Source organism: Sinocyclocheilus grahami, unplaced genomic scaffold, assembly GCF_001515645.1.
Source record: "Sinocyclocheilus grahami isolate Dianchi unplaced genomic scaffold, SAMN03320097.WGS_v1.1 scaffold1288.1, whole genome shotgun sequence".
Lineage (NCBI taxonomy): Eukaryota > Metazoa > Chordata > Actinopteri > Cypriniformes > Cyprinidae > Sinocyclocheilus > Sinocyclocheilus grahami.
In genome coordinates this window covers 113,365-185,453 of record NW_015506467.1, presented here as the reverse complement: position 1 = coordinate 185,453, position 72,089 = coordinate 113,365, and the positions used below count along the sequence as shown (strand labels likewise).

Here is a 72,089-nt window from a genome sequence, read left to right as displayed (position 1 = left end):
TGATTTACTGAACATACAAAGTTTGCATTTATGCATTTAGCAGATGCTTTTATCCAAATGTATTTCTTTGATTTCTGAAAGGATGCAGCATATATATACTGTATGTGCTATTCCATGAAAACGATGAAATCTGCCATCCAGAGATAAAGTTTTGATCAGCGTTTCTAATTTGTTTGCATTTTATTTTGTGATTTCACTCAAATGGATAGCAGTCCAAGGAGCTTGTGTCAGAGAGCTTACTAATGTGACTTTCTCCATTGATAACCACAACGACAATTCAGCAAAACATGAAAAATGACAAATTGAAGTGCATGAAATACAATAACTAAATTGCAATTCCTGCTTGACAATTGGACACGCTTCCTGTTCTTTAGATCCATCCTGCCGTGAGCTATTGAATAATGTGGTGAGGACAAAATCCCATGCACATAATTACACACAATCCATTATTTGTTGTTTGAGTTTAGTCTTTTGGGTGTTTTAAAGGGGTCATGAAAAGCATTTTTTATTTATTTTATGATGTTTCCTGAGGTGCACTGACAATCTAAGTATGTTCTCTTTTTTTCTCAAAACCAGTCATAATTCAGATAGAAATAGGGATTTTCTACCCTTCTAATTTAGCCTCTGATTTGAACGCTCTGTTGGAAGGGGCGTGTTTGCTGTGAGGCTCAATAGAAACGCCCACTGCTGTGATTGGCTAACATCTTTGCATGTGAAATGAGCATTGTATATGAAACTGTCTCAAACTTTTACTCCGTTTTTACTATAACAGCCAACCAAGATGAACTAATGGTGAAGAGTGAACACAGTCATGTCTACTGAGCACGTGATGCAATTATACAAAAAATGAACTCATAACTCATAACTATCACAATGAAAACACGGTGTAAATAACAAACTCGTTGAGCAGTGGGAACTGTCATTGATTATAACAGGAGTTTTTGCAAAAATGCTGAAATGAAATCATTGATTGATTCACACTGATCTTGAATTGATGCTCCAGCGATTATAAAGAGAAGATCTTTGCTTTCTATATATAAAATAATCACAGTTTTCATGCAGTGTGTAGTTTATCATTCAGTCACTGGATTGGTTTATTAATGCATAAACAGCATTGAAGTGGTCCTATTATGCCCTTTTAAGAAAGTCTTGATTTGATTTTGGTGTTCCAGAATAGGTTGTCATGCTTGATTGTTTCAAACATCCTGTTTAGTTCCCGTTTTGATGAAGCCTCTCCTTCTGAAACATAAAATGTGCTCTGATTGGTTAGCTGGCCCAGTGCGTTGTGATTGGCGTTCTGGAAATGACACGCCCCTTACCATAACCACCAAAGGTGGTTATATATTCCACCCTGGTTCCAAACAAAGGGTTTTTGGAACCGGGGTGGAAAAAACAGCGCCTCTTCACCATGGTGACAACTCACTACTAAAGCAACTCTTCTTCTTAGTCTTCTCTAGCACAGCTCAGCCAAGCCACACCCCCTTTTGAGTATTCCATGGGCGTGGATTATTTAAATGAATGACATTGTGATGTCACAATATCTGGAAGAAGTGCGCTGTAGTTCTTGAAAAGTGTTTTCTGTTTAAGAGAATATCTCTCTTTAGAATGAACTTTGAGCTTTATCACCTTGCAGATGTAGCAGGTCTTTCTTATTCCCAAACAGTAACATTTCACATTAAGTAAAGTTTAAACAGTTAAAAAGCATAATAGGACCCGGTTAAACCACTTTGTGACAAAGAACATCTGTACTTGAGCTTTTACATATTACAGTGATCACCGGTCATGATGAAACGCAGTTGTAGATTTTGTATATTGTTTCTCGAGGTTAGTTTAAAGTCGGCATGTTGAGGGGAAATTGTGACATCACAATTCTCCCGAGTAATGCATATTTTAAATGGGGAGTTTTGAGTTTTGAAACTCGCACTCTCATAAATATCAAATATATTTTGATTCTCCATTTCAGAACCATTTTAATAGATTTTTGTGTTTCATTAACAGCCCATAAGCCTGATGTACGGCCGTGATGTGCAATGACATCATAACCCGCGTGCAAATCCAGGCTGCGAGACATTGATACGTCTCTTGTCCGAAAGACGGGTGCAGTAGAAATTGTGATCTCCCAATTGCCCAGCCACTCTAAGCCAGGCTCTGAAAGCAGATTAAATGGCTCTCCATCGATCGCTGCCCTTTAATGCGCCTTCGCCTCGAAAGCAAAAACCAAAAATATGCCTCTCGACGGCTGTCTTACGAGGGCCACTTGGCGGAATGGGTGTGTGGGGCTCATCTGAGAAAGTCTGCTTCAGCTAATGCAGTCATCGAGGGAAGTGCGCGCTTGTGTAACTGAGCCACCGTCGCAACGCCAAGTGTTTCGTCTCATCCATGCAAAACAAAACCGGCAGAAGCAAACAACAACAACACAAGTGCGTCGTGTGGAAGGCAGCCAGGAAACTCTCACAGCGCAGACAGGCTTCTGGAGTGGCAGCGCTTGTGTTTGAAATTTTATGGAGAGAATTATGTTGAAGATCAGTGTTGAACGTTCAGGTTTCAAATAAATATGAGCTTCAAGAGCTTTATTCTGCTCTCTATGACATGATAAGCAGAAAAAAAACAAGCCACTCTTGTAGAATGAAAATTAATCACATTGAACAGCATACTAGCATACTACTTCTACCGTATATAGTATGAGCATTTTCTTTATGCATGGCCTGCTACTTGAATGAAATACTATTTTTCTACTTACTTAATATGGCACACAAATGCATCACTATTTTTTTTAATGCAATATATGTCCTGTAGTTGAAAATCATGTCTGATTTCACTTCCGGTTCAGTTGTCACACTGGAAATGAAAGGTCAAGTGAGGAGCATTGCATTCTGGGATGCAGTATTTCAAACATTGAGCTCTTTTATTTTAACTACAAAATTTAAAAAAATGTCACATTTTGACAAAAACTGCACATATTGGCTCTTTATGCTGAAAATGTGCTTAGTATACACTATATGTATCAAATATACTGCAGAGGTAGGAAGAGTAGTGTGACAGTATGCTGCCCTGCGGGTGAAAATCATGTCTGATGTCACTTCGGTTTCATTCATCATATTGGAAATGGAAGGTCAAGTGAAGAGCATTGCATTTTTTTTTAAATATACATGTATTGCATACAGAAAATGTGCTTACTATGCACAGTATGCATCTTATATACTGCAGAAATTGTAAAAGTAGTGTGATAGTATGCTGTCCTGCGGTTGAAATCATGTATTGCATGCATGAGCTATTTTTTACTGCACATTTTTACAAAAGCTGCACATCCTGGCTCTTATGCATAGTGACAATTTGCACACTATGCATCCTGAATACTGCAGAAATAGTAAGAGCAGTATGGTAGTATGATGAGTTTTTTGGTTTTTTAGATTTAGATTATCATCTTGCACTCAAAGGACAGCAATATTAGAAATTTAAGAGCATTTAACATGGAACTTTCAATTGTTTTTGTTTGATTTTTTTGTATTATTATTTTTAGTGCTGGGCAATGATTAATTGAAATTAATCGCATCCAAAATAAAAGTTTTTGTTTATATAATATGTATGTGTACTGTGTATATTTATTATGTATATATAAAGACACACATATAAAGTATATATTTTGAAAATATTTACATGTATATATTTATATTAATATAATTTATATTATATATAAATATATTTAATTTATAAACATAACATATTTTTCTTAAATATATACATGCATGTGTGTGTATTTATATATGCATAATAAATATACACTGCACAAACACATATATCATGTACACAAAATCTTTTATTTTGGATGTGATTAATTGCGATTAATAGTTATTTTCAATTCATATTGTGCATGATTCATTACAAAAGTCATAAATTAGTTTGTACCATGTATTGTTTATTAATTAAAGATGATGAGGAATAGTGATAAAGCTTACCAAATTCTGTAACTAAATATTATTTAGCTGGTTAATATACTTGTGGAATCAAACTACATTCTGTGGCAGCATATGAATGATGAAATACACATATAAAGCATCAATTACACATGCATTGTTATTTATTTGCATTAAAAAAGCGTTGTGAAGTGAAATGTTGTAATAAACAATTATTTATAATATTTCTAATTCATCAGTTATAACAAAAAAATTAATTAAATGAATGCAAATGCATTCTGCAACTTCTAACCTAACTTCTATCCTATACTTAGTCAACAGGTTTCTGATATTTACCTGTAATTGTACATATTTTAAGATTTAGATTAAAAGAATAGCAATAGATGTAGGAGCAGCATTTTATATGCCATTTTCAGCATTTAAGTTATTATTAATTCAAACAACAGAAATGTAAGGAATCTGATTTTCATACTGCTTATTATCATGTTGTGATGCCCAAATTCAGTTGCAGCACACATTTTACTCTAATGTGTTTTGTTTTCTTTCTTTCTTTTTTTACATTTTTTTGAAAGGAGTACTAATTATAACATTGACCGATTATAGTATATGCCAGCGGTGGCGAACTCCGGTCCTGGAGAGCCGCAGCCCTGCAGAGTTCAGCTCTAACCCCAATTAAAACTCACCTGCCTGTAGCTTCCTAATAACCGTTCAGACCTTGATTAGCTTGTTCAGGTGTGTTTGATTAGGGTTGACGCAAAACTCTGCAGGGCTGCGGCTCGCCAGGACCGACGTTCGCCACCCCTGGTATATGCTATCGACCATAACATGACAATAAATCAACCTAAGTGAAAATAAACAACAATGCATATTCATTCTGAGTGGTTGTCACTTTCCTACACTATTAGCCACCAAGGTTTTCCCCCAAGTGGTGCAGGAAAAAAAAAAACAGTAAAAGATTCAATTATTGGGAAGCATTCAGCGCATTATATTCAGGAGTCATTAATAAGCTCATTCCATTGTGATACACCGCAGCCCTTATGCATAGAAAAATGAAACAAAAGGCAAATGAGATCTAAATGCCAGCACCAGCGTGAATGCGCATTTGCTCAAAAAATTCAATTTGCAATGCATTTTCAGCACTTTAGCTGGAGAAAAAGAAACTTGGTTCCATCTGCACCATTTTAAACGCGACTTGATGTGTTTAATGTTCACTATAATCCAGCTGTTTTGAAACAGACTTTTCAACAAATCCGTCAAATTGAGCCGGGGATGGGTTTGCGCGGAACCGCGGGGCCTTGTCTTTGGGCCGGAGCGTGTGAGGTTTTCTGCGAGGCTGCCTGGTAACAGTTTAACTGCTGTATTGATCTCGGACTGCTTTGGGTTTTGGCCGTTTATCCAAGACAGAAATGGGGGTAAAACTGACAGGTCTTGGGGGATGCGGACCTCGGCGCTGACAGAGCTGGAAGGTTCGATGGTAAAGATCTCCGCTGGAGTTTATCGAGCTGATTTCGGTCTCTCTGGCTCATGGTGGGGCTGTGCATCGATGGATATGCTGAGAGGGAATCTGGAGAACTGAGCAGTATGCAGACATTACATGAACAGATTGAAGACATCAGCGTCAGGTAACAGGACCATGCATTACGTTGCGTGATGTGTTTTGTAGGAAAGATCAGTGTTTACTGCACGGCGGGTTTACACACCGTATAGGCTGGTGCACGTGTAATCAATACAAAAGCGTGTGTAAAATGAGGTACAAAATCCCTTAATCTGTTTGCAAACGAAGCCAAATCTGTATCTGACGACACCAGCTAAGTCAATAGGCGATGTGAACTAAGTGGAATTAATGATCCGTTTAAACAAATTCAGTCCATGAACCACTCCAGCCTCTTTTGTATACTTTACACAGCCGCAAGTTCCCTTAGATCAGCAGGTATTCCTGTTTTTGCTGGTTCATGCTGTGCAGTGCTGGTCTAGGTGGTCATTAGCTGGTCAACCAAGGTTTTGCTGCTTAAATGAATAGCTTTTTTTTTTTTTTTAATTGTTTGTGCAACTGTTCAAAAGCTTGGGGTCATTATAGCATTATCTTTAATTTTGATTTTTTTTTTTTTTAAGAAATGAATATGGTTTTTTTTTCAGCAAAAGTTACATTAAGGACTTTATAATATATTTTCATATTTAATATTTTTTTATATACTTCTCAAATAAATGCTTTGCTTTTGAACTTGAAAATTAAATATGTATGATGATTTCCACAAAAACATGAAACAGCACAGCTGTTGTCACAACACTGATAATAATAATAAATGCTATTTTATCAGCAAATCAGCATATTAGAATGGCTTCTGAAGGATCATGTGATACTGACTGGTGTAATGATTCTGAAAATGCAGCTTTGATCACAAGTAAATGACATTTTACAATATATTTACATTGAAAACAATTATTTTAAATTATAATAGTATTTAATAATATTACTGTATTTTTACTGTATTTTAATCAAATAAATGCAGGCTTGGTATGCATAAAAGCCTATATTGGTATTTATATTAATATTTATATGCATATTTTTCTGCATATTTTAAGAGACATTTAGCACTACTTTATATAGAAAGCAGTAGATTATAACCAAAGCAAAAGATTATGAGATTTTAATTATATTTTCAGCATTAAGCATGTTGTATTTTCTGTATCAGATTTAGGATTTTTTTTTAAATACTTTTCATTATCACTTCGTTATGCTTAAAGGGGTCATATGATGTTGCTAAAAAGAACATTATTTTATGTATTTGGTGTAATGAAATGTGTTTATGCGGTTTAAGGTTAAAAAAACACAATATTTTCCACATACTGTACATTATTGTTTCTACTCTATGCCCCGGCTTTCTGAAGCGCGTCGATTTTTACAAAGCTCATCGGTCTGAAAAGCGAGGTGTGCTGTGATTGGCCAGCTATCCAGTGCGTTGTGATTGGCCGAGTACCTCAAGTGTGTGACGGAAATGTTACGCCCCTTAACATACCACATGTGACGACCCCGGGCTGGACTCCGCTTCGTCCACGGTGAAAGCCGATCCGGTGATCCACAGCGCAAAGTTGTAGTATTTCCTCAGCAACCAGCATGGATCAGCTCCAGGCATGACGAAGCGGATATCGTCCTCTTTTGGAAGACCAAACAAAGTAGTTTCGCTTTCACAACGAAACACACAGCGTCTTCACGACATGGCGGCGGCGGCAACAATACTACAGCGAGAATCAAAGTTATGCCTTCTTTCTTTGCGTGAACATTTGTGCGGCGTTATGCAACTATTATCATATAATGCATATATTATCTTCCCACATCGTGACGTAGATATGTGGGGGCGTGTTAGAACGAGCCGTTTTAGGTAGGCGTGGTTGACTGTTAACCCTCTTAGCGCCAAAGTCGCAAAATTGCGACAAGACGTCATACTTAATCAAATAAACTGTAGTTCCTAATATGGTGTAATATCTAATTTGTATTCCCTACCACTAGATGGCAGACATGTAAACATCAAATTCAATATCTATTATTTCCTGAATATTATGACATTCAAAAGAGCCGCTCCTGATGACGTCATAATATGCAAATTAGATTAGTATATTTACACCCCACATAAACTTTCGGTCATGCCCAACATTTTTTCTAATTTACATTAGATCTCTATCTTTAAGCCCTTTCAAGCCACAAGCTTCTGAAATCTTGATTTTTTTCAACAAAAAAAACTGGCGCCTAAAGGGTTCACTTTTATAAATAATATCTCTTTGGATTTGAGACTTTAGTCTTTGCAACTTTACAGATCTTCTTTATGCACCAAGAGCTTGTAACACTCCAAAGAGAAAGGACAAATTGATCATATGACCCCTTTAAATTTCACTTTTAGCATACAAATAATTTATTTTAATTTTCAGTGTTTTATTTTCTTTTTAAAAAGGACTGTATACTGTATATATGTTATAATGTCTGCCATTTATCACTTATTGAACAAGAAAATAAATTAAAATGTCATCTGGGCTGAAGTCTTATGATAGCTTTATTTGCAGAACAGACACAAAATAGTAATTTTTTACTGAAAATCTTCCGCTCTGCTGTAAATAAACACTAAATTTTTGGCTGAACTGTTCCTTTCAGCTAGTTAAGTGGGTAATGATGCTAACATGCTGGTCTTTTCAATAAGGAAGCTCAAATCTCTTCTCATGTGAAATTCAGAGCGGTCTGACTTGTTCTTGAGTAAACGGTGAGCAGGTGGTTGAATGCTGTGGATGTGACAGGTGGTCAAAGGGCAGGTATGAAGCCACGATCTGAACTCGACTGAGAGCGTACAGGGGCTTCACGCGGCCCAGCCGGAGTTAATGGGATCAGACGTGGAAAAAACGGATCTATCTGCCAGTTAATGTTTAATTCGCTCCAGCCTCCGGCTTCAACCATCTGATAATTCTGAGCTGCCTCTCTTCATCATCAAGGTGTCAGAAGGAAGTGCCTCTGTAAATATTTAATTGGTTGCGGTGTGCCGCCCACTTCTCTTCTTCATCCACTGTCTTCCCTTTAGCAGATTTGTTTTTTTTGTGGTCATGCTCCATCATTGACTAGTGGTCAACTGTAGTATTGCAATTCAGTGGCTGCAGAAATTTGGTTACTTATGTAACCATGGTTCCCTGAGTAGGGAACGAGACACTGCGTCCTCTAGGGGTCACTATGGGGAATGCCTCGTCGTGACCCGTGTCTGAAGCATACATTTAAAAAACACCAACTCGTTGGCCGGCGACAGCCATGAAGTCACTACCGGTGCGACATAAGCATAAATAGGCGCCGGGAGCACACATCATTCACTTCTTCGTCTGAAGCTTGCATCCGCAGCATGGCAAGAAACCTAGAGGACACAGTGTCTCATTCCCTACTCAGGGAACCATGGTTACATAAGTAACCTGAGACGTTCCCTTTCATGGGATCTTGGAACTGCGTCCACTAGGGGCCGCTATGGGGAACGGTATACCCACGCCACCATGCTGAGTGGAGTGCATGCCAGAACCATGGCGAGCACTAAGTACCAACTCTACCATACTGCTATAGGAGTTGCCCCTGGGACGTTAGACGGCTGTCAGTGACGTTATTCCCTACGGCCAAAGGCCTAGGCTACATACCCCAAAATACTTACCTGACTCCTGGGCCCGGGGTAGAGCTCGAGGCTTGGAATCAGGAATAGATTCCTTTAAGGGAATACGACCAAGAGCCACTAGTCTTGGCCTGTCACACAGGGGCTATCGCACATTTCTCTTTGTATGTGCTGAAGGAACTGTCTCAACAGATCCCTAGTAGCAACACCCTGTTAAAGTAGGTATCCAGAGGATACATAGGAGGAGTGGTGCCCAAGGCGGAACCGGGGTTTTAAACCACTCAAAAAGAGCACGAAGTCTTGCGCGTAGCTCTTACCATACAGGATTTTTAGAAAAGTGGGCAAAGCATAACGTGCGCACTTACCAGCTATGTGGATTTTAGAAAAGTGGGCAAAGCATAACGTGCGCACTTACCAGCTATGTGGATTTTAGAAAAGTGGGCAAAGCATAACGTGCGCACTTACCAGCTATGTGGATTTTAGAAAAGTGGGCAAAGCATAACGTATGCTTCCAGAGTGTGTCGACAGAGACACACTAGTTGAGTGGAGCCCAGGTTCCCGGGGTCTAAACCAACTCAGAGAAAGGGAACGAGATCAATAACGCGTAACCCTTACCATACAGGATTTTAGAAAAGTTGGCAAAGCATAACGTGCACACTTACCACTTATGTGGATTTTAGAAAGTGGGCAAAGCATAATGTGTGCACTTACCATAATATTTGGATTTGAACGCTCGCAGTGCACGCCGATTGCCCCCTCGGAGGCATCGTGTGCGTGCTCTTCGCCCAAACAAATAACGCATAGATCGTGTGTGTCATCAGATGTTAAACAACGTCAACACACATGATGCACACATCCTTAAACGCTTTGCTAGTGCTCGCCATAATGAGATGAATAGATCGCTCTTACCACAGAAATGCACGCTTCAAACAAAACAGTCAATGAAGACGAAGAAGAGAATGATGTGTGCTCCCGGTGCCTATTTATGCTAATGTCGCACCGGTAGTGACGTCATGGCTGTCGCCGGCCAACGAGTTGGTGTTTTTTCAATGTATGCTTCAGACACGGGTCACGACGACGCGTTCCCCATAGCGAGCCCTATAGGACGCAGTTCGAAGTTCCCATGAAAGGGGAACTACATATTTTGTATATTCTCTCTTGGATAATGCACTAAACAGATAAATCCACATTATTTTTAAAATATGTATAAAAATAGAAAATTTGAATGAAGTACTTTGTATTTGTAACAGTATGTATTTATTTACATATTTTAATAAATTATATATTTTACATATTTCTTATATACAATAACTTATTTTATATATTCACTTTTGGTTTATTCATTACATAGATATTTCCTCTCTTTTTTTCAGTGTTCGAAATGTGTATCATTACCATAATGTTAAATTTTGGTTATATCACCCATCCCAGCCTCGTGTAATAATAAAACTAGCAATTATCGGGGAAAATATAGTAATCTCTTCCTACTTTTCCTTTTTTTCAGCAGGTTATTGTCACATTTGTTATTGTCCCTCGATCCTCAGCATTCATGATGGTTTGGCTTTCAAAAGTTTCAGTGTTTATTTGATGATCAAGGGCAGCGAGCAATAGATATGCAGTACAAAGGCTCTCCGCCGTCAAACTCCAGCTCGCTTTTGTTAATAACTTTGTGCCAGAAGCAAGTGCAATTACAAACGAGAGCATGTAAAAGTCAAGGGGATACAAATCATGTTTGAATTAATGTCCCACAGGTCTCAGGGAATCAAGCCCCGGTGCCTCCGTGAGGCGAAGCTCCAAACCCAGCAAATGATGCATCTGTTTTAGACCCAGTGAACAGTTAAAGGATGCAGAGGGTGTCTCTAGACGCTTTAGGAAGATATTTAACTTTGAAGGACAGAGCTAAAGAGAGCTTTGAGTTGTTGGACCAAGAGATGAAATGTAAGTGCTGCTGAATGAACGCCAGAGCTGCAACATGGTGTTAATGATCTGGAGAAAGTAGCTGCGACTGTGAAAACTGCCTTTTCATGCTGCTTCGGCTCCTGCGGCTCCACGCTTGCTGTAGTGTTGACACTTTGCTAGTTTTTTCATCTTGTTTTCGTATTGTGACTTTCAGTTTTAGTTTAGTTAGTCCCATTGTTCATAAATTCTTTCTTTCTTTCTTTGTACTGCCATAAAATTCAAATCAAATCACTTTATTGTCACTATGCATTATGCACAAGTTATCGTGTTATTACAATATTTAGCATTTTGTTCTAAATTTAAAATAAAAAAAATCATCCTTTGTCAGTCTAATCAAAAAAACTAAAGTTTAAAAATGCTGTTGAAACATTATCTCGGTTCATTCTTCACACTTAAAATGAAAATTTTGGACAATAGGATTCAATGATGAATCAATCATCATTTTCTTCTTAATAATTGTTCAATTTTTAAGCAGCAGAGATATTATTTGTGAACCTGTCCGATGCTATTTTTTGTTCCACTGATAGGCTATGGATATTGAAAAGCATTTAAAGGTCCCATATTGTCAAAACTGAAATTTCCTGGCTTTTTTCACGATAACTGAGGTCTAGGTGCTATGTAACTACCGTATAAAAAGCATCACAAGATCTCCTAACCGAAGATCACACGATCTTCAAGTGATTTATTATTATTATTATTATTAGGTGCACTGTGAAACATTAATTTAATGTTTATGCTAAAAAAAAGTGCATATAGCTGCTAATTGTATTTGTTGTTTGTTGATTTTCAAATATAAAACTTATTGAAATGTTTTCAGTGTGTGTATCAGTTCTTTTTGAACGTTTTCATCTAATTTGAACAAAACCGTGATAATATTGATAATCGTGATAAATTTGGTCACTATAACCGTGATATGAAATTTTCATACCGTTACATCCCTACCCCTAGACAGCATCGCGTCCATGCCATTGCTGAGCAACAACAACTGTTCAGTCTGCTCCTTTTATCGCGTTTAACCACAGCTGTTGTCGGTTTTTTGTCTGGCAGTGGAAACGGATATGCAATCAAATTTCTAATTTGAGGCTGTATTACGTCGATTCTGGCACCCAACATCACAACAAGATGATATTTTAAGCTCCTTATGTAGCCTAATCTGCGCTGGTTTGAATGGGCCGCCTCCAGTTTCCCCTTTGTTTTGCTGCCTCCAGCTAGCGCTGTGACATCGGCTGACCCTAGTTACCTGTGGTTGACCTGGCCGTGCGTCACTCAGAAACACAGGCCAATCAGAATAGAGGCTCATGAATATTAATTAGACAGGCCAAAATCGACCTGTTCTCAGCAGAGCTCCTGATAGAAGAGCTGTAAAAATATATTGAGATGGTTTTTGGTACTTATACCGCAAATATATATTCTTAAGGACATCAAAACGTAAAATAAAATTCCAGAAAGGTGTAAAATATGTGACATTTAACAAGTGATTGAAAACAACTGGCAAATGCAAAAACAAAAAGTTGCAATTTAAATTATAATTAAGTTACAAAAAAAAACTTAAATGTTAAATTAACTGTTAAATGTTATTTATTTATTTACCAATTGGCTTTTTGTTACATTTAACTACATGTTGTAAACATTAATTAAATTAACACTTATATGTATATAACTATATAACTATTTGGGGAAAAAAAAATTTTTTCCCACTGATTGGCTAATAGATTAAAAACAGTTGGCAAATGCTTTTTAAAAAAATTCAATATGAAAGAAGCATTAAAATATTTTATTATCTTTTAGATATCTTTTACTAAACATTAATTACATTCATAGTTTTATATATTTATTTATTTATTTCTCTGATTAAGCTGACTTTTTAAAAATGCAATATAAAAGTTGCATTAAAAATATGTTAGTATTTGTTACATTTAACTACATTTTTAAACATTTATTAACTTAACAGTATGTATGTAAATTATATGTATATTTAAAAAACAAAAATTCTATAATCCTTTATCAAATTCAACATAGACCCTTAAAATTAACGCTAAAACTGCATCAACTTTGCTTTATATGTCAATCAGACGGCCGTTCTCTGAGAGATGGCGACTTTGTACTGAATCTTTCCTGGCTGTTTTCACACGCTGTCTCTGGTCCGTATGGATCTAGATTGAGTTTTGACAGCTGAATTTTGATGGTGAAACTCTGATGTGGAGCCTATAGCACATTCATGATCTGCTCGCGTGTGTACTACGGTTAAATCTAGAGTGGCTTTTATACTGCATTGTACATATCTGGTACATTTACACAGACTTTTTAAACTCACCCTCGTTTTAATGGTGAATTTAGATCTTAGACCACAAGTTAATGTGATTTTAACTTAATTATTTAATGTTTCTGCCTGTAATATGTTAATCTAAGTTGGATTCCTCACTGCCCCCAAATATTCTTTTATCCCAGTAAGCAAATCTGGCCCGTCGTCTCATTTCTGCAGGGAGCACCCTGGGAAAAGACCGATGGGGTTTGCACAGCAGAGCGAAAATAGCATGGAGCACTTCATAATCAAGCATATTTGTGCATGCGGCGTGTGAGTGTTGACCCAGCTAGAGATATAAAACGCCAGGCTGGGGAGCAGAACCTGCCAGGTATTAAAATCTGAGGTGCCAATTGAGCTGTGAAGATAAGAATTGAAAAGGGAATAGGGAATAACCCCCTTCTGTTTTATAACCTTCCCCATAATGCATTGGGATTTACCTTGTGCATGCATCATCCATTTGATGCAAAGTATTCGAGTGTGTGTGTGCGTGTGAAGAGAAGAAACGGAAATGAGTAAAATGAGAAAAATAACCCTTAATGCTTTAAGTTTAATGCTCGTTTCATTGAACTGTGCTGTTATTTGTCAGGACGTCTACAAGGTTGTTTCATACATCAAGAACAAAGCGCAACAGTAGGAACCTTGGCTTTTCTGAGAGTGGGAGGAAAATGCGTCCTGCATCCTGAAGTGCATAGCAACTAAATGTGCTTTTAGGCCAGAGAATTTCAGAAATGTTTAGAATGCAATACTTGCGTGCCAATAACTGCAACCTGCACAGTGAATACTATGCATTGCATGCTGTTTTTTTTTTTATTAATAATGGAATATGTGGTGTGCTACTTTGCTGCTACATAACATCATGGATGTTTAATTTTAGCAAGTTTGGTCATCTTAGAAATAGATATGGTTATTTTGCATTTAAAGGTCTTCATTTTTGGTTGCGAAGAAGATTTTAAAAAAGCAACCTTCATCACACTTGAAACGGAAGGTCATGCTGGGTTTGTCACGCTGTAAGATACATTACAGTGTACATTAGTGTTCTCTGATGGAATAAATTAGCCATTTTTCAATTTATAAGAGCCAGAGATATTATCTGTGATTCATTTTATTTAGTTTAATGTAATGCAACGTGTGTCTTGGGACCAAAGTCTCCATCAGTGTTCATCTTTTCGGATTTTTTTACTCAATTGGCAAGTAGATATATAGAAAAGCAATTGGCTAATGCAATATAAAAAAAAAATTATTGTTGCAGCTAACCATATCTTTATATATTAATTAAATTAACATTTTTATTTGTATGTAGCTATGTCTGTCAGTCAAGAAAAACACTTTGTATTTTACATTTGTTTTACATTTTTCAGTTAATTAATTCATTTTATTTTTAAGTGCCACTCATAGGCTGTTTGCAATGCACACTAATATATTTCTGAGTACTGTAGTATATATATTGTGCACAGTATGCAGAATGTCTGTACGCATATACATTGCATGTAATTTATACCACAATGCAATGCTCTCAATTTAGGAATAGTTCACCCCAAAAGTTTATTTAATTTATTTTTTTGAAAATGTCATGATAATGTTCTCACCATCAGTCCATTAAAATTGTAGATGAGTTTGTTTCTTTATTAGAACAGATTTGAGGAAATGTAGCATTGCATCACTTGCTCAGCAATGGATCCTCTGCAGTGAATGGGTGCCGTCAGAATGAGAGTCCAAACAGCTGATAAAAACATCACAATAATCCACAAGTAATCCACACCACTCCAGTCCATCAGTTTATGTCTTATGACGCCAAAAGCTGAGTGCCTGTAAGAAACAAACAAAGACGTTTTAACTTTAAATTGTTGCTTCTGGTCAAAATATGAGTCCATAATCCATAATAACGCTTCCTCCAGAGAAAAAGTCTATCTCCTTTTTTCCACCCACATATTTCTTTAGAGCTGGTTTGGCTTGTAAACGGTGTTTGATCTGTGCATATTTCTCTCTTGAGTCAAATGAGATGACTTTTTTACTGGAGAAAGCAATTTATGAATTGTGGACTCATATTTTAGCCAGAAGCAATGGTTTGAAGTAAAAGAAAACAAAAAACATCTTGATGGATTTTTTTTGTCTTCACAAGACATTAACTGATGGACTGGAGTGGTGTGGATTACTTGTGGATTATTGTGATGTTTTTATCAGCTGTTTGGACTCTCATTCTGACGGCACCCATTCACTGCAGAGGATCCATTGGTCAGCAAGTGATGGAATTCTACATTTTCCCAAATCTGATGAAGAAACAAACTCACCTACATATTGGATGTCCTGGGGGTGAGTACATTTTCAGCAAATTAAAATTTTTAGGTGAACTGTTCCTTTAAACCTCCATTTCTACTGCAATATCAACCACCATTTTTAACACTAATACTAATGTAGATTGCATGTAGTGAAATTGCGTGCACGGCCTATGTACTGCATACTGCAGAAATCATACTAGCTGCACACGCATGCACAGACCAAACTAAAGCACTTGTCTTTAAAAAGAATGATTAATGATGAAAATATTGAAAGATGATTAAGCAATTTCTCTGATTTAAATCAGTCCGTGCCCTTGTGAGTCGAGAAAACTTAATTTAGCAATGTCATTGCTGGTCACTTCAGCGGATAATGCAAAGCAGCTTTATGCAATTTGTGTACGATACCATGTACAGCTTTATGCAAGTTGTGTACGATGCATGACAATGCAGCCCACGCTTCTTTTCATTACTCTGTGCAATTTGGGGTGCCTCTGCCATGGCTCCGTCTCAAATAAAAAAAGCCCAGTGCTTGGCCATCGCATGCCGCATGTCTCCTTTTGTCTTCCTCCCTGTCCAATCACACTTGGCAAGCCGTCGGTTCACTGGCTTCGCATTGCACGTTAAACACCAAGACCTTCCGGGTGCTTCTTAACTCTTGACTGCACTTGTGTCTCGTATATTAAACCTCGAAGGCAGGACGACCAAATATTGGCCAGGAGATATTAAGGACGGGGATTATGAGCAGGTCTGGAAGATGGCGCCACGCTGGCATTTGGCAGTGCTGACGTGGCTAGCGACGAAGCCGTGCCGATAGCACACTAATCTCTGTTTGCAGAGGAAATTGGAGCGTATTTTGCACACCCTGAATAGATAAGAACAAGAATGGCGTTTGAAAACTAAAAAGGAATTTGACGTTGTCCGTGCCACCTGCAAACAGCCCGAGCAAATTCACATTTCCTCTGATGTCCCGGTTTGTTCGTATACCAGTGTGTAGTTTGATTCGTGCATATGAAAACGCATGTGTATGTGTTTGTACACAAGTGACAGCGCTCATGCACCAGTGTGTGTGTGTGTTCGTTCCCATTGCAGTGGCAGTTCCTTCATTTCACGCTCTGCCGCTTCCGTGCGAATCCTCTTCCCCGGGCTCATTATCGGGTCTGTTCGGCGAGTGCATGGCCAGGCGACGCGTGGGGCAGAGCCCAATCATTATTCAAGCCCACTGACGGTCAGCGCTGACGGCTCCGTGATGTCGTTTTGCAGACTTATTATTCTCTCCTTGCAAATAACTAAGCAAAACCACAAAAACAAATCCTGCCTGACCAGGATCAATGAGGTACTCAGTACCCGGCGTCGTGCCGCCCAGGGGACTCGGGGATGGAGTGGACCTTCTGTTGCTGGAATAACTGCTGTATGCTCACTGTCTCTCCTCTCTCGTTTTCTTTGGCAGGGCCCACCGGTGCTCAGGCGGCCGAGTTCGGACACTTGCCCGACAACATTACCGTGCTGGAAGGAGAAAGCGTCGTTTTGAGGTGATTTCACAGTGCACCTGCATCCTTCTGTCGTGTGATTAAAAAACACTCTTTTACTCTCTTGGAATGATCTGTTGATCCGTAGGGAGGGGCGGTTTTGACTGAAAACTCACAAAATTAACTAATAAAACATGTAATTGTGAGATCAAATGTGGAATAAGAACTAAAAAGTCACATTGTGTAATATAAAGTCACAATTACAGAAGGTAAACTCTCGATTACAACAAATAAACTTGCAATTGTGGCATACCTGTATAAAGACATATTGTGAGATAATAAATCACAATTATGAGAAACAAAGAGAAATATAGTGAGAGTTGTGCGATATAAAGATGCACTTTGAGAAATTAAGTCAACTTTGGTATATAAAGTGACAGCTGTGAGAAATAAAGACTTTGTGAGATAATAAGACACAACTGTGAGAATTAAAGTGCCAATTATGAGATATAAATACACATTGTGAGAAATTAAGTTATTATTATGAGAAATAAAGTGGCAATTGTAAGACATAGTGACACATTGTGAGAGATATTTGGTCACAATTACAAGAAATAAAGTTCCAATTGTAAGAAAGTAAGTCACAATTATGAGAAATAAAGCGGAAATTGTGTGATACAAAGACACTGTGAGAAATTAAGTCACAATTATGAAAAATAGAGTGGAAATTGTGAGATATGAAGACGTGAGAAATTAAGTCACAATTATGAGACATAAAGTGGCAATTGTACGATATAAATACACAAATAAAATACACATAAAGACAAATTGTGAAATATTTGGTCACAATTATGAGAAATAAAGTTCCAATTGTGAGAAAGTAAGTCACAGTTATGAGAAATAAAGTGGCAATTGTGAGATATAAATACACATATATAGAGACACATTGTGGTAAATTACTCCGCAATTATGAGATATAGAGCTATTATGATAAAGTGGTGTTTTTGAGATAAAGACACATCGTTAAATATGAAGCCATATTGTGACAAATTAATTCACAATTATGAGAAATAAAGTTTTAAATATAAAAAAATACTAAAAGAGTATGTAAATAATATTAAAATAACACTGCCAAGCTTTTGCTTGTGCCTAACAATCAGCCGTTTTCTTCCTCGTCTTGACTCGTTTACATGCCCCTTTATTTTCACAATATTCTGTGTTTTTCCATCGCTGTCACATTCAAATAATGCTACTGATAGCAATATATATATATATATACACACAGTATATACGGTCATATCGCCCAGCCCTACTGCTCTTTTCATGCTCACTCACTGGAGGGTGCATTTTTAACATTTTAATTTCACTCTCTCTAGTCTTGTTGTTAGTCAGTTTCCTGGCAGAAATGACTTGGTTTCAGTCTATCAGCCAGCAATTGAACTCCTGAACCTGCTGTCAGGGGTTCATATTCTCAAAAGCACCGTATTATTATTCTACACAACTGCACCGGGAATGGGAATTGATGTGATATCACAGTTTGATACGCTGAAAGTGAAAGCTGACATGAATGTGAGTGATATTTAAGCCTTATATGTGTCACGACTTCTCCATTTAAAGAGCAGAGCAGAACAGTGGCATCTAGAGGTCAACTGTGGTTCCTGCATATCACTCGACCGATGGCGTCACTGGTCTGATTCAGTAGCATGTGAAGCGCAGTTGTCAGTTGTTATATGGCAACGTTTGTTCTTCGATCTGTTTATTAATTTTGCTGTCTTCAGTGTTGCTACTTCTTAAACAGTGGCAATACTTGATGCAAAAAAATCAACCAATCTCTGAATTGCATTTTTGCATTATTTACAAATGCCAGCAGGCAAAAGACAAGATTATGAGCACTGACCCGAATGTGTTGAGACTGACTTCAACTAACTGCATCTCCAGACTCGGGAGTGTTTTTAATTTCAAACACTGTCAGTCATCCATATCACTGCCAGTTTTTGCAACGTTCCTTTTGAAACTCAATCATTGGTTGTGTAGAGAAGCTTTCAGACTTCTCAGGATGAAAATACTTCAATGCAAGCCTCACTGTCCAATAAACAAATCAGCTGATTTGGTGCAAATGGTGCTCATGATGCTCTCATAGACTCCCAGTGAAGCACAGCATCCAGCCAGGACCCAGAATGACATGTTTAGAGCCTCTTGTCCGGTGAACATTGATCTTTGCACCACTGAAATCAATGTATTTATAGACCCCACTGAAGTCAGCAAATAGACATTTTTATTTGAGAGAGAGAACAGATTACGTTACTGAATCAATCCTCTGTGCACACGCTGGCAATATATCCATTGTTGGCTTGTTTTTTTGTTTTTTTGTATCTAAGTGTAATATAATTAGAAAAAATAACAACTAAAGTTTTAGGAAACATCAGGCAATCAAGCATTTTTTTATGATAGAACTTTAGTAAATATAATTCAAATGTGGCAACCATGCATTTTTAATCATTTAATAGCCAGTGGCTAATGGCAGACATTATTTAGTTGTCGTTAATATTATTTTGTTATTACTCGTAATTTAAAGGGTTATGAATGAGTGCTGTGATATTGTAAACTTTTTTAATTATTGAAATGTACCTACAATTATATTTAACCCTCTATTGCATGCATTATAAAAAAATGTTTGATTCAGTTTTTGTGTGTAAGAAAAGTTATATTGGGGAATTTTAAATTTAAAGTAAGTACCGAAAAATAATATGGATAAATGAATCATTTGAATAAAAAATGATTTTAACTAAATTATTGAAATACAACTAGAATATTTAACGCTTTGTTGCATGCATTATGAAAACGATTTAAAAAAAATGATTCTGTTTTCATGCTTAAGAAAATTTATCAGTGGGATTTGGGAGGACTTTTAGATGTACAGAAAAATTATTAATATAAAAAAGGACAATGTAATGAGCAGTGCAGTAGTGCTGTGATATTTTATACACTTTTTGACATATTGAAATATGCCTAGAAATTAACCATCTGTTCCATGCTTTATGAAAAACAAGTTTTAAAAATGTTTGATTCCGTTTCCATGCTATGAAAAGTTAAGTAAATACAGAATTATTTATATATATATTTTTTTATTATAAATAATTTATATGGATAAATTATCATTTGAATAAGCAGTGTGATAGTGCTGTGTCTTTTTCACTGAATTATTGAAATGAACCTATAATGATATTTTTGCATGCGTTATGAAAAAAAAAGTTTAAAAATGCTTTATTCAGTTTTCATGCATAAGTTATATTTAGGAATTGGGAGGACTTACAAAAAAGTAAATACTAAAATAAATGAATATTTAATAAATTGATGATTTGAAAAGTATAATTTTTTTTTAAATAATAAATAAAATAATAATAAATAAAAGCATATGATAACTGTAATATTCTCTATAGCAGCTGCATCCGTATCTGTTCCACTCCCACACAATGTTGCTTCAAGGCAACAAATATGTTTCAGCAATTCTTCATGACAAATAATTTATAAGACTCTAAATGTTTTAAAATGGGGATTACTCATCAGCAGATGTGAATCATATTTTGGATGAAGGAGAAAAGCTTTTGTGAGGGCAGATCTCCAGAGCAAAACTGCATCCTCCGCATGGCGTACAGTGCCAGAAAAAGATTTGAACATGCCTGCCAGGACATAGTGACAAAGAAAAAGCTTTGTCTTGGTTTATTCAATGCCGTCCCTTCAATATTAACCATTTTATCGCCATCTTATGTGCTTGCAAACTGAATTAAACATTTGAGGCGACATACTATGGAAGGATATTCCGGACTATTTTCAAAAGGAATTGCAAATTGTGTTTTCAATTGCGTTTTCAATATGTGGACGCATAAATTGTGACACAATCCAAATGCAATTGCAAATCTTGCATTACCGTTTGCGTTTTCGCGAACGCACAGTGACTGCCAAATTTCAAATGAAAAAGCAAAGTCCATTTGCAACTGTATTTCCTATGTCTTACGAGTTATGAGCCTGTCATATTTAAATAGCAATATTAATTACCACGTCTGCTTTTTTATTATTATTTGCAATTATGGCGACATACTATGGAAGGATATTCCGGACTATTTTCAAAAGGAATTGCAAATTGTGTTTTCAATTGCGTTTTCAATATGTGGACGCATAAATTGTGACACAATCCAAATGCAATTGCAAATCTTGCATTACCGTTTGCGTTTTCGCGAACGCACAGTGACTGCCAAATTTCAAATGAAAAAGCAAAGTCCATTTGCAACTGTATTTCCTATGTCTTACGAGTTATGAGCCTGTCATATTTAAATAGCAATATTAATTACCACGTCTGCTTTTTTATTATTATTTGCAATTATTATTTTGGTAAAATAATGAACATTTTGCAGATTCTGCAAGGTGTACGTAAACTTTTGACTTCAACTGTATATAGTGTTTGAGCCCATTCGGTACAGAAAAAAATTATATTTACATATGAGTTACAGTTTATTTATAACTGACACCTACATGAACACTTTACAGTTGGTTTCATGACTGTTAGTCATTCTCTTCAAATGCTATTGAAGTTAGAAAAGTGTATGCCAATGTCGTATGTAACTTTAGAGACGGTCCCTAAATTTGCGAATATCGAGCGTCCAAAGTAAAGCCAACTTTATTCCAGTAGAAGATCTTGAAGCAGGCACGACACTCTCTCTATTACAGATTAAAAGTGAGGAATAAAATATACAGTAATAAGTGTAGAATTGCACTGTATGTTTACTCACATCAATCGGAGTGTAAAGTTGTTGAGACGGGTTAAAAGTGTTTGGTTAATAGTGAATATTGACCTATTGTGTGTACCGTTGTGGCTCTTAATCACTGTCAGCAGGGGATAATCGCAAACAGTAATGCAAGATTTGCAATTGCATTTGGATTGTGTCACAATTTATGTGTCCACATATGGAAAACGCAATCGAAAATACAATTTGCTATTCCTTTCGAAAATAGTCCTGAATATTCTTCCATAACATACAGTAGAGGATTCATGTATGTATATTGATTATTTGTGCATTGATAACGTCTCTAGGTTACGTATGTAACCATGGTTCCCCGAGGGAACGAGACGCTGCGTCGAGTCGCTTTGGGAACGCCCTTGCGTGACCGCGTTCTGAAGCACGTGTCAAATCCGTCCAATGGAGCAGCGAGACGTCACGAGCAGGGTGACGTAAGCACCAGAAAGCATAAAGGCACATCCGGCCGGGCGCAAACCAGCTTCGATGAAGTAGCGCCTGCAGGGATGCAGGGAGTATGGCAAAGAGACGCAGCGTCTCTACTTTAGCTGGGTTTTCACAAATGTCCTAACTGAACTATGGCCTAATCCTGGTCCTAATCCTGGTCTATAAAACCGGGCCTATATCTTAAAATTGTGACAATTAATGTCAAAATTGTGAGATATACTGTGTATGAACTGCTGTTTAAAAGGTTGTCATCAGTACGATTTTTTAAAATGTTTTCTGCTCACCAAGTCTGCATTTATTTGATCAAAATACTGTAAAAAAAAAATTGAAATTTTATTACAATTTAAAATAAAGGTTTTCTATTTGAATATATTGTAAAATGTAATTTATTCCTGTGATCAAAGCTGAATTTTCAGCATCATTACTCCAGTCTTCAGTGATCCTTCAGAAATCATTCTAATATGCTGATTTCACATTTTTTCTGGAAACCGTGATTTCTGCATTTTTTTAGGATTATTTGAAGAGCAGAAAGATAAAAAAAAACATAATTTGAAATAGAAATCTGTAACATTCTAAATGTCTTTACTGTCACTTTTGATCAATTTAATGCATTCTTGCTGAATAAAAATGTTAATTTATTTTAAAAACTTGATAGCGTAAATTCACAACCATGAGGAAAAAAATCTGAATCAAAATTCCAACATATAAACTCAAAATTGCAAGAAATAAAGTCCAAATTCAGATAATATATAAAGTCACAATTACTGTTTTTATTTTTATGCAAATATAATTTCTAGTTTTTATTTTGAATTTGTGGTGAGATGTGACCAGGTTTTCATGAGATTTTCCCATACATCACTTAATTTTGTCTGGACGTGATCCATTATGTACATTTGTGCATCTATATATGGCATTTTCCAAATTTATTTGATCAAACAATATTCTTTTAAAAACATTATGTGTTCTGGTCATATACTACACAATGTATTGTCCAAAGGCATGGTTGAACCGCTCCAACATCTTATTTACGGGCACAGATAAGTGGTCCCTGGACTCCCGCGTCTCCCTGGTGAACAACAACAACAGCGACTTCTCCATTAAGATTGAGCAAGTGATGGTGTCAGACGAGGGACCCTACACATGCAGCTTCCAGGCCAAAAACCAGCCCCGTACGGCCCACGTCTACCTCATCGTTCAGGGTATGTTCATCTGCCTGCCGCTTAAAAGTGACAATTTTGCGTCACTAGTGAACACAAAAAAGAATTGCAATAATAAAGAAAACATGCAAATGCAATAGGGGCTACAGCCCCAAAAAATACGAATGGTTTCTAAAACAGGTTTCCTCCCATTTCAGTTGTCCAGAAAAAATAAGTAATTGGCAGAAATGTATGTAAATTTAGTGATCAGAATTTCAATAAAAGCCTGTAGAAAAAAATAATAAAAAGTTGCCAGTAACAAATGTTGCCAACTTTAAATCTCACAATTTTAAATCTGACGTATTTAGTTTACACTACTGTGTATAGTTTGCAATTCTGACTTCATATCACACAATGTGACTTTATATCTCACAAAAACAACTTTATGTCTTGTAATGCGAATTTAAATCTCACAATATGACATTATCCCCCGGTTTCACAGACAAGGCTCAAGCCTAGTCCTAGACTAAAATGTAAATCTGAGCTGTTTCAACTGAAAGAAACTTGCACTGACTGATCTTAAAACATGTCAGTGCCTTTGTTTTGTCTAAAGATGCACACCAGTAATGCTTTTTTCTAATGCATGGTTATAAAAATTACTTAAATGTGACCCTCTCTGTGAAATCCAAGTCTCAAAATCTAATTATGAGATAACAAGCATCAAAGTTTGATTTCAACCATTAATTTCACTATGATTTCAATCTTTGACATGGTCTTAGTCCGTAATAAAGATATCAATGTTACATTTTCACAGAATGTTCTTTACCTTATGAAGGATGATTTTATATAGAAAACAGTAAATCACCCAAAAATTACTTTAGCTGGGTTTTCACAAATGTCCTAACTGAACTATGGCCTAATCCTGGTCCTAATCCTGGTCTATAAAACCGGGCCTATATCTTAAAATTGTGACAATTAATGTCAAAATTGTGAGATATACTGTGTATGAACTGCTGTTTAAAAGGTTGTCATCAGTACGATTTTTTAAAATGTTTTCTGCTCACCAAGTCTGCATTTATTTGATCAAAATACTGTAAAAAAAAAATTGAAATTTTATTACAATTTAAAATAAAGGTTTTCTATTTGAATATATTGTAAAATGTAATTTATTCCTGTGATCAAAGCTGAATTTTCAGCATCATTACTCCAGTCTTCAGTGATCCTTCAGAAATCATTCTAATATGCTGATTTCACATTTTTTCTGGAAACCGTGATTTCTGCATTTTTTTAGGATTATTTGAAGAGCAGAAAGATAAAAAAAAACATAATTTGAAATAGAAATCTGTAACATTCTAAATTTCTTTACTGTCACTTTTGATCAATTTAATGCATTCTTGCTGAATAAAAATGTTAATTTATTTTAAAAACTTGATAGCGTAAATTCACAACCATGAGGAAAAAAATCAGAATCAAAATTCCAACATATAAACTCAAAATTGCAAGAAATAAAGTCCAAATTCAGATAATATATAAAGTCACAATTACTGTTTTTATTTTTATGCAAATATAATTTCTAGTTTTTATTTTGAATTTGTGGTGAGATGTGACCAGGTTTTCATGAGATTTTCCCATACATCACTTAATTTTTTCTGGACGTGATCCATTATGTAAATTTGTGCATCTATATATGGCATTTTCCAAATTTATTTGATCAAACAATATTCTTTTAAAAACATTATGTGTTCTGGTCGTTATGCATTATGTGGTACCAAAGCATAAAATTGCAGTGCAGTCTTGTTTAATGCATAAAAAGTGCCTACTGTACACAGTACTTCATACTGCAGAAGCATGCAGTGATGAAAATAGTCTTAGTGATTTACAGCTCTCATAATTACATTCACAACAGGGTGATAATTGTCAACACGTGCCATGATGTTCTCCTTTCTGCCATGGAACTCATACGAAACAATTGCACAAATGAACATTTCCTCGAATGCCGGTACCAAAGAAACAAGAGGGGCTGGCACAGATGTGATCAGGATCCGAGGGGTGGTTATGCTCAGTAATCTTCCAGAAGGCCTTTAGTTGACCGGCGGTGCGGGGCGGGACACGGGCCGTGCCGACTGTCACATCAGCAGCAACATGAGTAAGAGGTCCTGCGATCCAGCCTGACGCGATCCGCTGATGGATTGCCTGCATCCCTCCCTTTACTCCAACCCCGCAGGCTGAAAGTTGTCAATTGTTATGTATATGACGCCATGCGTGGAGCATTCTCCTGTTGCACAAGATTGAAAATATCAAAGCGAAGAAGTGCGAAAAGGAGGGGGAAGCATTTTTAAAATGCATCTTGTGTATGTTGTTGGCCAACCGGCAGGCTCTCCAAACACAGGCTTTTATCTGCCGCACGGAGCTTTGCAGACAGATGACCATATTTGCTCGATACCATTGTGCCCTCAATTTTAGTCTTAGTGCGATATGAGCAAAAATAATTACACCCCCCAGTCACTCCTCCAACAGCAATGGATCTGCTTTGGTTCCAATCTTAAGTTTATCGGATGTATTCTGCCCTGTTAGAAACCTGAAAAATGGACTGCTTGAGAATGCCTCGCAGGCCAAATTTGTGGCCATCTTCATTAAAGCTCTGATCATAGGCCATTTAAATTCAAGGGCCAGCTCATTATCCGGTCGGCATTATGCACTGCCCTCTGCTTTGGGAATTTAGGCCAAAACAGCTGATTGGAATCATTTATAACCCCTGAAACAAACAACCCGTCTCCAGCAAATTTATTCGGCTAAACCCTGGTTGATTTTTGACATCAGTTAAGACGTGATATATTCACTCTGTTATTATTAAGCATAATTAAAATCTCTTTTGCAGTGCCGGCCCGGATAGTGAACATCTCGCAGGATAAATCGGTGAATGAAGGCGATGACGTCAATCTTTTTTGCCTGGCGGTGGGCAGACCAGAGCCGACCGTCACCTGGAAGGACTTCAGATGTGAGTCTCTTCTGTCATTTTTGTTTGTTATACTGTAAATGAAGGTCAAGTTATGCACATTGCATTGTGGGATACAGTTTACACAGCTTAGTGTGTTCTGAACTTTTATTTTGGTGGAAATATGTTATGAACATGAAACGGGAACACAAAGAAAATGCATCATTTTTATCACCACATTTTTAATGTATTTAGTCTTATTACATTTTTCAGATGAAATGTGACCAGGTTTTCATGATATTTTCTATTTTTATGCTAAATATTTGTATTTATATTTAATTTATGCAAAATTTAATTTCTTATTTTTTCCTTTTGATTTTGTGGTCAAAAGGTTTTCGTGAGATTCGGCCACATCACTTAATATGCTTCTTTTTTTTCTTTATGCAATAATTTTTTTTTTTATATATATATGACCAGGTTTTCATTCGATTTTTCCGCATACATCACTTAATTGTGTTTGGACGTGCTTCATTACAAAAATGTTACATGTAATTTTGTGCATGTACATGTATGGCATTTTCAAAATGCTTTTAATCAAACAATATTCTTTTAAAAACATAGTGTATTCTGGTTTCATACTGCACATTTTGACCAATGTTGTATGGGTATCTCATGCATAAAAGGTGCATACTGTACACAGTATACTAGAGAAACAATAAGAGTAGCATGCAATTATGATCATAGTCTTGGCGATTTACATCTCCGATTTCATTATAAATAATTATAGCCACAACCAGAGTGATAATTGTCAACATGTGCCATCATCATCATCTTTGTCACCATTATCGTTCCTGCCACAATATTAATAATCACAGTTATCAATAATCATGCTATTTATAACTTTCATTACCGTTGATATTAGCTGCATTCATTTCGAGTGGCTGTGATGAAATGCATAACAGGAGAGGGCATTTTTTATTTAATCTTTTCACGATATGATTACAGGACGGTGGGGATCATCATTTACTGTCATTTATTTTTCAATTGATCCTTAGAAATCAACTCAAGAGTCCCTCTGCCTGGAAATGGACCAGCATCACATGAGTGGAGCAGCTGAGCTCAGATACTAAACCTCTAGTGTGTCTATGTAGTGTACACTCACTATATCTGTGTGCTTATTGTACGCATTCAAGTGATCTGGTCACAAATGGTCAGCCAAGCACATCGTATTCTTTTACTTTTACGCCTGGTATTCACATGCATCTCAAACCCGTCCAGTGACCACTTACAATTATCAAGGGAAGGGTCTTTGATTTCATGAAAGCATATGATTGATGTTGAACATGCAATGCATTTGCCATACCAAAAATTATTGGGGATACACATTTTATCAGGCGGTGCATTTCTTGGGAATCAAACCTATGACATTGGCACTGTTAACATAATGAGCTACAGGAATGCAAAAGTAAAAGCATAATTCACAATTAAGAACCTTTTTTCCTATAAATTCTCGGGGGGGGGGGGGGGTGTAACCAGGTTTTCCTGAAATTTACATTAAAAAAAAAATGTTGCATGTAATTTTTTGCATGTATATGTGCAGCCTTTTCCACATTTTTTTCAATCGAATGGTTGAAAAAAAAAATTTTTTTTTTAAAGCAAAGTTTAAAAAAAAAATTTAATCACAGTGATTATGTGTCACATGAGTGGATGGGGATGCAATGTTGAGATGTGTAAGCATTTAAACTTACAATGAAACGTTAAGGCAGTCTTGGCAATATGTATTGGCAATTTAACATATTGGACTTTTTTTGTTAACACTGATCAGATCATTTGAGATGGATGTTAATACCAGGTGTAAACAAGGTCAAGGTGACCTAGTTATATTTCTTTGCTATGAAATGTGTAGAATGTGTCAACCGAAGGGATTTTGCTGCTTTGAGTCTTTAGTTTTAAATATGAATAATCCGATCTATCGGTTTGTGTCCATTAAATACAAACTAAAAGAGATTTTTAAAAATCTAAAAGTATAGCTGTAAAATATAAATACATATATAATGTATCATATTGCATATATTAATAAATTTTTTTCCATTGAAATCTCAGCAAAAATAACCACACTGTGACATACACCATTATCATGATATAAAATTTCTCCTACTCTGCATATAATTGTAGTCATAGCTTGTCTGCAGATCTTTCGGTCTGCGCTTTTCCCCACTCAGCACTTCCTCTGCACCTCATAACCCACCGGCACGGCAGAAATAAAGAGAGGGGCGTAAAGCGAGACAGATTTTTTTTCTAACCATATTCCCAGTATATCATAGCCATAAAGCCTTATGCATACATATGTTAAAACATTTTAGTATGATAATATATATACTGTATATATATATATATATATATATATATTATATATATAAAAAAAAATTTTGCCATATAAATATCAGCATCTGCACCAAATTGCACAATTTTTAAATTTGGTCCTCTAAATAAAAGATTGTCATCCATATTCCCAGTATATCATAGCCATAAATATATTATATTTGTTCAATGACCAGATTTTTTTTTACTAATATGTCATACGTCAGGCTTTATAGGGTTAAATTCCAGTTGAATTGCAGAATTTAAATTGAGATAGTAAACAGAATGCAGAATTGGAATGCAACAAACAAATTCCAAGAAATTCATATAAATGTCATTTTTAAATAATAGATGGATGGATGGATGGATGGATGGATGTTTGATTTGATTCCATCCAGCCATTCTAAGTGTTTCTAAAGCTGATTTTGTCACTGAAATTTTCCAGTTGCAGCAGAGCACAAATGCGTCTGGCAACATGGGAATACGCTTTTCACAACTGTGAGAAATAAATACAAATAGCGTCTACTTAGTAAGCATCTCAGCTCGAAGCGTGCAAGACGTACCAGTCTCTTTACCTGTAAACCCTCTTTGTCAGGATAAGATGATTTCCCCCCCCCCCCAGTGGGTTGAGACGGTGCTCACACGGCCTGACAAAGATGTCACGGGGGAACGAACTATATTTATTACGCTAATGGAATGAGTGAATAACATTGCTGTAAACCTTAGCGTGTACTCGGTCGGTGGCGTCGGCAGATGCAAATAATCCTCTCCAGTTCAGTAGCTGTGCTAATAATCCTCCGGAATAATCTTCAATTAGAAAAGGTGCCGAATTTGTGGAATTAAAGTCCCGGCGGTTGTGAATTAAAAGGTGTGCGGTTGCCTTTGTGTTTTTTTCCGTCTCTCCATTGACTGAAGCCAGAGAGATACTACTAAGAAGTGGATTATTCTTGTTGACACTGAGATTTTTGTGTGCCTAACAGTTCTGACTGTTATAGATGAAAATGGTTGCATGAGAAAGCTAGTGTGAATCTATAGATTCAACCCGGGATAGAACATACAAAAGATCATTCTGACTTTCTATTTCACAATTCTGACTTTTTTCTCACAATTCTGTTATAAAGAATGATGGGATATTAAATCACAGTCAGTAAAAGTCAGAATTGCGAGTTATGCCAGAATTGCAAGATATAAACTTGGAATCGTGAAAAATAAAGTCAGAATTTTGAGATATAAACTTGCCATTTTGACTTTTCTCGTAATTGCAAGTTTATATCCCACAGTTCTGACTTTTTCCCACAATTGTATATTTCGCAATTCTGACTTTTCTGACAATCAAGATTGTCTCATAATTCACGCAATTGCGAGTTTATATCCCGTAATTCTGAATTGTTTCCAACAATTGTGAGTTTATATCTACCAATACTGACTTTTTTCATGCAGTTGTGAGTTTTTCTGTTTTCAGTTGTGTGAATTTGTTACTTTTTCTTGCAATTGTGACTTTTTTTCTTGAAATTGCGAGTTTATATCATGCAACTCTGAATTTTTCTTGCAATTGCGAGTTTAATGCAATTTATACTCAATTGTGAGTTATAAAGTCCAATTCTGAAGGAAAAAGTCAGCTTACAATTTTCTTGTGCAGTTGCATGTTATAAAGTCAAAATTGTGAGATGCAAATACGCAATTCTAAGAAAAAGTAAATATTGAAATTCTAACTTCTTTGAATTGCATGTTTATATCAGAATTGTGAGATGTAAACTCAATACTGTGATCCCGTAATTCTGAATTGTTTCCAACAATTGTGAGTTTATATCTACCAATACTGACTTTTTTCATGCAGTTGTGAGTTTTTCTGTTTTCAGTTGTGTGAATTTGTTACTTTTTCTTGCAATTGTGACTTTTTTTCTTGAAATTGCGAGTTTATATCATGCAACTCTGAATTTTTCTTGCAATTGCGAGTTTAATGCAATTTATACTCAATTGTGAGTTATAAAGTCCAATTCTGAAGGAAAAAGTCAGCTTACAATTTTCTTGTGCAGTTGCATGTTATAAAGTCAAAATTGTGAGATGCAAATGCACAATTCTAAGAAAAAGTAAATATTGAAATTCTAACTTCTTTGAATTGCATGTTTATATCAGAATTGTGAGATGTAAACTCAATACTGTGAAAAAAAAGTCAGAATTGTGAGACATAAACTCGCAATTGCAATAAAAAAGATTTTTGAGATAAAAAGACGCAGTTCCCTTTTTTATTTTGTATTCTGTGGCAGAAACAAGCTTCCAAATGTATCTGTTCTCGCTGTCTTTGTTGTATTAATAATAGCCACTTTCATCAGACAGAGGCAAATCCACCCTTGTCCTTGTTACTACAGATGTGTGTTGTTGTCTGTTTCGTCTCACTAAAGGGAAAGAAGTGCCTTAGAGGTGCGAGACAGACTTTTTGTAGTTCACAATGGCCGGTAAATAAAGCTCACTGAATTCCCCAACACACGTTCTAAGATATTTATCTGAGAGCGACGCAGACTTGAGTTTCTTATCAAAGCCTTTCAGTTTATTCCGTGGACCGTTTGTCACTCGCCTCCGCTCTTGTTAAATAAATACATTTTATTCTGTTGAAATTAATTTTAATCAAGGTGAAGTATGTGGTTTCTGCTCCACTGGAAGCACCAAACAGAACTGCAAACATAACTAGGAAAGGAAAGTTCATCGTATGAATTTGAGCTTGAAGTCTGAAGGTTATATAAGTGTAGTTTGAGGAGAGAAGTGAAGTGTGAAGGTTATATAAGGCCTGTGCTGTTTGACAGCAGTCTTTATATAGGCTCTGCATTGATATGTGGTTGCAGGTAGTGGTTATTTTGAGGGGTTGCTTGGGTGCACATTTCCTAATGCCTGTGTGATTTCTGACTTGTTGCTAAGATGCTCTGAGTGGCTACTAAGCAGTTGCAAAGAAAATGCATATAGATAGACCAAAAGACAATCTTCCGTTCAATGTGATTAAGACATCACTAGGTGGTTGCTAAGGTGTTGTAAATAGTTGCTAGGTGGTTGCTAAGGTGTTTGATTGGTTGCTAGAATGTTGCTAGGGCAATGCTTAGAAAGAGAAGGCATATACAGTAGATAGACAAAGACTGTCTTCTGCTCAATGTGATTGCTAAGTAGTTGCTAGGTTGCAACTTTATTGTTGCAAAGATGTTCTCAGTGTTTGCTAGGATGTTGCTAGGTTCTAAATTGTTGCTAAGGTGTTTTGATTGGTTGCTAGGGCAATGCTTAGAAAGAGAATGTATATAGGTAGACAAAGGCAATCTTCTATTCAGCATGATTGCTAGGTGGTTGCTAAGGTGTTCTAAATAGTTGCTAGGTGGTTGCTAAGAGGTTCTAAGTAGTTGCTAGGTGGTTACTAATTTATGTTCCTCATTCATAAGTCACTTTGTAACTGTGACTTATTCATAGGGATTTTGATCACCATTGAGTGGTTGATAGATTCTGAGTTGTTGCTAGGGAGAAGTTCTAACTAGTATGAAAGCTGTGGTTAAGGTGTTTTAAATAGTTGCTCAAATGTTGCTAGAGAGTTGCTAGGTAGTTACTAAAGTGTTCTAAGTGGTTGCAAGGCTGTTGCTAAGGTGTCTCGAGTGGTTGCTTGGATGTTACTAGGTTCTTAATTGTTGCTAGGCAGATGATAAAGTTCTAACTGGTTTATAGGCTGTTGCTAAGGTGTTTTGAGTGGTTGCTAGGTTCTGAGTTGTTGCTAGGGAGTTGCTAGGCAGTTACTAAGAAGTTCTAACTGGTATGTAAGCTGCTGCTAAGGTGTTTTAAATAGTTGCTAAAATGATGTTGCTAGGTGGTTACTAAAATGTTCTAAGTGGTTGCAAGGCTACTGCTAAGGTGTTTCGAGTGGTTGCTTGGATGTTGTTAGGTTCTAAATTGTTGCTAGGGAGTTGCTAGGCAGTTGTGTGGGCAGTTGTTAAAGTTCTGGTTTATAGGCTGTTGCTAAGATGTTTTGAGTGGTTGCTAGGTTCTGAGTTGTTACTAGGCAGTTGCTAAGGAGTTGTAACTGGTTTGTAGGCTATTGCTAAGGTGTTTTGAGTAGTTGCTAAGATGTTGTTTCTAGGTGGTTACTAAGGTATTCTAAGTGGCTTCAAGGCTGTTGCTAAGGTGTTTTGAGTGGTTGCTTGGATGTTGCTAGGTTCTAAATTGTTCCTAGGGAGTTGCTAGGCAGTTCCGTGGCAGTTGTTAAAGTTCTGGTTTATAGGCTGTTGCTAAGATGCTTTGAGTGGTTGCTAGGTTCTGAGTTGTTGCTAGGCAGTTGCTAAGGAGTTGTAACTGGTTTATAGGCTGTTGCTAAGGTGGTTTGAGTAGTTGCTAAGATGTTGTTGCTAGGTGGTTGCTAAGGTATTCTAAGTGGTTGCAAGGCTGTTGCTAAAGTGTTTTGAGTGGTTGCTTGGATGTTGCTAGGTTCTAAATTGTTGCTAGGGAGTTGCTTGGCATTTGTTAAAGTTCTTACTGGTTTATAGGCTGTTGCTAAGGTGTTTTAAGTGGTTGCTAGGTTCTGAGTTGTTACTAAGGAGTTGCTAGGCAGTTGCTAAGAAGTTCTAACTGGTATGTAAGCTGTTGCTAATGTGTTTTAAATAGTTGCTAAAATGTTGTTGCTAGGAAGTTGCTAAGCTGTTCAAAGTGATTTCAGGACTTTTGCTAAGGTATTTCAAGTGGTTGTTTGGAGGATGCTAGGTTCTAAATTGTTGCTATGAAGTTGCTAGGCAGTTGTCAAAGTTCTAACTGGTTTATAGGCTGTTGCTAAGATGTTGTTGCTAGGAAGTTGCTAAATGGTTGCTAATGTGTTCTACGTGGTTGCAAGGCTGTTGCTAAGGTGTTTTGAGTGGTTACTAAGCAGTTGCTAGGGCGTTGCTTAGAAGTAAAGCATATACTGGAGATAGAAAGTGTAAAAGTGTTTACTAAAAAATGTGAATAAAAGTAAATATAAAGGTTTATATTAAAGTGCCCCTATTATGGGTTATGAAAGATTCATATTTTGTTTTTTTTGAGCCCCCAACAACAGGTGGACATGCATGCAAGGTCAAAAAACACTTTCATTGTCTTATAATATCCATTTATTTTTACCTTATTTGCTCAAGGACTCCCAAACGATTTACTCAACGATTCATTTTTCCAAACCCCTCCTTTGCGTGACGCTAATCTGCGGTGATTGGTTTTAATTTCATCTCGCCTGTAATGCCTGATAAAGCAGCGTTTGTGAACGCAGTGCTGCTTTGTGTACAGCCATTACCGGGGAAACCGCTATTTTTACCGCTCCAAAAGCGGCACCTAGTGGCAAAGAATGAATTTGCATTTTCATTCAGACCAAAGCGAAAATCGACTGATGGTCAAGTTTTCCCAGGTCTGTGCACACAACAAGTGGGCGGTCAATATGCTGTTTCATGTTGACGTCAACATGAAACGGCTTGGGATTCGTTTTAAAAATGACTCATTTCAATGATTCAGAGTCGACTCTTTCTTTTGAGAGACAATAACTTTATACATGGTGCACTTTCAGATTAAAACTTTGCAGGATGTATTCATTCACTTAGAGCTGTGTTACACACTGCATGAAAGGTAATTTTCAAAAATCCATAATAGGGGCATTTTAAAAATAAATGTTTGGTCATCTATTGCAAAGGTTTTTGAGTGGTTGCTAGGATGTTGCTTCCAATAAATTCCATAGTTGCTATGCAGTTGCTAAGCAGTTTTCTAAGAAGTTCTAAATGGTTGCTAGGCAGATTTTATATACTGTATATATAGTAAGGCAAGTTGATATTATGATCATATTTTTTTCCAAGCACATTTTACCAATTCCAAACCACATCAATCTTAATAACTACTATCATTTTTGTATTTAATCATGGTTCCTGATGGTTTCACACCTAATTATTCACCTTAATTCTTAATTATTTTGCAGTTAACTGTCTTTTCTTCTCCACTTGTTTTTTCTAACCACACTGTCCCAATGAGCATTTTGCCATCCAATGGTCATGCCTTAACTTTGCAAATTCTAGTATTGCATTAGTGTTGCATCCTTCTCATGAGCATTTAATAATTTTTGACTTTCAGTCTGAGTTCAATATCTTTTTTTGGCTCAATGTATCTGTAAAAGGAAACCTGCCTAATAATAATGCACACCTGAGGAGTTTTTTTACTTCTAGCCTTCATGGCAAATTATATATCACTTATAAATAATTAAATACAAAATGAATAGTAGTTGTTAAGATTGATGTGGTTTGGAATTGGTAAAATGGAATGCTTGGGGAAAAAAATATGATCAGAATATCAACTTGCCTATGTTCTCTTGCATATATATATATATATATATATATATATATATTATTATATATATTATTATATATAAGAGATTAGTGTTCCATTCAGTGCCACTAGTGGTTCAGAAATTACACACTTCACCTTGAACACTGTTGAAATAAACTTAAAATTTAAAAGTGGTTAAATGGTTTAGTCGTGTTAGAGGAGGTGGTGTAGTGGTTAAAGATCACTGAATTCCCGTGCCACCATTGCGCTCCAGGGCAAGACATTCAACAGCCGTTTACTCCAGCAGGACCATCCCTTGTGGTGCGCCGACCGAAAGTCGGTTCGGATAAAGAGCGTCCACTACATGATGAATAAGTAAAGTCATTCCCGTGGTTCCTCCTGCTGTGTCCTCGGGCCTTTTTTTGTTTAACATGACACTCTGGAACAATGCTGCTGCTTCTGGAACACCTACCAACCCAATTACACTAACGTATAACATTCTGTGCCATGGCGCCAGTATTCAATCACCCTCTCGTCTTTTGTCTTCACAGATGGTCTCATGAGCGAAGGCGAATTTCTGGAAATCACAGAAATCAAGCGGCATCAAGCGGAGGATTTTGAATGCATCACCAACAATGGCGTGGCTCCGCCAGACACGCACCGCGTCAAGGTCACCGTCAACTGTAAGTCGAGCCGCTCTGCTCCTGTCAGCAACTCACAGTGACATCCTAATGAGATCGTTGGGAGCGTTTCAGAACACTCTGTGATTGAGTAATGCAAATATAAATTGGATTGCCATCAGCCGCATATAGAATTAAACTCTTTATCTTTTCATTGTGTCCTCTCAACTCCACAGGGTTGAGTAATTGTACTTCATTATTACACTTAAGTATTATTTCAGAGAATTTTAAACAAGAGAATTTTAAGAAACTTAATTACATTTCCACAACAAAAATCATTTTTGTGTTTCTTTACAGTTTCATGTAGACCTTCAAATATATAAGTACATACAGTACACTACCATTCAAAATATTAGGGTCAATGAGACGTTTAAATTCATCAAATGATGTTAAAGACATAATGTTTCAAAAGATTCTTCTTTTGTTCTTCTGAACTTTCTATTCAACAAAATATCCAGATTTTTTTTTTTCACAAAAATATTAAGTATATTAGAATGATGTGTGAAGGATCATGGGACACTCAAGACTGAAAATTCAGTTTTTCATCACTGGAATAAATTACATTTTTAAATACACTGAAATAGAAAACATTAATTAAATAATATTTCACAATATTACTGTTTTTACTAGATTTTCTTTATCAAATTAATGGAGCTTTTGTATACTTACTGACCTCAAACTTTTGAACTGTAGTATTTCTTGCTTTCCAGTAAAATATCTAAACATCATTAAAACTAGATAAATTAACTTGAGAAGCAAAATATTAAGGCAAAATGTCTTGAATTGATTTTACTTCAATTGACTAATAATGGTTTCTTATTTTATAGTACTTAATAATAATAATAATAATTAATAATAGCATAATGGGATCAATATAATAGAATAATTTAACTATGTATAACTATTAACTATTTTCTAGTGTCAAACAACTATAAAATCAGCATCTGTTGATAAAATCAGACAAATAATAGTAACAGTAATAATAATGCATAGCTTCTTAGGACTCCTGTACTTTACAAAGTTTTTGCATCACAGTTCAATAACAAAATCTCCTCTGCATTTTTTTATCATGCAATTAATTAAGAAAAGCTTTTTAATACAATACATCTTCCAGGTTTGAAATGACATGACACTGAGGTCACATTTTTTTCTCATTTTTGAATGAATTATTGCTTTAATTGAACAACAAGTGCTAATACTTTAATTGAACTCAGATCCACCAGTAATCACAGACGTAAAGAACATGCCCGCCCAGCTGGGAAAAACTGCAATCTTACGCTGTGAAGCTATGGCGGTGCCCACCGCGTCCTTCGAATGGTACCGGGATGACCGAAGGTAAGCTAGCATTAACAAAGTGAGCGAAACAGACGCTGTGAACCATGGGAAGCAGCACATACCAGGTTTACTTTAACGTGTGATCTGTCATATTACTTCTTCCTCAGGCCGGTAGAGAGCGATAACACGCTGAAGATTAAAAATGAGAAAACACGTTCCCTGCTGCTCTTCACCAACGTCACAGAAAAACACTTTGGCAACTACACCTGTTTCGCCACCAACCGCCTCGGGGCTTCCAATGCCAGCATGCTACTCTTCAGTGAGTACCTTATATCACTGCAACTCTGCAGCGCTCGCTTTTGTGCTCTCGAAACATTAGTAAATCTACAAAGGCATAAAGTCAAGGATAAATAAACACCCTGCAGGAAGTGACTTTCCACTGTACAAAATAAGTGAATGTGCATTTCTCGCTCCCCGAGGCTAGTTTTCACGTTGAGCTTCACCGCAGACGGATAATAGCAGTGTGTCCGTTGATGATACTTGAAAGCAAATGGTCTAGTGCTGTATGCTCAGCAAAGTGCATCGTTTTCAACCTTTTTAATAATGCATAACTTGACCAAACTTCAATTGCAGCGTGAAGCATTTGAAAGTGTTTGTGACTTCTGACACACATAGACAACGTGCACAACTGCTGGGATAATTCACATGCGTAAGCTCGGAAGTTTCTGAATTGATTTTAATTGTGAATGAGTGGCATAATTTCATGCTTCTTTTTCTCTTTTTGGCTTCTTCATAAAGCCAGGAAGCTTGTTTACCACCAATGCATCAGAAACTAAAAGCAAAGATGCGCATTAGGTGTGAAATTCATGCTTTATCTTGTATTTTAACAGTCTTTTGTTACCATCCCAGTTAACAAAAATGTGTTCCTAGAATGTTTTGTTAATGTTCCCAAGGTTATTTTTGAATGTTCTCTAAACATTTTTAAATTGTTTTTTTTTATTTTCTTAGAGGAAACGTTAAAGGAATGGTCCATTTGATCATTTTGCAAACATTATGGTAACGTTACTTTTGAATGTTCTCTGTATTTTGCAATAAATGTTCTGAAACGTAGTAAGTAATAACATTAAAAACAAAACAAAAAAATGAAAGAATGCTTGGCTAATGTTCCCATTAATTTATGAAAATGTTTTTTTAACCATTCAGAGAACATTCGAAAATAACCTTTTTAAAGGAACACTCCACTATTTTTTAAAATAGGCTCATTTTTCAACTCCCCTAGTTAAACAGTTTAGTTTTACCGTTTTCGAATCCACTCAGCCGATCTCCGGGTCTGGCGGTAGCACTTTTAGCTGTAGCTTAGCATAGATCATTGAATCTGATTAGACCGTTAGCATCTCGCTCAAAAATGACCAAAGAGTTTCTATATTTTTCCTATTTAAAACTTGACTCTTCTGTAGCTACATCGTGTAGTAAGACCGACGGAAAATGTAAAGTTGTGATTTTCTAGACCAATATGGCTAGGAACTATACTCTCATTCTGGCACAATAATCAATGAACTTTGTTGCCGTACTATGGGTGCAGCAGGCGCAATGATACTACGCAGCGCCTGAAAATAGGCTAACTTCCGTCAACATAACCAACGTGACCACGAAGGGATCAGAGTGAGTGTTAAATAGTGAGGGAGTGATATGAAACAGCTGGGTGCAATCAGTGTAAACAGGTGTGTGCAATTCGTGCTGAGTGCAATCAGTGCAATGCATGATGGGAAATGTAGTTTGGGTGCTATGCAACAGTTTGTGTAGTGCGAGAGTCAATGAATAGGAAAGTTCGTTGACCAGATTCGTGACAGTAATATCATTGCGCCAAAGCAAAGTTCCTTGATTATTACGCCGGAAAGAGAGTATAGTTCCTAGCCATATCGGCCAAGAAAATAGCAACTTCTCATTTTCCTTCGGTCTTCGTACACGATGTAACTACAGAAGATTCAAGTTTTAAATAGGAAAAATATAGAAACTCTTTGGTCATTTTTGAGCGAGATGCTAACGGTCTAATCAGATTCAATGACCTATGCTAAGCTACAGCTAAAAGTGCTACCGCCAGACCCGGAGATCGGCTGAATGGATTCGAAAACGGTAAAACTCAACTGTTTAACTCTAGGGGAGTTGGAAAATGAACCTATTTTCAAAAATAGTGGAGTGTTCCTTTAAACCATTTTAAAAACTGGATCTTTTGAATGTTTAAAAAACATAAAAAAATAACCTTTTCGTACCTTAATGGTAACATTAGCAAAGCATTCAAAGAAAATATTTTTAAATGTTATTACTTACTGCATGTTTCAGAACGTTTAGACAACATTCAAAAGTAATGTACCCATAACGTTTGCAAAATTCTAAAATGGAATGTTCCTATAATGTTTTCTCTAATGTTCACATTCTTGGTTATGCGAATGTTAGAGAAAACATTAAGGGAACGTTACTTTTGAATGTTCTCTGAACATTCTGAAACAAGTAGCGAGTCACGACATTGAAAAAATGATCAATTGTGACAATGTAACAATTACATTTTTGTTACGAAATCCCAGACAACTTTGAATGAACGTTCTATTAATGTTTCAAGAAGAACATTTGTTCAAAACTTTGAGAAAACATTCGCCAAAGTTCTGGGAATGTTCCCTGTTAGCCGGGATGGAGAATGATGGGAAATGCCTATTCCTCAGTACACAAAATATGTACTGAAGCGAACATTTACAATTTAAAATGAACTAAGATCAGACTTACACAGCTTGAAGGCTGCGTTAGAGTTTGTTGCACCCAAAGAGTTTATTAACTGAATTTTCTGCTGCTGTTTTTCTACAGCAGATCTTTTGTCCGCTACAGAACATCAGTATCGAGTAATAGAGGATTCCTATAAAACATGTTCTGTTGTGGAAAATGCGCTTTGAGCTTCCATTGTCTAACTGTAAAATGTCTGAAAACAGTTCATCTCTCATAGCTCTGCTTTATTGAAGAAAAACCTCAGGGATTTTTAAAAATCTAGGGCTGAATGAAACAACAAGGACATGATAACAAATCACAACAACACTACAGATTTCCTTGTACTTGAGCTTTTTCACTGTTGTTTTCTAAATAATATATATATTACTATATTATTTAGTTTTTTTAATAGACAGAGAGACTATTTGTTTAATGCACTAGCGCTAGCGGCATTAATCGAGCAGCTTGCTTTAGTGATAAAGCAGGAATCTCATGAAAACATTTCACCATGAGATCCGAAGAAAGAAATAAGAAACTATATTGTGCAGAGATAATGAAGCCTGTTAAGATTTTTGTCCTGCATATGCATTCTGTTCATGACAGTTACGCATGTTTTCCCCCAAAGTTCTCATTACTGTAATGCTTTTCTTTTGAGTTTTTTTTATAACTCTCATTATTCTCAATGGTGATTCTCATTACTCTAGTACAAAGACTTTTCTGTTTAAATGAGCATACATTTTAGACAGTACCACGCCTAAATATCATTATTATAATTATTATTATGACTTCATGTTACAGTAATGGCAGCATTATTATATTGGCAATTGTGTGTAAATGTGCACTTATTGTAATAAAATTTATGTCATAATGCATCAAATGATTTATTTCGATGGAGGTGACTTGATCATATTCTTGACTTGTTTTGTATATTTCACCCCAGTGGTTTTAGTATCATTGAGATAATATTATAGTTTTTATTCAAATTATTTTTATATTATATTATATTATTAATAAACTGTATTAATATTATTTTTATATTTTGAAGCATTTTATATTTTTTTCATTTTCTTTTATAGTTTAAAGTTTTTAATTTAATATGTATTTCTAATCATTTTGTTGCACTTTTTTGTCATTTTTACTGCACGTGTGTGTGCATGTTTATGTGGTTTATGAGGACACACATTTGTATAATAACATGGGTATGACATAGGTATTACAACGAGAAGGTGATTTATGGAGACATTTTCAGTGTCCCCGTAATTCAAAAGGCTTATAAATAATTCAGAATGAGTTTTTTTGAAAATCTAAAAATGCAGAAAGTTTCCTGTGAGGGGTAGGTTTAGGGGTATGGTTGGTGTAGGGCAATAGAATATACGGTATAAAAACCATTACGCCTATGGAGAGTCCCCATAAACCATAAAAACAAACCTGTGTGTGTGTTTATTACATATTATTTCAGTTTTATTTATTTTAGTACATCAAGTTAAACTAAAATGAGAAATGTTGCTGAAACTAGCTGAAATAGTTTTTTATGCTGAAGTTTTAATATTTTATTTTATTTCAGTTAATTTTTATTTTAAGTAAAATATTACTTTTAATTTAATTTAATTTTTTTTTTTTTTTTTTTTTTTTTTTTGTTTTTTTTTTTTTTTTTTTATTTTTTTTTTTTTTTTTTTTTTTTTGGTGGTTTTAGTTTTAGCTTCAGTTTATAGCTGTTCACCCAAAAATAAATGTCTCCATAATGTTGAAAATCAAACCATTTAAACCAGCCCACGGTGGTTTTCTGTTTTTGTTGGAAGTTTCATCTAGTTTTCCAGGCAGACCTGATGAAAACTACCAATTAAAACCAGCTAAGACCAGCAGACCACATTAGTCTGGTTTCAGCGGTTTTGCGCAGCAGGAGATGATGTTTTTAATGACTTGTTCCGGGTGATTTCAGGGAAAGCGAGCGGTTGTACAGGAAGAGGAAGGTTTTCTGCAGGCAACAGGAAACTGCTGCTTGTTAGCAAATGAACGTATGAAACAACTGGTTGTGAATATTTCATTAATTTAAGCCTCTTTCTCTGCTGAGGCTAATTTACCACAGCAGTTTACTCGTTTTGTGTAGCAGTTAGATCCTGATTGCTCCTACATACTTAACGATGAATGTTTTCAAACTGCACTGTATATCTATAGCCAAATTAACCACACACAGCATAATCAACCAATTAGCGTGGCGAGTGTGTCAGTTCTGCTGCTGCAATCATTGTAGAAATGATCCGCATTAGTATTTCACATAGTGCTGTTTGATTTCCATTCAGATATTGTGTTGTACTTATGCCTCATTACTTTCTTAAATCTGCTTTATGAGGTCCTTAAATGTGCTCAGCCATATTTACTGTGCTCTATTCATACGCAAGTGTAATATATAATTTAATATAATATAATTTATAGTTTAAAAAGAATGAGATTTGTATACACAAAAATAACAATACATAGCAAAATGTATTTTTATTATTACTTCACTTATATAATGTTTTTCCTGTATTGATTTGTGAGAAATGGCACATTCAAATCTTATAAACAATTATTTCTAATCATACATATTGAATTATTTACAATTATTTATAAACACATACTTCTGAATACATTTTAATTTAAATATTTATTTAGTTTATAGTTGTTTATTTTAAATAAATATTTAAATATAGTAAATATTTATGATTGATTACAAAAACAAATCTTTGTGGCATAGACTTAAATATTTATAAATATTTATGAACAGTTATATATAAACAAATATTTTTGAATAGTTTTTGACATATTTATTTATTTATTGAAATATAATGATAATATTACTAATATACTAATATATATATATATATATATATTAGTAAATATTTAGGATTGTCAGAACAAACACATTTTTATGACAAATGTCACAAATAGACTTAAATATTAAATATATGAAATATATTGTCATATGAAGTAAGAACATGAAACCAATTAGAAATTGGAACAATTTCAAATATTAAATATATACTGTACATATACATATAAACATACAGCTTTATGTATACATATGATATGTTAATAAAGTTGCATATATAAAGAAGATTTATATTGTTGACATATGGTTGCTACATAAAATACCATTTATTTATCAAAAACATCATATAAATATTATTAACATACGGAAAATTTTACTGTGGTGATTTTATATGTTATAACCTTTTATCCTCATCTACCCAGTGAATGAACACATGTGAAATTTATATACCGCCTTATAGGTAATATACAGTATATGGAAATATCACTCTTGATATAGGACATTATATATTATATATTACATACATTATATTACGTTTCCAATCGAACAAATCTCCCAGAAACATAATTCATCATTTTACATGTAAGTTCAGCTAGTCAGCCAGTAATTTGCTTAACTGCTGTATTAAAATATTGAAGTGCAGAATTCTATTCTATTGATGCATTTCCTAGTGAAAAACCCTTTGACGTCTGCCTTTAAGCCTTTAAACTTCTGAATTTCTAGTCTCTGGTGATAAATTATGTTTCAGTTCCTCTTGAGAACAGGCAGCTTCACTCGATTTGAGGTTCATGCTCATCCTGACCCTAAGCGTACCCTATGAAGGTGCTGTTAAGCACAAAAACAAGAGCAGCAGCACAAAGTCAAATACTGTATGTAACAGCATAACTTCAGAGTCTGACCGCGTTCTGGGCCGGTCTAAGTGAGCGGGCGGCAGAGCTCTCGGTGGAAAAGTTTCTGCTGGAACGCTCAGTGCAGCGATCTTAGCCATGCAGCAAAACCCAGAGAGGAGGAGGAACAGGTCACGGAAAGGCCAAACATTGAGTGATTGAGCATATAGTGCTGCACAACACAGAGAGAGTTTGTGCTTATGCAAGGCTTTCATCTTACGTTTGTTCCAGTTTTCACACCGTGCACAGATTTTGGCATAAATCAATGAACAAAACTCTCAAACCTCCACTGTTCTTACAAAACTCGGGCTGTGTGATAGAGCCCTACAGTGAAAAAAAATTAAAGCTCAGTATTATTTATATATTTAATATACATCTCATATTTATCCAAATTATTTTTAAATTATTCGTCATTATTTTCAATCTTTTATATTTTATTTAATTGCATATATTTTTCTTATTTTATAATTAAGAAAAAATAATAATATTAAAAGAGTGAGATTTGAATGCACAAAAATAGCATTGCATAGCTAAATTCATTTTGAATAATGCATTGCTTGCATTATATTTTTCCTGTATTAATGTCTGACAAATGGCACACATGGCATAGACTATAGAATATTTATAAATATAAAAATTTTTTATGTATTATTATAATTTAAAAACAAATATTTATAAGTAATTTTATATTAATAATTGTTTATTTATTTATTTATTTACTTATTTAGAGTATTTTTATTACTTTAGAAATATTTTATTAAGTATTTATTCATTTCAATATTTAAATATTAAATATTTGTAATTGATGGCCAGCCTTTGGTGGGACAAATGGTGCACATAGACATAAATATTTATAAATATAAATAATAATTTTTTTTATAAACAAATATTGATTGATTGATTGATTGATTGATTGATTGATTGATTGAAATAAATGTTTAAATATAGTAAATATTTATGATTGATGATAAACCTTTGTGACAAATGGTGCACACAGACTTAAATATTTATAAATATGTATAAACAATTATATTTTTTATAAACAAATATTTATTATTTATTTATTATTTATTTAGCATTTGTTGTAATAAATGTTTAAATATAGTAAACATTTATGATTAATGGCACAAACAAACCATTGTGAAAAATGGCGCACATAGACTTAAATATTTGTAAATATTTATAAATTATATTTATATTTTATAAACAAATATTTATGAATTTCTATACATATTTATTTATTAAGTATGCCTTTATTTAAAAATAAATATTTAAATATAGCAAATATTTATGATTGGTGACAAACAAATCTTTACTCAAATATTTACTTATTATTAAATTATGAATATATATAAATAATTGTTTATATTTTTATAAATATATATATATTAATATTTTGCTAATATTTCTCTAAGTATTTATTCATTTAAAAATGTTTTAATATAGTAAACATTAATTATTGATGACACAAATAGATTAGATTAGATTCAAATGCTAGCTTTTTGTGCCATGCTGCGGACACAAGCTTCAGACGAAGAAGTGATGATGTGCGCTACCGGCGCCTATTTTGTACTAGTTGCGACGGTAGTGACGTCATGGCTGTCGCCTGGCCAAACAAGTTGGTGTTTTTTCAATGTAGGCTTCAGACACGGGTCACGACGAGGCGTTCCCCATAGCGACCCCTAGAGGACGCAGTGTCTCGTTCCCCTCAGGGAACCATGGTTACATAAGTAACCCGAGACGTTAGCATCTAACCAGAAGTGCAAAAATATAGTGTTTTATATACAGATAAGTGCAGAGTAAGTGAAGCTATAACTTGTATGTACAGTGGAGTTGCTATATATTTATACAATATCAAACAGAGTATGTACAGAATATAAATGGGGGTACAAATGTAGGGTTATATATACAGTATGAACAGCAGCACATAAGAACAGTGGTAATAATACAAATGGTTGTGTGTGCAATAGTACTGTTAAACAATGTATAGCGATGTCTATGTATTTATAGTCTGTATTTACTGTGCTGTGTACAGTGCAATGGCTTAAACAATTTGCAGTCTGTGCAAAATATGAAGAACATATTTCAAGTACATGTTTGTAAAGTACTGTGACCAATGCAGTTCAGTAGGGTCACAGCCTCAGGAAAGGAAGTAAATCACTGAATCAGATTTGAAATCAATTGAATTGAAATCATTTTATTATATAAGCACAAAGAGTATGCAGATTGCTATGAGAGACATTAAACTAGCACAGATATGAAGGAAAAGGTTTGGCCGGGTGAACAATTATACAGTTTAGTGTCATTATATAAAAATGTTTGTCCGCAGAATGCTGTGATTGACCAATCAGAATGAAGTATTCCAGAGAGTCGTGTAATTGTTTGTGGCTGGCTGTACATTATCGCTTACATAATGCTTTTATACCTCATTAGCAATAAACAGCAGGGCCTTTGCACAACCAGTGTTAGTAAAAGTGGCATACAGCTGCGTCATGATGGTCCATATCCATCTCATCTGTTTCTTCTGCTGTTTCTTGCTTCCTTTCGGTTCCTCCCGTCTTTTCTCTTCTCCGGCCCATTATGTCTCCTCTCATTTGTTCCCGCTCCGTTGTGTCCTGTTACCCCAGGAAGTCATCAGTGGCTTCTCTCGCTCCATTCTTCACATTTCAGTCCGCAGTGAGTGATTCCTGCCGTTTCCTCCCCTCACGCATTACCATTGTAAGCGAGTCCGTCTCATTCCGTCTCACATTCTCTGGGAGAGTTATTCCCGTGATGAGTCACCTGCCGTCACTTCCATGCATCTTCTCTTGTTCATGTCGCTGCCACGCCGTCGTCTGGCCTCGACTCGCACTTTTCCATCAGACGTGCTGCGATCTTTATCTTCATCCTTCGGAGACGAAACATCTGTCCCACCGCTGTCGGTCTTTGGATAACTCACCTGGGAACAGAAATCCTGCCGTTCCCCCTATGCTGTTATTTTCTCCTATAATTTCTTTCATTTGTTTTATTTTTTCATGATCATTGTCTTCTGCTTTTTAGGAATGGTTTGCATATTGTATATGCTGTATGTACTTTATATAATTTTTTTCACTTGGGGTGAGGTTTTCAGTTTTTGAGGCTGCAGAAGTGTATGTTTTCACAAATACTTCAAGTTATTTTAGTTTGAAAGGTAAAAGAAAATTTGATTTGTCATGAAATTACCATTTTAAAGTGAATATCATGCAAATAAACTATAAGAATCCATCAGGGGTGCTATTAAAATATACCATATAAACAACCGTACTGTTTATTCTAGCTACTTTTTGTGTAAGATATAGTCAATTATTTTAAATGTATTACTTTTAGCATTTTTGCTGTATATTACTTCTTAAATTATATTTAACATTTTTATTTTATGTAAATGTTTATCATTTTAATAAATATAATTGTAAAAAAATCTGCCATTTAAAAAGCTATTTTTAATAAATTTTTATTTATTTATTATATTTTTATTATATACATGTAATGTATTTTATAAGTTGTATATGCATTAAACCATATAAATAACCATACTGTTTATTCTAGCTACTTCTCATGCAAGATGCACTAAATTATTAAAAAATATTTTAAATTCATTATTTTATCATTGTGATTTATTTTACTTGTTGCATTTTATTTTATAGTTTTTTTTAGTAATTTTTAATTTTAATAATAATAAAAAATAAATCATTAAAATATAAACTTTTTAGTTATTTTATATACATGTAGTGTATTTTATAAGTTTTATATGCGTTATACCATATAAATAACCATACTGTTTATTCTAGCTACTTTTCATGAAAGATACAGTAAATTATTAAAAACATTTTCAATTCATTCTTTTTTTATCATTTTACTGTATTTTACTTGTTGCATTTTATTTTCTTATTTATTTATAATTTATTTTAAATGTAATTATAATAAAAAGATCAGTCATTAAAAATTTTTACTTTTTAACAATTTTAACTTTATTTAAATTCCTGTTAAAATGATTTGAATTTATTTTTTATGTTAATAAAATTTGCATTATGGTTTATATGCACTATACATAGATTTATCAAAATTTACAAAATTCTTTTAAATTAGGTTGAAGTAAATGAAAACAATGTTTGCAATCCATTTAACTTGCATAATCTGACTTGAAATGAATGCCATCTTCCTAATTTAACCACTAAAAGTGTACTGATTTGTCTAAATACCTTTGTCAGCAGCAGAGCTCTTTATTCACCATGGCTCTTTTATTTGTTTATATGTGATCAGATCCCTGGGGGACATCAGACATCTTGTAGCCACCTTATGTTAGTCCTGAGGGAATGAGATGTGTCAAGATTCATACAGCTGCTGTGACGTGGATAGACATATAGATGGACTTTATTGACTCAGGGGAAATTCAGTCAAGTAAGAGGGATTACTTTTTCTAGCTTCTTTAGTAACAGACTCTGAGTCATGCTAACAGGAAAATGAGCTCAGTCACTCCTGACTGAAGATTTTCCCTTGTGGGAAATGCATATCTGCTCATGCTTATGAGTGATGGAGTGATGTTTTAAGCTCTTTGCATCAAGCACATGCTCTTAAATAATATACAACTGGGGAGAGATTGATTGATTGATTGATTGATTGATCGATTGTTGATTGTATATTAACTCATATAAATCAAATATAATTTCGTAAATTGCATAAACAATTATGAACAAAATAGTATCATGTATTTATGCATTGCTTAATACAAAGAGCCAAATCTCCCATCACATAAGGATGCAGTGAAAAGGAATAAACCTCCACAAATTTGCGACGTATTTTCTAAAAGTTTAAACTGTTTTAACTTTGCGTGGCTACATCTCTTGTGTGAGACGCGAGTGCAGCAGTCATATTTGTCAGTCTAAAAAAATGCACTGAATACTCGTTCTGTGTGAATGGCTTGGTTTCGGTTTTAACCTAATCAAGATCTTCTCTGCATTGAGCTTCTATATTTCTCTTAATATTTTGAATGCATAACACAGCAGAGGCGCATCTCGTGGGCAAGACTAACAAAACATTAAAATGCAACAACGTCACTTACATATTTATCACCGCATCTTGTGCGCCACTGATGACGCTCCCTGACCCACTCCTAACATTCAAATGCAAATGTTTATTTTAAATTCGACTAATATAATTTCTTTTTACTCACAATCTCCTCATCACAGGCAGGCACAGCACTCAATTGAGCATGTGTTCGTGTTTGTGTGTGCTGTCTGCGTCACTCATAGCACGTGCCTATATCATGCGCTTTATCGAACATTTTTTATATCGTTATCGAAGAAGGTGTACCATTGATAAATATCAATACCGTTTTATCGCCCAGGCCTAGGTTCACTATAAACATATTCAAGAAGTAAAAATAAATAAATTAAATATGTATATTTTTTAATATGTACATGCAAAATGTGTAAATCATTCCTATAGCTCTATGTAAACACAATATTGTGGGGGGAAATTTTATTTTCATAAGTTGATGATTTGCACCTTACATGAAACATCCAAGTTGTCTGCATGACTTGTGCCATCTTGGCAGGAGAAAGATTGATTTGGCTCTCTAAAATAAGCGAGTCAGTCAATGGCGAGAGTAAATAACTACTGACTCTGAAACCATTAGTGCCTGTCAGACTATCTGTCTGCTCACTGACTGCTGTCTGTCTGTCTGTCTGTGTGCACAGATCAGCCAATCAGCCAATATATATATATATATATATATATATATATATATATATATATATATATATATATATATATATATATATAAAATACTAAAAATATGATGAAATTAAATTAAATTAATATTAATGAAAGTTGTTGTTGTTGTTGTTAAATAAAAAAAAAACACCAGTGCAATCAGTAAATGTAATCAATAAAACCAGAAATGTGTATTTAGAAAATAAATAATCTATTGAGATGTCATATTGCCTTAACATGTAACACATTAGCACAAGGTTTCTATGTTGACCAGCTTTCTCTCTCTCATTCACTCTATTCACATCTGCTTCTCTCTTCTAGGGCCCGGGGCCGTGTACGGCGGAGTGGCGTCTCTGAACGGCCGTTTATCAGGAGTCGGCCTGTGGTTCTGCCTCTCCATCTCTGTTCTGATGAAGGTCTAAAACTTTCCCACTTCGGAAGGAGTCTTTAAATACGAACCCATCACTGTGAACAAAAAGAAATTATGCATTAATCCAGGAGCCATCACTACATCACTCGATCATTCCTTCCTCTTCCCATTCACACCCAGTCGCATATCACCGCTTCACTCCTCCCTCCCGTCGCCAACGATGGTCACCTTTTATCGTCCAAACCTGAAATGTGATGCAAAAGATGTGAACGACAAGTGTAATGCCAGTTGGGTGTCTCTTGATGTGCGTGCTGGACATGCTGGTTGTAAAGTGACGTGTCGACGATGACGGTTGCGATGTCCGGGTGACCCGGTCAAAGCTGTTCCCCAGCGGGCCCATCGGATCCCGACACAGAGATCCGAGCTGAACGGTGGAGCGTTCTGACGTGCGTAGCTACTATGAATGATGTCAAACCACATGTTTTCTTTCTAGCGAGGAGGGCCGTGTCATCTCAGCCCCTCGTTTGCGTTTGTTTGGGCTCTCGACCCAAAGCAAACATTTGACCCGCGTCCAGCCCTCATATTGTCCTCAGTCTGTCCATCACTCAGATCGTCGGTCCTTCACACTCAGTGTAAATATATATACAGTAGAGGCTACATTTACACTACATTTCCCATCAGCCTCTCTGTTTCAGCCTTTCGGCTCGGAGGATATTGCTGCCTTTAAGTCACAATGGAATGGTCGTATTTACGAGATTTACAACCGAAATGTCATTATTAGCCGAGAATCATTGGTATTGATCGAAAGAAGTTTAGTTTGTACACATTTAGTGTTGTTTTCTTGTGTTTGACGGAAAGTTAAAAAAGAGAAGTGCTTTAAATTACTTTTCAAACTTGTTGCAAAGTATAAAAAATAGATGTAGTGTTGGAAATTTAAGTATTTGGACACTTTTTGGTTGTCGAATGTTGGTTAATAAAATAAACGTAAAGAAATATACAGCTGTAGATGTCACTCATCCGCTAAAACTAATTTTTAATGTGCAAATACAGTTTAGAAAAGTCAGAAAGAGTGCAACTTTTCGAATTATATGAATACATCATTGCAACTCATTAACAAGTGTGCAACTTTTCAGTATTTTTTAATGCATCATTGCAACTATTGAGTGCAACTTTTCCGAATTATTTGAATGTATCATTGCACCTCATAAGAGTGCAACTTTTCCAAATTATTTAAATGCATAATTGCAACTCATTAGTAAGAGTTCAACTTTTCATACTTATTTAAATGCATCACGGCAACTCATAAGAGTGCAACTTTTGCGAATTATTTGAATGCATCATTGCAAATTAAAAGTAAGAGTGCAACTTTTCATAATTATTTAAATGCATCAGTGCGACTCATAAGAGTGCAACTTTTCAGAATTATTCAAAAGTGTCGTTGCAACTCGTAAGTAGGAACTTTCCACAAAGACTTGAAGGCAGCAGAAGTTTCTGGCGTCTCCTGGCCTGAAACGGTTCATTGACTTCTTGTTGCTTGTGGATAGCATGTACCGGTTAGAAATGTCCCTCTTGTGACCTCACTTCCTGCACCGACCCCGTTTAACCCCCTGCACTGTGTACATTTTAATCTGCAAGGTTAACTGCTATTGCTTTTTTGATGTTAATAATGATTATAATGATGATGATGATGATGACAATGTTAATAATAAGTATTTGAATAAATATGATAGTAATTCCATGTGAGAAAAAAACGTCAGAGCTGATCGCAAGCCATGTGTGTGAAAATATTTTGTACTAAAAATCACTGAATTCATCGAACGGCAAAAAGAAAAAAAACCTTTTTGAAGTATCATGCTCTGTTTTACCATGATTAACTTTTTTAAAATGGAAGTAATTTCAAATCTCGTCCGTAAAAGAGAGCAATCAGTGAAATGTGAGGGTGCTTACACGCTAGACGGATCTGTTAAAATGTCCGTAGAAACACAAATTGAACAAATATACAGTACGAAGTGCAGTGTTGCTTTTTCAAACCGTTGCATTTGTCAACCGTCTTTATCATGCACCATCCCCACTGAGCTCAGTGTATTTGCATTGTAAACTCTAGCGTGTAGGCATCCTAATATCATTTCAAATGTGTACTGTATTTTTTTTCCATGCTGTTGATGACTGTAATGTATGATATATTCTGCAGTAATGATGTAATGCTCATGTCTGCCTCGATGACATAATCAAATCCCTCAGTATCCTGCGGTTACGTACGGTCGTGTTAGTGTGAATCTGCGTTCCATTCAGAGACTGTGATATCAAGTTGCAACAAAAAATGCATGCATTTACTGCATGTATTATGTTTGGAAAATGACATACAAGGAAAGAAAATGTTTTTTTTTTTTTTGTCAACAGTCTTTTCGCAACCAAATTGCGAAGCTATGCAATGCTAGCATTAGTTCTGCAGGTGTGTGGTTAACAGACCGGAGCATTCAGCGTGTTATATACATATTTTCTAAACATTTTGTACAGAGCCCTGCTCATGCCATACAGAAAAAAATACATGTATCATGGCCACGAATTAAGAATTTGTTTCTATGACTAATTAATTTGTTCCCTTTTTTTGTAAATCGTGGCCACACTGTACTAATTCGTTCTCTCGTTTTAGTAAATCATGGCCACATTGTACTAATTTGTTCCCTTTTTAGTAAATCGTGGGCACGTCGTACTAATCCGTTCTCTCATTTTAGTAAAACATGCCCATGTCATACTAATTCATTTTCTCGATTAAGTTAATCGTGGCTACGTCATACTACCGTATTGGCCCGAATATAAGACGACCCTGATTTGCAATAAGATGACCCCCCCTTTTTCCAGATGTACCTTTTAGAAAAAGGCTTTTTAAAAACCAAATCTTGTTTTTTCTCAGTAAAACACATTTTGTTTTCAATTATTTTCATATTGCATATTTTTCCTATTTTAATTTTTGTTTTGAAAGTATGGTAAAAACTGGTCAAATGTACCAACAATCACATTTAAAAAATATACACTTTTTGATATACCATAAAAAAAAAAGAAAAAAGCAGGTAGCCCATCTGAATTAGGACATTTAGGCTATCCATCTAATAGTAGCCTACCAAAATCTTATTAACAGTAGACGTTAAATCTTACTGCAGTCTTCAAATCTGGGTACTGTCTTACGTTTTAAAATCACAAAGAGAGTTTGGTCCCATCAGGCTAACGTGACAGTCACAACTCATGCAGCTGTAAGCTTTTCTTATTCTTTTGTTTTTACGCGCGATCTTTACAACACGCATTACGTTACGTATTTCATGGCACACTCGTTTTATGAGTATTTGGCGCCACCTATTGTTGTGGGTGTATTATTGACATGTCAAAGTCTAGACCCTGAAGATAAGACGACCGCGTTTTTTTCAGATGTATTTCCAAGAAAAAAACATCGTCTTATATTCGGGTCAATACGGTAATTAATTCCCTCGTTTTAGTAAATCGTGGCCACATCGTACCAATTCGTTCCTTTTTTTTTTTGTAAATTGTGGCCACAATATACTATTTCGTTCCCTCATTTTAGTAAATCATGGCCATGTCGTACTAATTCATTCCCTCGTTTTAGTAAATCGTGGCCACATCGTACCAATTCGTTCCTTTTTTTTTTTGTAAATTGTGGCCACAATATACTATTTCGTTCCCTCATTTTAGTAAATCATGGCCATGTCGTACTAATTCATTCCCTCGTTTTAGTAAATCATGGCCACATCATACCAATTCGTTCCTTTTTTTAGTAAATCGTTGCCACATTGTACTAATTTGTTCCCTCGTTTTAGTCATTTAGTAAGCTGTGGTCATGCTGTATTAATTTGTTCTCTCGTTAAGTCATGGCCACATCATACTAATTCGTTCTCTCGTTTTAGTAAATTGTGGCCATGTCGTACTAATTTGTTCCTTTTTTTAGGAAATCTAGGCCACATTGTATTAATTTGTTCCTTTTTTTAGGAAATCGTGGGCACTTCGTACTAATCCGTTCTCTCCATTTTAGTAAATCATGGCCATGTCGTACTAATTCATTCCCTCGTTTTAGTAAATCGTGGCCACATCGTACCAATTCGTTCCTTTTTTTAGTAAATCGTTGCCACATTGTACTAATTTGTTCTCTCGTTTTAGTCATTTAGTAAAGTGTGGTCATGCTGTATTAATTTGTTCTCTCGTTAAGTCATGGCCACATCATACTAATTCGTTCTCTCGTTTTAGTAAATTATGGCCATGTCGTACTAATTTGTTCCTTTTTTTAGGAAATCGTGGGCACTTCGTACTAATCCTTTCTCTCATTTTAGTAAAACATGCCCATGTTGCACTAATTAATTTTCTCAATTAAGTTAATCGTGGCTACGTCGTACTAATTCATTCCCTCGTTTTAGTAAATCATGGCCATGTCGTACTAATTCATTCCCTCGTTTTAGTAAATCGTGGCCACATCGTACCAATTCGTTCCTTTTTTTAGTAAATCGTTGCCACATTGTACTAATTTGTTCCCTCGTTTTAGTCATTTAGTGAACTGTGGTCATGCTGTATTAATTTGTTCTCTCGTTAAGTCATGGCCACATCATACTAATTCGTTCTCTCATTTTAGTAAATTGTGGCCATGTCGTACTAATTCGTTCCTTTTTTTAGGAAATCTAGGCCACATTGTACTAATTTGTTCCCTCGTTTTAGTCATTTAGTGAACTGTGGTCATGCTGTATTAATTTGTTCTCTCGTTAAGTCATGGCCACATCATACTAATTCGTTCTCTCATTTTAGTAAAACATGCCCATGTCGTACTAATTCGTTCCTTTTTTTAGGAAATCGTGGGCACTTCGTACTAATCCGTTCTCTCATTTTAGTAAAACATGCCCATGTCGTACTAATTAATTTTCTCAATTAAGTTAATCGTGGCTACGTCGTCCTAATTCATTCCCTCGTTTTAGTCAATTGTGGCCACATCGTACCAATTTGTTCCCTTTTTTAGTAAATCGTGGCCACAATGTACAATTTCGTTCCCTCATTTTAATAAATCATGGTCATGTCATACTAATTCATTATATTATTTAATTAAATTAAAAAAGGCAACAAATGAGTACAACATGATTTAATAAAACGTCGGAACGAATTAAGTAGTGGGAGCAAACTCTTAATTTGTGGCCACTATTTAACAAGGGAACACATTTTTTGTAAAACATGCCCATGTCGTACTAATTAATTTTCTCAATTAAGTTAATCGTGGCTACGTCGTCCTAATTCATTCCCTCGTTTTAGTCAATTGTGGCCACATCGTACCAATTTGTTCCCTTTTTTAGTAAATCGTGGCCACAATGTACAATTTCGTTCCCTCATTTTAATAAATCATGGTCATGTCATACTAATTCATTATATTATTTAATTAAATAAAAAAAGGCAACAAATGAGTACAACATGATTTAATAAAACGTCGGAACGAATTAAGTAGTGGGAGCAAACTCTTAATTTGTGGCCACTATTTAACAAGGGAACACATTTTTAATTCACTGTCCGCATGTCATGTGCGGGGCTTCTTAATTTTGTCCCAATCCCATTTTATTTTATTCTGTATGTCTGTGTTCCTGTGGCTCAGTAGTAGAGCATTGCGTCAGCAGCGCAAAAGGTCGTGGGTTCAATTCTCGGGGAACACACATACTGGTAAAAACGTATAGCCTGAATGCACTTTAAGTCACTTTGGATAAAAGCGTCTGCTAAATGCATAAATTATTATTATTAAATTGTCTGAATTTCTGCACAAATTTCCCCATTGCACGTCTGACTTGATGTTTGCCTTGGATTGCACTTTTCCAAGTTGTTGGAAAATCCAACCATCCGAGCTGAATGGAACGCAGTTCTAGATTCTACGCGCCGCCTTTTTTTTCCTGTTCAGAATCAGATTAGCAGGAGATAAAGATGTAATTAGCCAGCGACTGCGACTCGCTAAGCAAGCGGAGCGTCATATTCTCTCCGTCCCCCATCTGGTGAGCGGCAGAGCTCATAAATCAAGCTCAGTCCAGGCGCTGACAGAATCCTCTTCAAGGACAGATGTGCCTTTGAGTCTCGAGCCCGATGTGGAGTCCGATCCCCTACAGGCTAATTAAACGCCACTTAAGAGCACACGGCGAAGAGGCTTTGACGTAAAGCAGTGGTGCGTGACTGAACGCGCTGCGGCCCCTGCGCTGCTTTATGCAATCGTTCACAATGACCCTGCATGAGCGCTGACCGTTCAGTTTGCAATGTTAATGCTGTATATACTCTAATACGATAGTTCTCCCTGAATATGTGCTTCATTATTGCATTCCAGCCAGCAATAACCCCGGAATAAAGCCCAAACCTATTTAAAGTCTGAGGGCCACTATGCTGTTATTAATGAATGCTGAAGACCGTGCATTTCGTATGCTGTGCACTGATGAAAGATATTGCATACTGCTTAGTATAAGTGGGCTTCACAGTGGCCACAAAAAGTATTTGAATGCTTAAATGACACTTAAAAATATCTGATTGACTTTGCATTAGAAATGATGAAACAATAGATATAGTGTTGGAAATTAAAATAAAAAAATAGACCTATTTAAACACTTTCCGGTTGTAAAACGTTAGTTAATTAATACTGCTATCATTGAGATATTTTTTGAGTTTTATTAAGATCTTAAATTCGTTTTTATTTCATATTTTCTGTTTTCATTGTAAAGTTTTAGTATTTTTTTGTTTTTTTATTTTTTTTAGTTTGTTATTTTAGTACATCAAATTAAAATAAATTAAAATAAGAAATAAAAAAATGTTTTATTTTATCTCAGGTAATGATTTTTGATTTTATGGTTTTAGTTGAATATCATATCCTTGGTAAAAAAAAAAATAATAAAAAAAACTACAGATGTGGACATCATTCATCTGCTTAAAAAAATAACCTAACCCTAACCATGCAAAAAATGGCTTAGAAAAGTGAGAAATCTAATGCTTTGACATGAAGACATTTAAATGTCTTTTAAGTGTCGAAATACTTTTTCCGTCCCTGTATGAGGTTTGATTTCAAGCACAAAAGCAGGTGATTTTTCAGATTTTTTCTCGTCTCTTAAGCTTTTTATCCTGCTGTCAGTCCGCTTTCGTCGTCCGCTTCACGCTTTTCTTATCATACTCACGTTAGCATTGCCCTCGAGGTCCACCGATCATCTCTGTGTACATGTATTCTCCTCAAATATAAGTATACAAAAGAACAAAAAGTATGAAATGTCGTTGCAATTCTCGGTGTGGGTATAACGCATGTAAATGTCTGTTTTGGGTGGAGTTTCTATGGATGTGTGAATATCGTGATGGAGCGCTGCTGGTGTCGGGATCATTTCCCCTCGTGATTCAGAGATTCACATTCAGAGGGGACTGAGATAGAGGTCTGGCGTGGAGGACGGGTCGGACAGGGGCTGATTGAAAGGTTTCTGTGAGCTCAGTGTCGGATAGGAAGCCTGTTTCTGCCACAAAATTAAAAAAAATAAAAATGGTCTCAAAATTCTGACTTTTGCTAGATATGAACTTAGAATTGTGAGATGTAAGCTCTGAAATCTTTTTTTTTTTCAGAATTCAGAGCTTACAGAGTCTATATTTATGCAATCTTGTAATTCTGTATTTTGTTATTGCAAGTCCATTCAGACTTCTCAATATTGCTAGTTTTCTCACATTTCAGTTTTTTTTTTGTTTTTTGTTTTCAGAATTGCAAGTATATGTATCTCAGAGTTTATATCTTGCAATTCTCAATTTACATCTGAATTTTTGTTTGCCACAGATTAATAAAAATAAAAAAAATTAAAATAAAAGGTAATTGCGAGTTTATGTTCTACAGTTTGGACTTCTCTTCTCAGAATTGCAGTTATATCTCACATTTCTGACTTTTTTCTCAGAATTCTACAAAAAAAAAAAAGACAAAATTGAAATATGACTTTTTTTTCTAACAATTCAAATTTTTTCTCAAAATTCGAAATTTGCATCTTTCAAGTTTATATCTTGCGATTCTCACTTTTTTCTCAGAATTCTGAGTTTATATCTCACAATTCTGAATTTATATCTCACATTTCAAGACTTTTCTTCTCAGTACTGCCAGTTTTTATCTCACAATTCGGATTTTTTTTCTCACAATTGCAAGTTTATATTTTGTAATTCTGCGTTTATATCTTGCAATTCTAAAATTACATCTAAGGTTTTTCTCCGCCAATAAAAATAAAGGTAATTGTGTTTTTTTTTTTCTTAACATTGTGAGTTTATATCTAAAATATATATATAAACTGTTAAAAGACACGTTTACCTTTTATATTCTCTTATATTTTGTGGTGGAAACAAAACCTTGGCTGTCTATGGAAGCTAGAAAATGCTCTACACAAGGCACATACAAACTCAGTGTTTGTCTAACACGGAAACTAGCTGTGAAAAATATTTTAATTAAATCACAAACTTAAATAAAACTCTGCCCAACAAACCCTGCTTGTAAAATGCATTTTCTGTCCAGTTCCCAAACACTTCCCTTGTCTGTGTTTACTAACGGCTTACTTATAGTTGTCTGTGCATATTAAACTGAGATGGAAGGAAGTAGTTTAACAGTTCACCTTCAAATATTTGCTTGATTATCTCTATAACTCCTTCAGGATCATTGCACAAGATGTTATGGTGCTTTTGTTTGCAGTTTACTTTGACTTTGGAGGCACTTTCATACAAAACTCAGTGACTGAACAGTAAAAATCATAACGTTTTTCAAACGCTGCTCATGTCTGCCAATATAAAAGTGGATTTATTCCAGATTAGATGCCAGTACTGCACAGTATTGACTAATTATAATTTGTCATAGTGTTAATTAACAGTAAAATTTGAGACAGTAAAGCTACTTTATCCAGTTGGCCACTAGATGGCAGTGCCAAATCACTCTGCATGATGCTTTTAGTAGTTTTATGTACATTGTAAATTTATTTAATTCACAAAAAAGTGCACAAGTAGCTCTCCATAGTCTTTAATATATATATATATATATATACATATTTGTTATATTAAAATATAATTTGTTTATTTAGGAACAGGCTAGGTTGAGAAATATGTCCACTAGCATTTTCCCTATTAAAGAAGTGGTTTTATACCTGGTTTATTTTGTATACCAACCTGACCAAGCTGGTCGACCCAGTGGTTTACCACCCTGAGCAGTTGACAAGTTCTCATAACCTCTCTAAAACCAGTCACTTTACGCAGTTGCTTTCAGTATTGCATGTGTATTTGTTTGTGTTGCATTAGCCCTTGTTACATTAATAAATATGTACAGAGCTTTTAAAAACTGAATGTCAGCGTCTATTGATACTGTGTATCTGGAGACAACACATCGAGACAGTTTGCATGTAGAAGTAGACAGTAGAATGACAGATAGTCCAACTATAGGTAGTCAGATACTGTAAACTGTATGAAAAGAATATAAATTGTGAGAATATAAGCTTGTCATCGGTACTGTGTATCACTAATGTCGCAAGATTGTTCTCATTACAAATTCAGGAGAAATGTAAAACCGCTTCAGGCCAGAAACAAATGTACACAAAGACGTGCAGACGTGAATGTTTGGGGTTATTGAGATACTTAGCTATAAACATCAACAGTTTACTTCACTTTCTCAACAATATTGCCTCACCATGAAAGAGAAAAATGACTGCAGAGAATAGACACTGCATTTTAAAGACAGTGTATGTGTCTGTTTGCACGTGTCAGGATGATGTCTTCGACTGTTGTGGCATATCTTGCTGTTTTTCAGCATTTTATGAGATTTTGTGCATTTTGAACTCTAGCTACGTTTTTAAAAATACATCTTTGGAGCCGTTATAGAGAGGGGTTTGAGTGAAAGTAGCCAAAAACAGGCTAAAGATGCACTCAATATCGATAAAATATGTAGGCCTAAATTTAAGATTTATGTATTTGAATTATACCCGGTTTATATATTTATCAGCAATGAAGTTTATTTCATACATTTAAACAAATTGAATATTGCTTGTTCCACAGCTATAGCCATATTTTAAACATGTTCATACTTTTTACCTCATCAAATGTATTGATTTTCACAATAAACATAATTCTAAACAATTGGAATAAATTCATTTTGAAAATAGAACTATTTGAATGAAATTAAATGTATGCAAATAATTAATAATGAATCATTAAAAAATATTTTTGTTATTTGAAATAAAAGTTAACTGAAATAAATAATAATAAAACATTTAAGTTTAAAAAAATTATTTCAACTAGTTGCCAATAGGGTTGCAAAAAGGTGGACACCTCATCAAATGTATTGATTTTCACAATAAACATAATTCTAAACAATTGGAATAAATTCATTTTGAAAATAGAACTATTTGAATGAAATTAAATGTATGCAAATAATTAATAATGAATCATTAAAAAATATTTTTGTTATTTGAAATAAATGTTAACTGAAATAAATAATAATAAAACATTAAAGTTTAAAAAAATTATTTCAACTAGTTGCCAATAGGGTTGCAAAAAGGTGGAAAATGTCCAGTAAATTTCGGAAACTTTCCAGGATTCTTTTGGAATATTCCAGGGATTTTGGGAGAGTTTCCGGAAATTTACCGGAAATTTTCCACCCCTTTGCAACCCTAGTTACCAAGGCAACATTAAAAAAAACTGAACTAAAACATACAATAAAACATGACATAACAATAAAAACTATAATTAGTATTTAAATTATGCTAAAGTACCACTGGGAATAGTATCTAATAAATTATGCCATCTTTTATTTTTATTTTTATAAATTTTTTTGAATGCAGAAATCTGACCTGTTTTATGTATACTTGACAAATATGCATCACATTAAGTTAATTAGTTTGTTTATGTTAAAACGAAATGTATGCAATTCAGATGCATAAATATTAAATTTAGGCCTATTTTTTTTTGTGTAATTAGATGATGCATGTAGGATAGATAGATAGATAGATAGATAGATAGATAGATAGATAGATAGATAGATAGATAGATAGATAGATAGATAGATAGATAGATGTTACTGTCCTGTGTTCACAGTAATTCCATCAGAGGGATTTGCAAGAAACAGATGGTTTTATGTCAATCATTTGCACATGTTTGAATAAGAATTCACTAATTACTAATGTGCATAATTAGGACTAATTAAGTTGTCAGAACAGCACACAGGCATTAAGAAGACATAAGAGGGCCAGTTCCTCGGAAAGCAGCGGGTGATGGAGCCACCGTGGTGCATTTCAATAAGCGCTTTATTCCGACATTTGTAACACATGCTGCTTCTGCACAGATCGGGACGTCACTGACGTCGGCTGCTTTCTGAAGGACTTTGTGGCCTTTCCAGCCAAAATCGCCCCGACCCGAGCGTCCTCCAGACCTCCACCTCAGTATCTCTGTAATATAGCCGTTTGTGTGTGTGTGTGTGTGTGTGAGAGTGTGTGTACGTCTGTACATTCTCTGGCCTTCTTACGGCAGGCATGATGGGTCGTGATTCTGTTTCAGACAAATGGATTTGATCCCCCTTATAACTGTCTTTGAGAAATCAATGACGCAACTAAAGAACAGCGGAAAATAACAGAACGTTGTCTTCCACAAGGACGCATTCTGTGCTGTGATGTAACGTTTCTTTGAACGTCATTTGTTTTACAGTTCTCCCTGTCCTTTGTTTTTAGGTGTGTGTACATTTTTCAATCCACAAAAAGGAGAAAAAAAAGTCAAGAATTTAAATGGAAGGAGAAAAATAAAGCGAATCTTGTTTTTAACACAACGCTGCTGTGAGTGGCTGTGTTTTCTTTGGCGTGTTGCTGATCTGGGTTGTTTTAAGGTCTCTGTGGCTTCGACGTGACGCTGCTGTAGTTTCCTTCAACACACAAGATGCACGTCTCACAAGGACCTCATGCTAGTTGGCCACACACAGTATGATTCATAATTTACTCATGCTCACACCTTCATGACTTTCTTCTGTGGAAGACAGAAAAATAAATAAATACAATTAAATAATAATGATGATTTAATAACAATGAAAGTAATGAAATAGAAATGTAAAACAAATAAAGAAATTAAAAAAAAAGAAATTGTATCAACTTTTCCATTACTTTAACTCATCAAACTAATTTAACCAATTTTAACTTGGTTTTTCAGTCAGGTTAATCTTATTTATTCATATTTGCTGAATGAAATACAACCCTTCCTGCTAATTTTGGTCTGCTGATTCCCAAAGTAGTGTCTGTTTTACTCAAGCACTTCACACCTTTTCCAAAAATATGTACGTTTTGAAGCCTTTTTGCTCTTGACAGCCATTTGTGCGGTGAAGAAGTCTTGTGTTGTCGTTTAATCAGCAGAAAAACACCACAAAGACACGGTTTGAATTCTGGCCAGTGACAGAGGAAAATGCAAGCATTGCAATGTTTTCTGCTACATCTGTGTGTTTTACTACATTCAAACAGAATTTGAGGAAAGCTATTTATAACTGAAGTATTATAAATAGTTTTGGGGGAGGGGGGAGTTTTTGACATTAAATGGTGTATTTTTCCACTCCTTTGCACATTGTAAGTTAAATGATAAATTTAACACTTGCCTGCAACTTATTTTGAAAAGTGCATTAAATCATTGTATTGATATTTTAGAACTCAGCATAAGGTTGTTGTTTCTCTCTCTCAAGATGCAGGCCTGTATGATGCTTAAACATTGAGGCCAGCAATTGAGCTAAAGTTTTTAAGTTGGAAGTTGGTGGAATTTTTTATGATAATGTCAATCGAGACTGTCACACTCCAACAAATGCACTAAAGCCACCTTAAAGTAGTGTGCATTATATTTCAGGTCTTTTGATAGTCAGGTCTTGTTCCACAGCTATAGCCATATTTTAAACATGTTCATACTTTTTACCTCATTAAATGTATTGATTTTCACAATAAACATAATTCTAAACAACTGGAATAAATTCATTTTGAAAATATAATTATTTGAATGAAATTAAATGTTTGCAAATAATTCATAATAAATCATTAAAAAATGTTTTTGTTATTTGAAATAAATGTTAACTGAAATAAATAATAATGAAAAATTTATGTTTTAAAAAGTTACCAATAGGGTTGCAGAAAGGTGGAACATTTCCAGTAAATTTCAGACACATTCAAGAAATTTTGGAAACTTTCCAGGATTTTTTTTTTTTTATATTCCAGGGATTTTTGGAAAGTTTCCGGAAATTTTCCACCCCTTTGCAACCCTAGTTACCAAGGCAACATTTTTTTAAAAACTGAACTAAAACATACAATAAAACATAACATAACAATAAAAACTATAATTAGTATTTAAATTATATCAAAGTACTACTGGGAATAGTTTATAATAAAATATGCCATCTTTTTTTTTTTTTTTTTTTAATGTAGAAATCTGACCTGTTTTATGTATACTTGACAAATATGCATCACATTAAGTTAATTAGTTTGTTTATGTTAAAACGGAATGTATGCAATTCAAATGCATGGGCATTTCATATGCAAATCAGATGCATAAATATTAAATTTAGGCCTATTTTTTGAGTGCAGTTAGATGATGCATGACAATATATGATGCATGTAGGATAGATAGATAGACAGACAGACAGAGATACATAGATAGATAGATAGATAGATAGATAGATAGACAGACAGACAGACAGACAGACAGACAGAGAGAGATAGATAGATAGATAGATAGATAGATAGACAGACAGACAGACAGACAGTAGATATATAGATAGATAGATAGACAGATAGTCAGACAGACAGACAGACAGACAGACAGACAGTAGATAGAGAGAGAGATAGACAGACAGACAGACAGACAGACAGACAGAGAGAGATAGATAGATAGATAGATAGATAGATAGACAGACAGACAGACAGACAGTAGATATATAGATAGATAGATAGACAGATAGTCAGACAGACAGACAGACAGACAGACAGACAGTAGATAGAGAGAGAGATAGACAGACAGACAGACAGACAGACAGACAGAGAGAGATAGATAGATAGATAGATAGATAGATAGACAGACAGACAGACAGACAGTAGATATATAGATAGATAGATAGACAGATAGTCAGACAGACAGACAGACAGACAGACAGACAGTAGATAGAGAGAGAGATAGACAGACAGACAGACAGACAGACAGACAGAGAGAGATAGATAGATAGATAGATAGATAGATAGACAGACAGACAGACAGACAGTAGATATATAGATAGATAGATAGACAGATAGTCAGACAGACAGACAGACAGACAGACAGACAGTAGATAGAGAGAGAGATAGACAGACAGACAGACAGACAGACAGACAGAGAGAGATAGATAGATAGATAGATAGATAGATAGACAGACAGACAGACAGACAGTAGATATATAGATAGATAGATAGACAGATAGTCAGACAGACAGACAGACAGACAGACAGACAGTAGATAGAGAGAGAGATAGACAGACAGACAGACAGACAGACAGACAGAGAGAGATAGATAGATAGATAGATAGATAGATAGACAGACAGACAGACAGACAGTAGATATATAGATAGATAGATAGACAGATAGTCAGACAGACAGACAGACAGACAGACAGACAGTAGATAGAGAGAGAGATAGACAGACAGACAGACAGACAGACAGACAGAGAGAGATAGATAGATAGATAGATAGATAGATAGACAGACAGACAGACAGACAGTAGATATATAGATAGATAGATAGACAGATAGTCAGACAGACAGACAGACAGACAGACAGACAGTAGATAGAGAGAGAGATAGACAGACAGACAGACAGACAGACAGACAGAGAGAGATAGATAGATAGATAGATAGATAGATAGACAGACAGACAGACAGACAGTAGATATATAGATAGATAGATAGACAGATAGTCAGACAGACAGACAGACAGACAGACAGACAGTAGATAGAGAGAGAGATAGACAGACAGACAGACAGACAGACAGACAGAGAGAGATAGATAGATAGATAGATAGATAGATAGACAGACAGACAGACAGACAGTAGATATATAGATAGATAGATAGACAGATAGTCAGACAGACAGACAGACAGACAGACAGACAGTAGATAGAGAGAGAGATAGACAGACAGACAGACAGACAGACAGACAGAGAGAGATAGATAGATAGATAGATAGATAGATAGACAGACAGACAGACAGACAGTAGATATATAGATAGATAGATAGACAGATAGTCAGACAGACAGACAGACAGACAGACAGACAGTAGATAGAGAGAGAGATAGACAGACAGACAGACAGACAGACAGACAGAGAGAGATAGATAGATAGATAGATAGATAGATAGACAGACAGACAGACAGACAGTAGATATATAGATAGATAGATAGACAGATAGTCAGACAGACAGACAGACAGACAGACAGACAGTAGATAGAGAGAGAGATAGACAGACAGACAGACAGACAGACAGACAGAGAGAGATAGATAGATAGATAGATAGATAGATAGACAGACAGAGATATAGACAGACAGACAGACATACAGTAGATAGATAGATAGACAGACAGACAGACAGACAGTAGATATATAGATAGATAGATAGACAGATAGTCAGACAGACAGACAGACAGACAGACAGACAGACAATAGATAGATAGATAGATAGATAGATAGATAGATAGATAAAACCAGCTTAAAGTAGTGTGCATTATATTTCAGGTCTTTTGATAGTCATACGATAGCTTTATGTTTGGAACAGACTGACATTTTTAAGGCATTATTCACAGATCAATCATCTTTCATGGTGCTTTTTTTTGTCATTTTTGGAGCCCCATCATCTTTCATTGTGTGCAAATGTCTGATATTCTGCTAAACCTGTCATGCTGTGTCTTTCTGCAGAAGAGAGAAAGTCATAAAGGTTTGGAACAAATGAAGACTATTTCTATATTGCTTTAAATGTAGCGTTTGTCATTTACACACCATTAGCAGCAACACACAGACTGAAGTCAGGAGTTTATCAATGTTTTAAAAGCATCACAATGTTTGCGTCTTCTAGACATCAGTCTACCAATGACTGACTTAAGAGTTGTGAGAAAGTATTTTGGCATCCAATAATGACACTTCATCTGTTTTGGAATGTTATTTTAGCAAGTGATTCTTCGAAAGAGAATTTCAAATTATTTTCACGGTCCATGCCGTTTTATTTTCCCCTTTCTTTCTTTTTTTATCTCTTCCTCAACGTGCAGGGTTGTGGCTTTATTTGTATTTTTCACATCCTTTGATATCATCTTTATTTATCTTGCAAGCTGCCGCTGGGAATAATATTGCATGAGCATAAAATTATCCAATTATGTTCAAAAGCTTTCACCTTTTAATGTTCACAACATTTAATTCAGAATATTTGGTGGAATGCATTTTATCAACTTTATTCAAATGCATGAGTAATTTAGATTTAAGTCAATAATGTCAAATAGCCAAATAAAAATGCAGCTTTCAGTCAGACTTTATGGTTTTAAAAAGTTCAGTTTAAAAGTCAGCTTTTATATTGCAGTTAACTTGAATGAAATCAAATGAGGTTTTTGTACTTTGGTTAACAGTGTCAAGGTCTCTAGGCCTGAGCTACATGATGACGTCATGTATATGAAGTTTTCTCTGCAGAGACACATCCAGCATGTTGATTGAACAGTGACACAATTCATCTCGTTTTTAATGATTGTAAATTCATGAAAAGCCATCATGCCTCTCCAGCCTTGAGCCGTATTTTCATCCCCACTTCATTTGTTGGAAGAAAACGATGCTGTAATTTTCTAGTTGCATTTCTTTGACTAAAACATCAGGGGAATCCTAGAGAAAACAGACCTGTTTCTGTGACTTTTGACATGTTGTGCTGTTTGTGGTTTTCTGAGGTAAGGCCGAACACCTGAACACGTGACTATAATGAAGAATTAAGAATTAAGAAAGAACTTAGGTTAAAAATTATGGTTCAAATGTATATAAGGCAAATCCAGGGTTTCCCAAACGGGTTCATGAGTTGATGAAATAATTAAAAAAAATCATATAATAATAAATGTATTATTTATATTTAATTGAATAATTATATACACATAAAAAGTATTTGAAATTACAATAATGAATAATCATAATTTAATATAATTTATTAATAAATCATTTTAAAATAAATAAAAAAAAATTATTTGAATTGTTAATCCATATAATAATTAATTTCATATATATATTTAATTTAAAAGTTATATATTATGCACACAATAATTAGGTAAAATTGAACTATACAAAATAATAATACAATTATTAATAAATAATACTAAATCATTTTATCAATATATAATTTTAAAATAAAAGCAATCATAATAAAACACTTGATTTGGATTGTTAATAGTCCATAACAATCATAATAATAGTAATAATAAAATTAATTTAATATTCATATTTAATTCAATACTTATAATACATATAATTAAAATGAATAATAAATCATATTAATATTAATAATAAATCATTTTAAAATAAAAACAATCCAAAAAACACCCTATTTGGATTGTTAATAATCCATGTAATAATCCATTTATTACTTGTATTTAATTTGATAAATATATACATATAGTAATTACAATTAACAATAATTTAAAAATAATTTTAATAATAAATAATGAAAAAATATGAACAATCCAAATAAAATACTTCATTTAGATTGTTAATAATCCATATAATAAATAATTTAATATTTATATTTAAGACTTATATAATAATAATAATAATAATAATAATAATGATGATTAATTTTTTACTGTCTATATCAGACAACAGTGGATATGCAAATGTGTTATTAAATTACTGAAAAATGTACTTTAAAATTCAGGGTTATTCAAGTAAATATTGTAGGTCGAAGGGGTTCAGCTGACAAAACCATAATTTTGAATCCCTGATCTACCACATCACCAGTTCTTTTAAAACAGCTTTGTTGGTTATAAAGAGTTAAACACATTGCATACGTGTCTGGTGTAGGGATGCAACGATTATAGATTTTGTTGGTACGATTATTGTCTGAGGAATAATCACGGTTTTACGATTATGATGCATTTATTCATTTCCCAACATTACTAATGTATAAAATCACATGAACACTCTTTAGATATTAAAGTGTTATTTATTGCTGGCTTTTGAAACAGAAATAACACAGTAACCAACAATACAGTAAAAAATAATAATAAAAAAGGCAAACAAAAGTCCATCTCTCCCATTGGAATTAAAAAAAGGTGACCTCTGCTCTGTAAACATCCATGACAGTATTTCTCTTTTGAAAATAACAAATGGAAATAGATCGCAAAAGTATTTAATGTTTTCAGTTTGTACATTCTTTACATTTCTTTTGGACCTGGGGTAGAGAATTTGGAAGCATGGTGAAAAAAAATATTGTTGGTTTTTACTTATGAATAATACTACGACAGGGATAGTAAATAACAAAGTTAATGAAGTAGCCTATTATTAATATAAACCGGTTAATCGCTGCATCCCTAGTCTGGTGTAGACATTGTTATACCTTTTCCCAGTAGTCAAAATTAATATATTGACAGTATACCGTAAATATGTTGTGCACAAACAGGAAGGCTGAACCTCAAAGAAACCACCATCAGAAATAAAAGCCACTCATTTGCTTTTAGTTCTCTATTTTGACAGAAACTGATGATCAGTCCGGAATAATCCAGACTGACTCAAGAAGGGAAGTGAAACGACAGCTATAAAATACTGAGCTGAATATTCCTGAATGGACATGATGCTAATCTCATTTCAACATTCAGCCGACTCGGCAAAACCACCAGCGCTTCCGCAAGACTCATTTACCGTCAGTATATAGATATACTGCGACTCTGTATTTTCAGCATCATTGCTCCAGTCTTCTAGTTAAAGAAGTTCAAAAGTTCAAAGTTCAAGTTACTAGGTAACTTCGTGGCAGAATTAGATGTGCTGCTCTCAAACTTTCCTGAGGATGGTACTCCCCTAGTTATGCTTGGAGACTTCAACATTCACCTAGATAGATCATGTGCTTGTTACTCCACTGCACACCTCGGATCACTTCCTCCTCACTCTTAACCTCAATATGGTTCCTGACACAACACATACCTCTCCACATGTCATCTTTCCACGTAACCTACGCTCGCTGTCATCCTCACGGCTATCTGCTATGGTTTCATCTTCGCTTACTCGTTGTTGAAGCCCTAAGACTGGCAAGAGTGGCTTCCAAATCTTCTATACTTATTTTGCTGGATCTGTCTGCTGCTTTTGATACGGTGAACCACCAGATTCTCCTGTCCACCCTATTGGAAAATGGTATCTCAGGAACCGCACTCCAGTGGTTTGAGTCTTACCTCTCAGATAGGTCCTTCAAGGTATCTTGGAGAGGTGAGGTGTCCAAGTCGCAACATCTAGCTACTGGGGTGCCTCAGGGCTCAGTTCTTGGACCACTTCTCTTCTCTGTCTACATGGCATCACTAGGTTCTGTCATTCAGAAACATGGATTTTCATATCACTGCTATGCTGATGACACTCAACTCTACCTCTCATTCCATCCTGATGATCCGACGATAGCTGCTCGCATCTCAGCATGTCTAACAGACATTTCTTGTTGGAAGATGGACCATCACCTTCAACTCAACCTGGCTAAGACAGAACTGCTTGTGGTTTCAACCACAACTCTAGCCCTTTCTATTCTATTTTAATTCTACTTTATCTACATTTATCTTCTTTTTTTTTATTAAAATTTTTATATATATATATATATATATTATTGTTATTATTATTTTTCTATTCTATCTACTTGCTTTGTGTGTGTGTGTGTGTGTGTGTGTATGTGTGTGTGTTTATGTGTGTGTATAATATTTATATATATATATATATATATATACACCTTGCTATGTGTACTGCATTAGTCTAACCGAGACTTGTCATTTGCACTTATATATTGTTGCTCTTTTGTTAGTTTTGACTGCTTTTATTGTCCTCATTTGTAAATCTGCTAAATGACTAAATGTAAATGTAAATGTCTTCAGTGTCACATGATCCTTCGGAAATCATTCTGATTTGCTGCTTAAGAAACATTTCTGATTATTATCAAAGTCCAAAACAGTTTTGCTGCTTAAAAGGGTCATATGATGCTACATGCACTTTTACAAGTTGTTTGAACTGAAATGTGTGTTGGCAGTGTGTGTACACAACCACCCTATAATGATAAAAATCCACCCAGTGTTTTATTTTTTAATCTGCTCAAATCTTTACCCCTTTCTCAAATCGAGCCGATCTCAGATGCCGTCACAAAAACAGGCCTCTCCCATGATAGTTTGATTGACAGTCATCCTTTCTGTTTGAATATATGCTCAAATGTAATTTATTTCTGTGATCAAAGCAGAATTTTTAGCATCATTACTCCAGTCTTCAGTGTCACATGATCTTCAGAAATCATCCTAATATGCTGATTTGCTACTATTTATTTCTATTGATTTGATTAAAGCATTTATTTGAAATAGAGAACTTTTGTAACATTATAAATGTCTTTACTGCCATTTTTGATCACTTTAATGTATTCAGATCAAATCGAAATCGAAGTGATCCCAAACTTTTGAATGATGTGAAGAAAATTTGATTCTGATTCTGCATTAATTTCATGTCAGAATGATTTTCATGTGAACTTGTCTCATTAAAACAATGTTGTAATTTTTCTTTAAACTTCCTGTCTGTTCATTAGAAAATTACAGCAAATTGGTACAGACAGTGAAGGTTGAAAACATTTTCTTTTGTGCACGGTTTATACGTATCCCATCATTCTCTGTGGCTGCAGGAGAATGATAAAATACCCAGATGAAGCATCAATTACAATCCTAATGCGCATCCTTTGCTCTTCATTATATCGCGCTGGTGCTAAAAGCTTCCCGCGTTTGTCGGGAAGTGAAAGAACGTGTCCATTTTATTCCAAACTAAATCACTTGAACGCACATCACGCCAACACCCCTGGAGACTTGATTGTGAGGGAAAATCTGCAAAATCAATTTAAATATGGTACAATGGATCCAAAAGCACTGTACTAGCTGAAAGCATCATCGAATTAGCCAACAATATTTAATCAGCAGTTACGTAAGCGGCAGAGGATGCTCAACTTCTGCAGTTTTTCCCGCTGTGAACGCGTTTGTGTTTATCTTTGGCTTGCTCCTGCTGACCCTCCAGAGCCCATTTTCTCCTACAGGTTCCCACTAATCCAAACACAGCTGAGAGGAGCCTGCTGTGTGTCATCCACCGACAAAAGACTCCGCCGGACGTCTCATTGCTTGCCAAGGTCTGTCAGTGGACAGGATGGCAATTCCCAGATCCACACAGAAAGAGTTTGACCCTAAAAACACAAATGCTTGTCGCCGCCACTGTCACAGGAAATGTGTTTAAAGGAACAATTCACCCAAAAAAGAAAATCTGCTGAAATGGACTCACCTTCAGGCCATCTCAGATGTTTCTTCATCAGATTTGGAGAAATGTTGCATTCCATCCTTTGCTCACCAACTGATCGTATGAAAGTGAATGGGTGCCGTCAGAATGAGAGTCCAAACAGCTGATAAAAACATCACAATAATCCACAAGTAATCCATAGCACTCCAGTCCATCAGTTAACATCTGGAGAAGACAAAAGCTGCATGTTTTGAGGAAACAAATCCATTATTAAGACATTTTTAACTTTAAACCCTTGCTTCTGGCTAAAATAGGAGTCCATAATAACACTTCCTCCAGTGAAAAGGTTCATCTCCTGTTGTCTCTCACATCAAAATCCAGCCACATATTTGTTTAGAGCGATTTTAGACTGTTTTCACTTGTAAACAGTGCAGATTTCTCTCCTGATTCAGACCAGACGACTTTTTCACTGGATGATGCTATATTATGGATTATGGGCTCGTGTTTTAGCCAGAAGCAACGGTTTGTAGTTAAAACATCTTAATGATGGATTTTTTTTTTACAAATATGCAGCTTTTCACTTCACTAAATGTTAACTGATGGACTGGAGTGTTGTGGATTACTTGTGGATTATTGTGATGTTTTTATCAGCTGTTTGAACTCTCATTCTGACGGCACCCATTCACTGCAGAGCATCCATTGCTGAGCAAGTGATGGAATTCTACATTTCTCCAAATCCGATGAAGAAACAAATTCACCTACATCTCAGATGACCTCAGGGTGAGTACATTTTCAACAAATCTTCGTTCGTTCCTTTAACATTTTCAACTGTTCCTTTAAGGAGTTTAATTTACGTGCTCTAGGCTGGATTAGCAACAGATTAGCTACGTCACAATTCACAGTAACAGTATTTTATTGCATTTATTTCTGGTCTAACCTGAGATGACTCATAGAAACTCATTGTTCCATAGGCATATGGATATTAAGTCACCTTTTACTATAATTCATCTCTACAGCTCCTGAAAGTCCTTCACACACTCAGACCTTGAGTTTTTTAGAATCAAACCCCACTGAGGTGACTGG

At 35.2% G+C, this 72,089-nt stretch overlaps 1 protein-coding gene across 1 annotated transcript; it reads left to right on the top strand.

Annotated features, from left to right (window-relative positions):
• The first annotated feature begins 23,288 nt into the window (after window positions 1-23,288).
• Window positions 23,289-52,360, top strand: iglon5 (IgLON family member 5). The gene is made up of 6 exons (XM_016254869.1): window positions 23,289-23,485; window positions 26,301-26,420; window positions 35,561-35,692; window positions 36,904-37,024; window positions 37,132-37,283; window positions 49,466-52,360. The coding sequence occupies exons 1-6, from the start codon at window positions 23,401-23,403 to the stop codon at window positions 49,564-49,566; spliced, it is 711 nt and encodes a 236-aa protein (XP_016110355.1). The 5' UTR covers window positions 23,289-23,400; the 3' UTR covers window positions 49,567-52,360.
• The last annotated feature ends 19,729 nt before the right edge of the window (window positions 52,361-72,089 follow it).

Excerpts from the sequence above, each read along its gene's own strand:
- iglon5 (XM_016254869.1), top strand. The coding sequence starts at position 23,401 with ATGGTGTCAGACGAGGGACCCTACACATGCAGCTTCCAGGCCAAAAAC. Across the intron at positions 23,486-26,300 it reads CGTCTACCTCATCGTTCAGG|TGCCGGCCCGGATAGTGAAC; the intron begins GTATGTTCATCT and ends TCTCTTTTGCAG. Across the intron at positions 37,284-49,465 it reads TGCCAGCATGCTACTCTTCA|GGCCCGGGGCCGTGTACGGC; the intron begins GTGAGTACCTTA and ends TCTCTCTTCTAG.